Source organism: Theropithecus gelada, chromosome 13, assembly GCF_003255815.1.
Source record: "Theropithecus gelada isolate Dixy chromosome 13, Tgel_1.0, whole genome shotgun sequence".
NCBI classification, from domain to species: domain Eukaryota; kingdom Metazoa; phylum Chordata; class Mammalia; order Primates; family Cercopithecidae; genus Theropithecus; species Theropithecus gelada.
In genome coordinates this window covers 101,647,661-101,719,749 of record NC_037681.1, presented here as the reverse complement: position 1 = coordinate 101,719,749, position 72,089 = coordinate 101,647,661, and positions in this window count along the sequence as shown.

The window sequence follows — 72,089 nt, the reverse complement described above, 5'->3', positions numbered from 1 at the left end:
TAATTAATAATAAAGACTACATTACTACACGTAACAACCACGTATATTGCCATGGTAAGCATCTAAACAAAAGATTTTCATGTTATTGAAATTCTCTCTTCTCCAGGTTGGAGAAATGACAGATCAGGTATATAAATAAAGGTCAGACAAATTTAGTTGAAAAATACTGCCTAATATATATATTTCAAACATATATATATTTTCTATATAAAACAAGAAAATATTTTATTATTATCTATCTATATATCTATGCATTTTGTGTGCATGTGTGTATATATATACATGTATATGTACAAAAACAAAAAATATTACCATAAAAAATAAAGTTGTTTTTGTGTTTCTTTAGTCATTTTCTTCAGAAAGTAATCTTGAACTTCCTATATTCAGGCAAACCAGAATTCCTCTGTGACTATGATGATTTGGTGCTCCTAAAAAAATTTCTAAAAGTAGAGAAATCTGAGCAGGAAGCTTGGTGGGTTCTTAAATTGATTCCAAGTTTCAGAAAAATAAAAAGTATATCTGAAACTTGGCAATGGAAATTATCAGGTGTTCTTCCAGTGCCGTGGTGTTTGCCTGTTTGATTGGCCATCTCTTGACAGCCTTATTTTAAAACTCCGTAAGTCTGAGGTTAACTTGTAACTTCTAGTCAGTAAAGTTGCCAATAATTTTTGTCTGCTGAAAAACAAAGCCTTAAGTGTGGCAGTCTGCTACTCTCTAGAACTTCTAATAATTTTCTTAAATGCAACTGTCTTTTCCTAACATTACTTAATTTAGTTGCCTATGAAACCAAGTTCCTCAATTCTCATTTCAATTGGTTTAAACATCTTACTTGTTACCTCATTAAGTTCATTACCTCATGAGTTCATTACAAGTCTTGATTTTACATTTTCTTGTTTTTTGGGATATATTACATTTGCACATATTTATGGGGTACATGTGAAATTCTGTACATCCATTAATTGTGTAATGATCAATTCAGGGTATTCAAGGTGTTCCTCACCTGAGTATTTACCATTTCCATATGTTAGATACATTTCAAGTCCTGTCTTCCACCTATTTGGAAATATACAATGCATTATTGTCAACTATAGTCACTCTAATTTGCTATCAAACATGAGAACTTATTTCTTCTACCTCATTCTATGTTTATACCCATTAACCAACCTCTATTCATTCCCCATAGCCCTGCAACACTCACACACTCCCTTGCCTTGGGTATCAATCATTTCACTCCCTACCTCCATGTGATCAACTTTTTAAGCTCCCACATATGAATAAGAACATGTGATATTTGTCTTTTTGTGCCTGGGTTGTTTCACTTAACATAATGACTTCCAGTTCCGTCCATATTGTTGCAAATGACATGATTTCCTCTTTTATAGCTGCATAATATTCCATCAATTAGGTCAACTACATTTTCTTTTTAATTTTATTTATTTTTTATTATACTTTGAGTTCTAGGGTACGCAATATGCAGTTTGTTATATAGGTATACATGTGCCATATTGATTTGTTGCACCCATCAACTTGTCATTGACATTAGGTATTTCTCCTAATTCTATCCCTCCCCCAGCCTCCCACCGCCTGACAGGTCTTGGTATGTGATGTTCCCCGCTCTGTGTCCAAGTGTTCTCGTTGTTCAATTCCCAGCTATGAGTGAGAACATGAGGTGTTTGGTTTTCTGTCCTTGTGATAGTTTACTCAGAATGATGGTTTCCAGCTTCATCCATGTCCCTGCAAAATACATGGGCTCATCCTTTTTTATGGCTGCATAGTATTACATGGTATATATGTGCTACATTTTCTTTATCCAGTCTATCATTGGTGGACATTTGGGTTGGTTCCAAGTCTTTGCTATTGTAAATAGTGCCACAATAAACATACGTGTGCATGTGTCTTTATAGTAGCATGATTTACAATCCTTTGGGTATATACCCAGTAATAATGGCATCACTGGGTCAAATGGTATTTCTAGTTCTAGATCCTTGAGAAATCGCCACACTGTCTTCCACAATTGTTGAACTAACTTACACTCCCTCCAACGGTGTAAACGTATTCCTATTTCTCCACATCCTCTCCAGCATCTATTGTTCCCTGACTTTTTAATGATTGCCATTCTAACTGGCATGAGATAGTATCTCAATGTAGTTTTGATTTGCATTTCTCTGATGGCCAGTGATGATGAGCTTTTTCATGTGTCTGTTGGCTGCATAAATGTCTTCTTTTGAGAAGTGGCTGTTCATATTCTTTGCCCACATTTTGATGGAGTTGTTTGTTTTTTCTTGTAAATTTGTTTCAGTTCTTCATAGATTCTGGATATTAGCCCTTTGTCAGATGGATAGATTTCAAAATTTTCTCCCATTCTGTAGGTTGTCTGTTCACTCTGATGGTAGTTTTGCTGTGCAGAAGCTCTTTGGTTTAATTAGATCCCATTTGTCAATTTTGGCTTTTGTTGTCATTGCTTTTGGTGTTTTAGAAATGAAGTCCTTGCCCATGCCTATGTACTGAATGGTATTGCCTAGGTTTTCTTCTAGGGTTGTTATGGTTTTAAGTCTGACATTTAAGTCTTAAATCCGTCTTGAATTAATTTTTGTATAAGGTGTAAGGAAGGGTTTCAGCTTTCACATATGGCTAGCCAGTTTTCCCAGAACTATTTATTAAACAGGGAATCCTTTCCCTATTGCTTGTTTTTGTCAGGTTTGTCAAAGATCAGATGGTTGTTGATATGTAGTGTTATTACTGAAATCTCTGTTCTGTTCCATTGGTCTATATCTCTGTTTCGGTACCAGTACCATTCTGTTTTGGTTACTGTAACCTTGTAGTATAGTTTGAAGTCAGGTAGCATGATGCCTCCAGCTTTGTTCTTTTGACTTAGAATTGTGTTGGCAATGCGGATCTTTCTTGGTTCCATATGAACTTTAAAGTAGTTTTTTTCCAATTCTGTGAAGAAAGTCATTGGTAGCTTGATGGGGATGGCATTGAATCTATAAATTACCTTGGACAGTATGGCCATTTTCACGATATTGATTCTTCCTGTCCATGAACATGGAATGTTCTTCCATTTGTTTGTGTCCTCTTTTATTTTGTTGAGCAGTGGTTTGGAGTTCTCCTTGAAGAGGTCCTTCACATCCCTTCTAAGTTGGATTCCTAGGTATTTTATTCTCTTTGTAGCAATTGTGAATGGGAGTTTACTCATGATTTGGCTCTCTGTCTGTTATTGTTGTATAGGAATGCTTGTGATTTTTGCACATTGATTTTGTATCCTGAGACTTTGCTGAAGTTGCTTATCAGCTTAAGGAGACTTTGGGCTGAGATGATGGGGTTTTCTAAATACACAATCATGTCATTTGCAATCAGGGATAATTTGACTTCCTCTTTTTCTAATTTAGTACTATTTATTTCTTTCTCTTGTCTGATTTCCCTGACCAGAACTTCCAACACTATGTTCAATAGAAGTGGTGAGAGAGGGCATCTAGGTCTTGTTCCGGTTCAAATGGAATGCTTTTAGTTTTTGCCCATTCAATATGATATTGGCTGTGGGTTTTTCATAAATAGCTCTTATTATTTTGAGATATGTTCCATCAATACCTAATTTATTGAGAGTTTTTAGCATGAAGGGCTGTTGAATTTTGTTGAAGGCCTTTTACACATGTATTGAGATAATCATGTCGTTTTTGTCGTTGGTTCTGTTTGTGTGATAGATTATGTTTATTGATTTGCATATGTTGAACCAGCCTTGCATCCCAGGGATGAAGCCGACTTAATTGTGGTGGATAAGCTTTTTGATGTGCTGCTGGGATTTGGTCTGCCAGTATTTTATTGAGGATTTTCACATCTGTGTTCATTAGGGATATTGGTCTAGAGTTCTCTTTCTTTGTTGTGTCTCTGCCAGGCTTTGGTATCAGGATGATGCTGGCCTCATAAAATGAGTTAGGGAGGATTCCCTCTTTTTCTATTGATTGGAATATTTACAGAAGGAATGGTATCAACTCCTCTTTGTACCTCTGGTAGAACTCAGCTGTGAGTCCATCTAGTCCTAGACTTTTTTTGGTTGGTAGGCTATTAATTAATGCCTCAATTTCAGAGCCTGTTATTTGTCTATTCAGAGATTCAACTTCTTCCTGGTATAGTCATGGGAGGGTGTATGTGTCCAGGAATTTATTCATTTCTTCTAAATTCTCTAGTTTATTTGTGTAGAAGTGTTTATAGTATTCTCTGATGATAGTTTTTATTTCTGTGGGATCGGTGGTGATATCATCCCCTTTATCATTTTTTTACTGCATCTATTTGATTCTTCTCTCTTTTCTTCTTTATTAGTCTTGCTAGCGGTCTATCAATTTTGTTGATCCTTTCAAAAAACCATCTCCTGGATTCATTGATTTTTTGAAGGGTTTCTCATGTCTCTATCTCATTCAGTTCTGCTCTGATCTTAGTTATTTCCTGCCTTCTGCTAGCTTTTGAATGTGTTTGCTCTTGCTTCTCTAGTTCTTTTCATTGTGATGTTAGGGTGTTGCTTTTAGATCTTTCCTGCTTTCTCTTGTGGGCATTTATTGCTACAAATTTCCCTCTACACACTACTTTAAATGTGTCCCAGAGATTCTTGTATGTTGTGTCTTTTTTCTTATTGGTTTCTAAGAAAATCTTTATTTCTGCCTTCATCTTGTTATTTACCCAGAAGTAATTCAGGAACAGGTTGTTCAGTGTCCATGTAGTTGAGCAGTTTTGAATGAGTTTCTTAATCCTGAGTTCTAATTTGATTTCAGTATGGTCTGAGAGACAGTGTGCTGTGATTTCAGTTCTTTTACATTTGCTGAGGAGTTCTTTACTTCCAATTATGTGGTCAATTTTAGAATAACTTTTATGTGGTGCTGAGAAGAATGTATATTCTGTTGATTTGGGGTGGACAGTTCTGTAGATGTCTATTAGGTCTGCTTGGTCCAGAGCTGAGTTCCAGTCCTGGATATTCTTTTTTAACCTTCTGCCTCATATTGACAGTGGGGTATTAAAGTCTCCCACTATAATTGTGTGGGAGTCTAAGTCTCTTTATAGGTCTCTAAGGACTTGCTTTATGAATCTGGGTGCTCCTGCATTGGGTGCATGTATATTTAGGATAGTTAGCTCTTCTTGTTGAATTGATCCCTTTACCATTATGTAATGGCCTTCTTTGTCTCTTTTGATCTTTGTTGGTTTAAAGTCTGTTTTACCATATACTAGGATTGCAACCCCTGCTTATTTTTTGTATTTTATTTTATAATGTTTTTGCTCTCCATTTGCTGGATAGATCTTCCTTCATCCCTTTATTTTGAGCCTATGTGTGTCTCTGTAAGTGAGATGGGTCTCCTGAATACAACACACTGATGAGTCTTGACTCTTTATTCAGTTTGCCATTCTGTGTCTTTTAATTGGGGCATTTAGCCCATTTACATTTAAGGTTAATTAGGTAAACTACATTTTCTTTATCTCCTCATCCACTGATGGTCACCTAAGTTGATCTATATCTTTGCTAGCATAAATAGTGCTGCAATAAACACCCGAGTGCCAGAATCCTTTTGATATACTGATTTATTTTCTTTTGGATAAATACCCAGTAGTGGGATTATTGGATTTCAGTTTCTTGAAAAATCACTGAACTTTTTTTTAATGGTGGCTATACTAATTTACATTCTCATCAACAGTGTGTAAGAGTTCCCTTTTCTTTTCATCCTCACCAACATCTGTTTTTTTGTTGTCTTTTTCAATAGGCATTCTAACTGGGGTAAGATAATATTTCATTGTGGTTTTGATTTGCATTAAATCAAAATTGTAATTAACCATGTTGAACATTTTTATACACCTGTTGGGTATTTGTATGTCATCTTTTGAGAAATGTCTATTCATATCCTTTGTCTTATTTTTAATAGGAATCTTTTTTTTTTTTTTACTCTTGAGTTGAGTTCCTTGAGTATTCTGGATGTTTGTCCCTTGTAAGATGAATCATTTGCAAATATTTCCTTCCATTTAGCAAGTTGTCTCTTAACTCTATTGATTGTTTCTTTCACTGTGCAGGGGCTTTTTAGTTTATTATAGTCCCATTTTGCTTATTTTTGTTTTTGTTGCCTGTGATTTTGGGGTCTTAGCCATAAAATATTTGCCTAGACCAATGTTCTGATGAGATTTCTAGCAATTTTATAGATTCAGGTCTTGTGTGTAAGTCATTAATCCATCCTGAGTTGATTTTTGCATTTGGTGAGAGACTGGGGTCCAGTTTCATTCTTCTACATATGGTTATCCAATTTTCTCAGTACCATTTATTGAAGATTTCCTCTCCCAAATGTATGTTCTTGATTGCTTTGTCAAAGATCAAATATGTGGCTGTACAAATGTGAATTTATTTCTTGGTTCTCTATTTTCTTTCATTGATCTATGTGTTTAATTTTACACAAATACCTTGCTGTTTTGGTTAGTACAGGCTTGTAGTATATTTTGAAGTCAGATAGTATCATGTCTCCAGCTTTGTTCTTTTAGCTCAGGATTTCTTTGGCTATTTGGGCTCCTTTTCAGTTCCATACCAATGTTAGATTTTTTTTTCTATTTATGTGAAAGATAATGTTGGTATCTTGATAGGGATTGAGTTGCACCTGTAGATTGCTTTTGTGAGTATGTTCATCTAACAATATTAATTCTCCCAACCTCTGAGCATGGGATGTCTTTCCATTTATGACCTCTGGAATTTGTTTCATCGGTGTCTTATAGTTTTTCTTGTAGAAGTCTTTTACCTTCATGGTTAAATGTATTCCTAGTCATTTTTTTTTTTTTTGTGGCTATTCTAAACGTAATTGTCGCTTTGAATTTTTTTTGACTATTTCATTATTGGTCTATAGAAATGCTACTGATTTGTGGATATTGACATTGTTTCATACAACTTTACTGAATTTATTTACCAGTTCTAACAGTTCTTTGGTGAAGTCTTTTGGTATTTCCAAATATAAGATCATTCTGTCTGTAAAAAGAGAAAATTGATACCCTCTTTTCCAATTTGCGTGATTTTGCATTTTTGAGAATTATACTTTAACAAGGTATTTACAGGAGTTTATGAATTTGGTAGAACTACCTTGCCCAAGGACCAGGTCTTTTTAGTTTGAAAGCAGTACCCAAAGGTGGCTGTGTTTTTGAAGAATAATTTTGACTCACAAATGTTTGAAAAAGACTGATAGATGAGACAGTGATAAATATATTTATTGACAACAGGCAATATGTTACACTTGTGTCAAAAATACTTGGATTGGCTAACTAAGACCCTTATCTCTGGCCATCAAGAAACACAGAAAGCCAAGGGAATCATCAAAACACTCCTTGGTGAAAAAAATAAAACAGAACACTGGGAATTAAAAGATTTTGAGTAGAATATTGCTTGATCTGTGGAAAAACCAATGAATGATTTTTGCCAGTCTACTGTGACTTTTAATTTCCATTTGTCACTGTTGCTCTTCCTTCATAGTGTTATCATCATTGTCTGTGCCCCGGAAGGCTGATCCCTATGGACTGAATCACCTGGTGAGTGCTTCTGGTTAGTTTCAAATTGGACTCAGTCAATGGGAAGTACTAGCCGAAACTGGAGTATGGGAGAAAAGAAAGTTTGGGAAACGTTGCCCCTGCTCCCTCCCCACTTTGATATAAACTTACCACCACCACTGCTCCTGCCACAGGCTCCTCCTATATAGTGTTATCTCTCATCAGGATCCTGTATTATTATTTCCTTTCCTTTATCCTTCCTATGGGCAGTAAAGTCAAATTTCTGGGTGCCTCAATGTCTCCTGTCTACTTCCTTAAATTAGAAATGGTTCTAAAGCTGTACACAAATATTTGCTTCATTAAGGTCTTTTTTTCCTGAAACCAACTCTCTTCTTAAATCAACCCTCCACAGAGATGGCAGAACCAGTCCTTCATGCACCATCTGCTGTCTTATAACCTGTATGACTCACCTCAGTTCTATCTTTGTCTCGTGCATTTTCTCCTACATCTGAAAGTACTAGACAATATTTCCTCCTTCAGATTACATATTCAACTGAATCTGGTGTTTCCTAAACATTCCCTATTCTTTCATGCTCATTATATATTTCTTCTCTTATTTGTTCATTTTATTTATTTATTTATTTATTTATTTATTTATTTTTTGAGATGGAGTCTCACTCTATTTCCCAGCTTGGAGTACAATGTCACGATCTCGGCTCACTGCAATCTCTGCCTCCTGTGTTCAAGTGATTCTCCTACCTCAGCCTCCTGAGTAGCTGGGATTGCGGGCACACAATGCCACACCTGGCTAATTTTTGTATATTTAGTAGAGACGGGGTTTCACCGTGCTGGCCAGATTAGTCTTGAACTCCTGACCTCGTGATCCACTCACCTCGGCCTCCCAAAGTGCTAAGATTACACATGTGAGCCACAGTGCCCGACTTACATGTCTTCTTAAAATAACCTTTTCCCAATTTTTGCCCTGGGAGAGACTAATGATCATTGTATATCAATCTGCCAAACATTAATCTTGAAAGACTGCCAAGGTCTTTAATGTAATAAAGTTGGGGAATAAATAATATTAATATCTTATATATCTCTGTACATCAATGAGTTCCCTAAATATCAACTCATGAAATTTAATAGTAAATTATACAGTTCCTGGCGTATCACCATCTATATCTTTTGCCCCTTTGCAAACACTGAATGTTCCCTAATTAATGTTCTAGTACACCTGCTATATTTCATTTACATTGTGCAAAAATAACACTTTAGATTTAAATGATGCCTAAATTTTTGCCATGGCAACATTCTTTTTTCTAGTTCTTTAAACTTAATCTTATGCCACCTGTCTCTGTGTACCCAGCCATCCCTCATATCTAAATCAGAATTTGCTTTTCTAAGGTCACTTTTGATTATGCATATTTTTCTCCAACCTAATCAACACCTCTCAAAACTCCAGCCTGAAAATCCCACGTGCTTAGACAACAGTGACAGCTCTAAATTATTCTTCATATTAAAATTAGTGATGTATAGAAATTTCTATTATAAGGCATTCTCGGTATCCCTGAGCATTATTTTGGGACTTTTGCTAGAGATCCCTGCAACACTCAATCTTGAAGAACCAGCTCATATAAAACCTCCACCGTAAGTCCCTTCTTAAATGCTCTTGGTTTCAAAGAGAATTTCCTTTTCTACGTTACATTTTATAAGTGACCTTATTTTATTATTTTCTACATGGCACTGTTATGTGTTTGCACATGTGTATCTCTTACCGTCTTGTCAATCCTGGAAGCCTAGGTCATGTCTGAATTATCTGTGTTATCTCCAGCCTCTAACATTGTGATGGCTATCACTTAAAATTTTGATTAATAAAAACTTGAATAAATGAAGAAACAGAAGGATTACACAGTATTGATTAGGTTACCATTTACTTTAATGGCATTCAGTTTGCATTATATCCTGGTCACACTGATTGGGCTTGGTTATGTTCCATATCTCCTGGACACAGGGATACTTTTCATGTGATTTAATTTCATTTTTAAAAAAATTTCTGAGCTTATTCTTTCATTATTTGACTCCTAGAAAGTAACTTTCCCATTCACTTTAAGGGTATATCTGTGTAGCCACTAAAACTTAGCTTATCAGTGGGGTTTATAGGAAGCTGAGCATGTTGATGGTTTAACTTCATGACGAGGGAATCATCAGTGATAAAATCATCATTTCATCCCAATAATTTGTCACATTCAGCCAACTCAGTTATTTTCTTTGCTTCTGAGTCAACACACCTAGCTAGTAGTTCTTATTTATCTAGAACAAGCCTACATTTTCACAGTCCCTGACTGTGCCTGTATTCACAGAGGTTATGAATAGAGGTATTTCCTTAGGATGACCTTTAGTTGTATCTACAGTGCTTTGTAAACTATGAAGTACTACAACAAGATAAGAATCAATATCATTGCAAATGATAAATGTAGCACTTGAATTATTTTAGAAATTCATTTAAAAAATGTACTTCAATGCAACACTCTTCAGAGGAAGGAACTTCCGGGCTACATTTGCCTTTGTTAGTTTATACAGATCATCTTGTTTATATATTGTAGGTTACTATTAATAATATGAGCTTGCCTTCCAGGGCAGGTATGAAAAAAGAACTAATTAAGGAAGAATATTAAAAATGTCAGGAGCGATGAAGCTAGTATTCTTAAACATTGTTGAATACCAAATAATATGGAGGCTTAACAGTTTTCAAAATTGTTCTCCTAGAGTGGCCTAACTTATTTCTGATATCTTAGCTTTAGCGTTTTATCTCTTTTTGCTAACACAGAGACATCTTTGCAATCACATACTTATCTCATTCTTCTACTGTACTTGTGATTTTTTTATTGAAGCTAACATAGGGTATTGGCACCCAACTCATTTTCATTCTTAATGTATTGAGGAACCATGTAATCTTTTTCACCAGAAATCCAGGTACCATGCTAGACTCTGACAGTCCATAGTTGAATATGACATGAAGTCTGTTTTAGACAATATACAGTCCAGTATGAAATAAAAAAATAGTTTTGACATATTCTAATAAACTATGGATTACTTATTATTATAAATTAGTTTTTTAGGACTGAATAAGGGTATTGGGCATCATTAATATTCTTAATTATGTGGCCAGGAATTGAGTTTTCTTTCTTATTTTTATTCTTTTTTATTTTGGCCCAAACTCTCCATACCAGCTAATGTAATTGATTTATGACTACTGGTTTCAACTTGGAAAAATTGGTTAGATCTGGTACTGGAGGTGACTCTTGTAAGAAATTAGCACCATAGGCTGGGCACGGTAGCTCACGCCTGTAATCCCAGCACTTTGGGAGGCTGAGGCAGGTGGACCACCTGAGGTCAGGAGTTCGAGACCAGCCTCGACAACATGGTGAAGCCCTGTCTCTACTAAAAATACAAGAATTAGCTGGGTGTGGTGGCACACACCTGTAATCCCAGCTACTCAGGAGGCTGAGGTAGGAAAATCACTTCAGCCCAGGAGGTGGAGGTTGCAGTGAGCTGAGATCGTGCCATTGCACTTCAGTCTGCAAGACAGAGTGAGACTTCATCTCAAACACAAAAACAACAACAAAAAAAGAAATTAGTGCCATAGAGTTTCAAGATAAGAATCTTAAGGGTTATTTGACAATCCTTCCTACACAGTGTAACTGCAAGCAGGTATTGATTAAGCAATATGAATTGTCCAAGAAGTACACACATACAGAATACATAAGTGGTAGCCTTCTTCTCACTTAGATTACTTTGGGCTGCCAAAGGTAAAATAAAAATAAAATAAAATAATTCAAAACAGTTGTACCTTCAGGCAACCATTTCTCACATCTCAAATCTCGTCTCAACAATTGCTTAGTATAGAGCCCATTCTCAGGCAGCTATCTCCACATGGTCCCCTTGTGGTGGTCAGCAATTCTTGGCTGACATCCATCCTTTGTTCATAGCCAGTAGATGACAAGATCTATACCTGCATTCCCAGCACAGCTGTTGAGATTCCCTCCAATCACTCATCCTACCTCACCTGATCACTGAGTCATGTGGATATAAAGCACAGAGTACAAAAACTCTAGGTTTTGTACTCATAGTTACAGGTGGAAGGAGGAAAAAGGAATTGAATGCTGGGAAGGCAACAAAGATATGACATCCTGGTGTCTAATTCCAGTGGCTACTTTTCAGACCCAGACAGATTCAATAATTCTTTTTTGTCTTTGCATATGAGGGGCTCTATTCTAAATTTTCAAGAACATTTTTGTCAATACAACTAGATTTTATATTCTTTATGGTACATTATTTTTCCATTTTGCCTTCTTGATTACACGGCTGCTGTCCATTTAGCAAAACTGTGAGTTTCACAGCATTACGCATTTCTTTTTATCCTCAACAAATACTCTGCATGGGGCTAGGCACACAATAAATATGTGGTAAACGAGTGGTGAATTGATGTGAATTACTGTCTAGCAGATCATTTCCCTCTATCAATCAGGAGGCAGTATTTCTTTTTCAGTTTATTCTTTCTGTACCAAGCAGAGATATCCAAGACCTGCAATGAGTTAGGACTCTTCTCTCTGGCTTTGAATTTATCATTTAGTTTTGAGATTTCTTTTTTTGGAAAAAAAAAAAAAGATTTGGAACATATTATTTTTTGTGCATTCATAATTAAAATTTAAGAGGTAGTCATTTTTTATGAGGACTTTGTCAACTCCATTACAATATTAGTTAATGTGATTTTGTGTTTGTAGGCCTGGAACAGAATGAACTAGCAGGGAAAATCATAGATTCATTTAATGATGTAAAAAATGCAAAAGTAATAACTTTAAAAATTATAGATGCTCAAGAAGGGGAAATGAGCATTTTTAGTAAATAAGTTTCCGAATTTCTACCTTTGAAAAAATATTTTCCTCCCTTTCCTTTTCTGCCTACACACACCTGTCAGTGACTGTGGGAACATATTTAACAAAAAACAAGGAAACTCTAGAAGCTCTTTGAGTGTTCATACACTATAAGCCTCACACAATCACTTTATAATATTGTGTCATGGATATAATATTTTTCTATACTGTCTTTAAACATCTGGATGAAATAGAAAAAAATCATCTAATATTAACAATGGCATGGCCACCTGCCTTTCTAGGTCCACACTTGCTGGATCCTTATGCTCTAGTCACCATGACTTTTCCATCTTTACAACACAGCTCAGGGTTATCACATGTGCTGTGGCTGCTGTCTAGAATGTTCTTCTCTTTCCTGTTCACATAGCTAACTTCAACTCAGACTGCAGCTCTCGACAGAAACATCACCTGCTCCGATGTTTTTCCTGGCCCATTAATCCAAGTTAGGCCATTGTGCTATAGCACTCTACAGCTTTCCTTGATAGCTCTTATCCACATTTGTAATTAAGTGCTTATCTATATATTCATTTAGTTGATATCTGCCTTTTCTACTACCATGAGGAATAAGAAAGCATCTGTTCTTTTTTCCAACTATATGCCCATGGCATAGAATAGTTCTTGGTTACAGAATATATCTAATAATGATTTGTGTTTGAAAAACACAATTTTCAGTCTCTTACTGAGTAATCAAATAGCTACTAAGGCTGATCATAGTATAGTTTCCAAGGATGAGTGCCATTAATCTCTTCCTTCCCTCTATGTGCCTACTGCTCTACCCGTCACAAAATAAAATCTATTTTCCCTTGCCTTAAATCTGGGCTGGCCTGGAGAGTTGGCTTGGTCAATAGAATGTGAAGAGAGTGATGTGCCAGTTCCAGCCCTGGCCTTTAAGAAATGTATCACCTTGCTCTACCTCTCTCTTAGATGCCAACTACATGTGGAAAAGAAGACCAGGAAAGATTACTGAGTGAGGAGATACTATACAGAGAGAGACAGAGACAGAGGCAGAGACCACATGGAGCAGTATTGAGGTGCCAGACATGTTAAGGCAGCTTTCTTGAACCTCCTAGCCCAAGCCAGCTGCTAGTAAAATGCAGCCAAGCCAATGACCCCAGCTAATGCCAAGTGGGGCAGAAGAACCTCTCTGCTGGACTTTACTTGAATTGTTAACAGAAGGGTCACAAGAAATGATAAATTGTTCTTCTTTTAAATTTGGGGTGTTTTCTTATACAGCAATAGCAACTGAAGCTGTGGCCTGTCAGGAGTTGTCACCATCTCTTAAAAAAAAAAAAAAAGAAACAAAAATTACATAACAATTTAGACAACCTTCACAAGGTCATATGATTTGTAAAAGATAGGATCAAGAGTGTGTTATACATTTTTGTAAAAAGTACTCAGTCTAGGGCTTTTTCTTTTATATCACATGAACTTACTTCACTGTCAGCAAAATATATTCTCCAAGTTCTTAAACAACCGCAATGCTGTCAATATTTATTGCATTTTGTAAAATACAGACCACCAAAACAGAGTGATTGAAGAGATTTGTGCAATGGAGAAATCAATAGACTAGGAGTCAGAAGACCTGGGTTGGGGTCCTCAGTTACCGACCTCAACTCTGAGCAATTACTTTATCTATAAAATAAGAACACTAGAACTCATCTCCAAGGCCTATGATGAAATTTAAATAAGATCATGTACTTTACAGCCTTTTGTAAGCTTTAAAGAGCAATGGACATGTTAGCAAATAATCAGCCTGTAATTTTATAATGGGAACGCCTTGAATTATTTAAAGGTTTACCCATTTTGCAATTACCATTAACCTTTGGGGTGTGATGTTTATGCAAATTCATTAGAATGAGAATAGCATTATTTCAATTATGATTCCAGAGGAAACTTATGCTCTGAGGAAGAAACAAATTATTTATCTGAATTTTAGTGATGTTCAAACAAAATATCCTGATCTTTTTGATAAGGAAAAATGCAACTCTGAATTTTGAAAGTTTCTCGACACCAGAAGGGTCCTCTATTCTATTCATGCTATAGGTGCCATGAAAAAGTTAGAAAACACTTATCTAAAACCATATTCTCCTAACTAGTTGATGCCAGGGGATATGACTGTCCATTAATCAATTGACTAATAAGCTAGATTTTGCTTGCAAGTAAATAACAGAGGGCTAGTATAAAGTATTAGATGCTTATAAAGAAGGAGGGAACCAGTTCTCCAGCCCTTAGCTGTGTGGAAGAAAATGAAGCACAGGTTAAAATTGTTGGAAGAAGAAATATTTTTACTAATTTCATATTTTGACCAGGCATCAGAGCATCTACAAAGTTAATTAGGTAAGACAAATTATATTATATTTTCATTACTCATTAGCTTTACCTATCTTAGTCTGACTCCTCAAATACTTCCGCATGACCATTTGATTATCTCTGCCTCCTTTAATAATACTACACATTTTGGAAGGCAGTACTAATAATTTTGCTGATAACAAAACCAGAGAATTCAAAAATAGTTGTAGCTGACCTTGATGCTTTGCCTGCAGATTTGTGGACTGAAAAATAATGACAGCAGTCACAATAGACTAACTAGTCTTCCAGGATATGAATCTTTGTTGGTTTTATATCCTGCAGCCATATATCATTTCTGAAACCAAACTAATCCTACTACTCTTCTGCTAGCTCAATGAGTAGTTCATCTTCCTCCATAACATTAAGGGAGAGAAATCTTCTAGATGGGCAAAAAACAATTTAAGCTCAGTGACAACTAAAAGAAGAAAAACAAATGGACTCTGAGCCAACTAAACTGCAGCCCAGAGATGAGGATAGAATCAAACAAAACAAAAAACTTCAAGCCATCATTTTTTTATAAAGATACTTTTCAGAGAAGAATTGCAGGAGGGGAGTAGAATCCTGCAAGACACAGGATCAAATCCAAACACAAATTAATTCTACTCTACTGTAAATTAAGGTATAATTGCATACTGATTTCTTACCAATCAAGCCATCAAGTACCTGAAAAAATAAGACCAGTTCAGTAATTTCCAAAGGTCTTCAATCATCCAAACCACCAAAAGATCTTGTGTACAACACAAATCTGTGATCTTCACCTGAAGTATGCTGATTTTAGCCAGGTAAACCACTGGACTAAAGAATCTTGAAGTCTCATTAGAAGCCCCAAAGGCTGTGAATTATAGTTATTGTCTACACAGCCCAATATCCTACAGAGAAAACTAAAACCCTGCAAAATCTAGGGAATAAAATCAGAGGAAATCAGAGGGAATATAAATACCATCATCTTTTTTCTTTTAGACACTCCAATTACTCTGGAAGAAAGGCAGAACTTCAGAATCATAGTGGGTTTTGGAAATTTGGTATTTATGAGTATATTTTCCTGCTGGCTTTTCACAATATGGTTTATACTGGAAAGACTCTGCCACCAAATTGTGAATCCAAGGTCTGCTAAGGCCAGCTCCCTCCAACAAAGTACCACCTTCCCCTGGAGCAGTCCTATGGATTGAGCCTCTTAGGATGTAGAGAACATTGATTAAAGTTCTTTGATTTCCAAATGCAACTTTTTCCTTATGGTCGTCCCACCTCTTATTGCTTTTGCCAAAGCTTCAAAAGATCAGCACTACTGCTACTTCTACATCTGTTGCTCTTGCCAGCTAGAAATCTCCTCAGGGATATAACGTAAAGAAAACATTACTTCAACTCTCTACTCAATACAATGGAAGAGAGGAAGATATAACTGAAATGGAGAGAGAAATGCCCAAATATAATACAATAATTGTCCTTTGGAGTGTTTCCTGGTTTTGTTCATGTATTTGTGTCTTATAAATAGCACAGAGTATGTTTGGGTGTTGCTAAATTTCCTCAAACACTTTTAAAAACCATCAGATCTTGTGAGAAATCCTTCACTGTTAGGAGAATAGCATGGAGGAAACTTCCCCCATGAACCTATCACCTCCCACCAGGTCCCTCCCTCTACATGTGGGGATTACAATTTGAGAAGAGATTTGGGTAGGGACATAGAGACAAACCATATCAGAGCCCCTTTATCCAACAAGAATCATGAACATTTTGAGACAGCATCAGCAGGCTATAAGAATAAGTGCTGGGTTGTGTAATGAAAAGGTTAAGGTGATGCTTGACTTGATTTCTCAATAGGATAAAGATATAAACTGTGGCACAAATAAGTTACTTTTGATAAAAGGGGCTCTATTTATAGTTATATCATGAAAATGATAAATGCAAATGAGGAGTGTCCTCAAGAAATCTAAATGTTCAGGCCTTTCTACTTGTAAATAAATAAAATAGTACTTATAAATAATAAGAATTTTCTTCAGCCTGGCAGAATATGTGTGAAGTCTGAAGAAAAATTCCCTAATTTGGAGGAGCAAGAGCATGGAGCAAATGTTCAGGGTAAAAATGGCCAGAATTTATTTATGTTTGCCATTTCCAGCCGACAGATATCAAAGCAAATACTGGAGAACTGCTTCATGATATATAGCCATATTATTAAGAAGTTGGTAGTCAACTGAGCTGGGTTCAGTCAAACCTCATGATAATGGGGCCCAGGTATTCTGATGTAAAACATTACAAAACTCTGGGGGTACAATGCACCATTCCCAGGATGTAGTGTTCCCCTATATCTGGTCAACAAAATTTGAGGTAGGAGATCAGAATTACCAACACTGTATACCTTGAGTGTAAGATAACAGAACTCCAGAGTTAAAAAGCTTGGTTGTAGTGTAATACTTTTCAGTCAATATAAGAAATATAATTGTTTAGAAGCAACATTCTCTAGTTAGGATTGCTCATAATTATAGATTGCATCTTACCTTCCTCAGACTGATTAACACTTGAATGGGTGACAGAAAACTACAGCATCTCCCAGTCCAGTCTACCTTTTGATTGAAAGAATCAAAAAGCACACGAGTGAAAGAATGCAAAGAGGATCTCCCTTCATTGAACAGGGTTCTGGAGAGATCTTCCCTGTTTTAGGAATAAACAAACAAGGGGAAAAGAGGCAATTAGATAACACAAATGGCTCTACTTGATAGGGAAAATGCCAGAAAAAGCTATTTCTATTTTTCTCCTACTACTGCTTTTGATTTGGTACTATTACCTTCCCTTTTTCTGTCCCTTGGTGATACCACAACAAATCCCATTTATTTCTGATCATTCACAGGGTTACAACAAATTCAAGTCCAGCAGAGTTTAATTTAAAATAACAAACTCCCATAAGGACAAAAATTTCTCTTCTACCCCAACTTTAAAACTAACTCAGGGCTTAGGGAATTTATGCAGAGAAAAAAATACAAAACAAACATGATCTTTCTATTCACTTGTCCTTCATCTTCTTCTCCTCCTGCTGGATCTCCCATGGTCAAATTAGTAGAAGGGGCTTTCATAGGAAAGGAGAGAAAAGTATTAAATCACTTCTATTGATATAATTTTGTCAATGTCTTCGGTGGCAGGCACTTGATTGCTGGCAGAGGCTGTCTTACGTGATGTATTTGTGGGCTTATTTGGAAGCACCATATGGATTTCTGCACTGTGGAGTTTCCTGACCAGGAGAATAAGTTTGCTGAGTGACCTTTCACTGCCTCCATATCAGTTCTGCTCTTAAAATTATACCTTGCAACCTTGGACCTTTCAGTCTCCAGTCTGGCCAACCACATCTTGGATTGGGTATTCTTCAAGATGGTAAAATAATGGCTCATCTCTGTGGAATTTCGGAGATTTTTGTCTTGACAAATGATTGCTTACTGTCTTTCCTCTCAAACCCTATCTTCCTGAGTTGTTGTTGACAGAAGCCAGACTTTTACAAACAAGGTCAAGAACAGTGCCTTGTTTTTATATCTCTTCAAATTCCAGTGATACATGAAACATTCTACAAAAAGTTTCTTACTGCAAAGTGGGTCAGTTCCACCTCTTCAGAAACCCACAATCTCTATAGTTTTCTTAGACCTCTACTCACTTGACTTGGGCTGGGTTGGTATGTGAAAGAATTCTCCTCCATAAGGAGGGAAAAATAAAACTCAAAGCTCATTCCCGCTAGCTAGGGATACATTACACTATCTCAATACTTCTCTCTTCAGTTTATAGTCTCTTCTTTCTTTATATAAAGAAGGCTGGAGCTGGATGATTGAGGAACAGACACAGAACTATTAATAATTCTATCAGTTTTCTATTACTGTGTAACAAACCACCACAAATGTGTCAGCTTAAAATAATACATATTATTTCACAATTTCCTGTGGGTCAGGTAGCCTGACTGGGTCCTTGACTTAGGGTCTTACAAGGTTATAATCAAAGTGTTGGACAGGCTGTTTTCTAACCTGGAGACTAAAATTGAAAAGATTCTACTTCCATGCCCACGCAGACAGCTGACAACATTCATTTACTTACAGCTGTATGAGGGCCTCAGCTTCTTACTGTCTATAGTCTGTCATTAGGTACTTGATGTTGTCCACAGTTCCCTGCTATGTGACCCGTCTTGTAGGTAATTTTCAATATGTCTCTTTGCCTCTTGAAAGCTAGAAGCAGAGTATTTTTTCTGCAGTTAGCTGAGTGGGAGTCTTAGAAATAGAGTCTTAAATACTTATATATAAATTATATAAATGACTTTCAATCATTTTGACAAATAACCTAATCAAGAAATTGGTATTCCATCATCTTTGCATTTTTCTCTTGTTGAGAAGCAAAACAAAGATTCTACCTCAACTAAAGAGTAGGGGAATATACAAAAGTGGGCATGACATATTGTGGGTCACCTTAGGATGTGTCTGCTAAATAGTTAAACCAGCCCCAAAGATATACAACCACAAACTCCTTTCAGAATGTGTTGTTTCTTATCTATTTATTGAAGCTTTGAGATTTTAGCAGTAATTGACATCAAAAGGGAAAGTCTCCGTCAAATTTCTGTTACCAAAAAAAATCAAAACAATCCAAACTTAAGAAAAGATTCTATAAAATAAAAAGATTTGAATAAGGCATACAAGAGGTATGGGAATTGCATATGTTTTAGAAATATTTAGTTCATGTATCAGAAGTGCATTCTTGACATCATTTTGTGATTTTAAAGAAAGCAAAATAAAATGCAGCTAATATAAAGCAAGGGAAAATAAGAGATAAGAGTACACACTACAATAACAAATAAAAATTACCTACTTAAAGAAAGAATTTAAGGAAAGGAAAAAATACCATAGTAAAAATAAGTTATATATTACAGATCAAGAAAAGAAAATCAACATTGTAGAAAATATAATTGAAGGGGAGGGCAAGATGATGAGGAATAGTTAAAAGGAAATACGAGTCGGGGCAGTTCCAAGATAGCTGAATAGGAACAGCTCTAGTCTGCAGCTCCCAGCATGAGTGATGCAGAAGACAGGTGATTTCTGCATTTCCAACTGAGGTACTGGGTTCATCTCACTGGGTCTTGTCAGACAGTTGGTGCAGCCCGTGCAGCAGGGCAGGGCATTGCCTCACCCTGGTGCAAGGAGTCAAGGACTTCCCTTTCCTAGCAAAGGGAAGCCATAACAGACAGTACCTGGAAAATCAGGACACTCCCACCCTAATACTGTGCTTTTCCAACAGGCCTAAGCAAATGGCATACCAGATTATATCCCTCTTCTGGCTCTGAGGGTTCCACACCCACAGAGCCTTGCTCACTGCTAGAACATTAGTCTGAGATCAAGCTGCAAGGAGGCAGCGAGACTGGGGGAGGGGCATCCGCCATTGCTGAGGCTTGAGTAGGTAAACAAAGCAGCCTGGAAGCTGGAACTGAGTGGAGCCCACCACAGCTCAAGGAGGCCTGCCTGCCTCTGTAGACTCCACCTCTGGGGGCAGGGCATAGCTGAATAAAAGGCAGTAGAAACTTCTGTAGACTTAAACGTCCCTGTCTGATAGCTTTGAAAAGTAGTGGTTCTCCCAGCACAGAGTCTGAGATATGAGAATGGACAGTCTGCCTCCTCAAGTGGGTCACTGACCCCTGAGTAGCCTAACTGGGAGACACCTCACAGTAGGGGCCGACTGACACCTCATAGAGCCGGGTGCTCCTCTGAGACGAAGCTTCCAGAGGCAGGATCAGGCAGCATCATCTGCCGTTCTACAATATTTGCTGTTCTGCAGCCTCCACTGGTGATGCCCAGGAAAACAGGGTCTGGAGTGGACCTCCAGCAAACTTCAACAGACCTGCTGAGGGTCCTATTTGAAGGAAAACTAACAGACAGAAAGGACATCCACACAAAAACCCCATCTGCACATCACCATCATCAAAGACCAAAGGTAGATAAAACAACAAAGATGGGGAGAAACCAGAGCAGAAAAGCTGAAAATACTAAAAAACAGAGCTCCTCTTCTCCGAAGGAATGCAGCTCCTTACCAGCAATGAAACAAAGCTGGACGGAGCATGACTTTGATGAGTTGAGAGAAGAAGGCTTCAGACGATTGGTAATAACAAACTTCTCTGAGCTAAAGGATGATGTTCAAACCCATCGCAAAGAAGCTAAAAACCTTGAAAAAAGATTAGACTAATGACTAACTAGAATAAACAGTGTAGAAAAGTCCTTAAATGACCTGACAGAGCTGAAAACCATAGCAAGAGAACTACGTGATACATGCACAAGCGTCAGTAGTCTATTTGATAAAGTGCAAGAAAGGGTATCAGTGATTGAAGATCAAATGAATGAAAAGAAGCAAGAAGAGAAGTGTAGAGAAAAAAGAATAAAAAGAAATGAACAAAGCATACAAGTAATATAGGACTACGTGAAAATACTAAATCTACGTCTGATTGGTGTACCTGAAAGTGACGGGGAGAATGGACCCAAGTTGGAAAACACTCTTCAGGATAATATCCAGGATAACTTCCACAACCTAGCAAGGCAGGCCAATATTCAAATTCAGGAAATGCAGAGAACACCACAGATACTCCTCAAGAAGAGCAACTCCAAGACACATAATTGTCAGATTCACCAAAGTTGAAATGAAGGGAAAAATGTTAAGAGCACCCAGAGAGAAAGGTTAGGTTACCCACAAAAGGAAGATGATCAGACTAACAGCAGATCTCTCAGCAGAAACTCTACAAGCCAGAAGAGAGTGGGGGCCAATGTTCCACATTCTTAAAGAAAATAATTTTCAACCCAGAATTATTTCATATCCAGCCAAACTAAGCTTCATAAGTGAAGGAGAAATAAAATCCTTTACAGACAAACAAATACTGAGAGATGTTGTCACCACCAGGCCTGCCTTACAAGACCTCCTGAAGGAAGCACTAACATGGAAAGGAACAACCGATACCAGCCACTGCAAAAGCATGCCAAATTGTAAAGACCATCAATGCTAGGAAGAAACTGCATCAACTAATGAGCAAAATAACCAGCTAACATCATAATGACAGGATCAAATTCACACATAACAGTATTAACGTTAAATGTAAATGGCCTAATGCTCCAATTAAAAGACACAGACTGGCAAATTGGATAAAGAGTCAAGACCCATCAGTGTGCTGTATTCAGGAGACCCATCTCACATGCAGAGACACACATAGGCTCAAAATAAAGGGATGGAGGAAGATGTACCAAGCAAATGGAAAACAAAAAAAGCAAGGCTTGCAATACTAGTCTCTGATAAAACAGACTTTAAACCAACAAAGATCAAAGGAGACAAAGAAGGCCATCACATAATGGTAAATGGATCATTTCAACAAGAAGAGGTAACTCTCCTAAATATATATGCACCCAATACAGGAACACCCAGATTCATAAAGCAAGTCCTTAGAGACCTACAAAGAGACTTAGGCTCCCACACAATAATAATGGGAGACTTTAACATCCCACTGCCAACATTAGACAGACAAACGAGACAGAAAGTTAAGAAGCATATCCGGGAATTGAATTCAGCTCTGCACCAAGTGGACCTAATAGACATCTACAGAACTCTACACCCCAGCTCAACAGAATATACATTCTTCTTAGCACCATATCACACTTATTCCAAAATTGACCACATAGTTGGAAGTAAAGCACTCCTCAGCAAACGTAAAAGAACAGAAATTATAAAAAACTGTCTCTCAGACTACAGTGCAATCAAACTAGAACACATGATTAAGGAATTCACTCAAAACCAGTAAACTACATGGAAACTGAACAACCTGCTCCCGAATGACTACTGGGTACATAACGAAATGAAGGCATAAATAAAGATGTTCTTTGAAACCAATAAGAACTAAGACACAACATAGCAGGGACACATTTAAAGCAGTGTGTAGAGGGAAACTTATAGCACTAAATGCAGACAAGAGAAAGCAGAAAAGATCTAAAATTGACACCCTAACATCACAATTAAAAGAACTAGAGAAGCAAGATCAAACAAATTCAAAAACTAGCAGAAGGCAAGAAATAACTAAGGTCAGAGCAGAATTGAAAGAGATAGAGACACAAAAAACCCTTCAAAAAATCAAGGAATCCAGGAGCTGGTTTCTTGAAAAGATCGGCAAAATCGATAGACCACTAACAAGACTAATAAAGAAGAAAAGAAAGAAGAATCAAATAGACACAGTAAAAAATGATAAAGAGGATATCACCACCAATCCCACAGAAATAAAAACTACCATCAGAGAATACTATAAACAGCTCTACACAAATAAACTAGAAAATCCAGAAGAAATGAATAAATTCCTGGACACATACACCCTCCCAAGACTATACCAGGAAGAAGTTGAATCTCTGAATACACCAATAATAGGTTCTGAAATTGAGGCAATAATTGATAGCCTACCAATGAAAAAAAGTCCAGGACCAGATGGATTCACAGCTGAATTCTACCAGAAGTACAAGGAGTAGCTGGTACCATTCATTCTGAAACTATTCCAATCCATGGAAAAAAAAGGAATCCTCCTTAATTCATTTTATGAGGCCAGAATCAACTTGATAACAAAGCCTGGAAGACACAAAACAAAAAGAGAATTTTAGACCAATATCCCTGATGAACATTGATGCAAAAATCCTCAATAAAATACTGGCAAACCGAATCCAGCAGCACATCAAAAAGCTTACCCACCATGATCAAGTGGGCTTCATCCCTGGGATGCAAGGCTGGTTCAACATACATAAATCAATAAACAATATCCATCATATAAACAGAACCAAAGAGAAAAACCACATGATTATCTCAATAGATGCGGAAAAGGCCTTTGACAAAATTCTACAGCCCTTCATGCTAAAAACTCTCAATAAATTAGGTATGGATAAGATGTATCTCAAAATAATAAGAGCTATTTACCAGAAACCTACAGCCAATATCATACTGAATGGGCAAAAACTGGAAGCATTCCCTTTGATAACTGGCACAAGACATGGATGCTTTCCCTCACCACTCCAATTCAACACAGTGTTGGAAGTTCTGGCCAGGAAAATCAGGCAGGAGAAAGAAATAAAGGGTATTCAGTTAGGAAAAGAGGAAGTCAAATTGTCCCTGTTTGCAGATGACATGATTGTATGTTTAGAAAATACCATCCTCTCAGTCCAAAATCTCCTTAAGCTGATAAGCAACTTTAGCAAAGTCTCAGGATACAAAATCAATACACAAATATAACAAACATTCCTATACACCAATAACAGACAGACAGAGAGCCAAATCAAGAGTGAACTCCCATTCAAAATTGCTCCAGAGAGAATAAAATACCTAGGAATCCAACTTACAAGGGATGTGAAGGACCTCTTCAAGAAGAACTACAAACTACTGCTCAACGAAATAGGACACAAACAAATGGGAGAACATTCCATCCTGATGGATAGGAAGAATTGTGAAAACGGACATACTGCCCAAGGTAATTTATAGATTCAGTGCCATCCCCATCAAGCTATCAATGACTTTTTTCACAGAATTGGAAAAAAACCACTTTAAAGTTCATATGGAACCAAAAAAGAGCCCACATTGCCAAGGCGATCCTAAGTCAAAAGAACAAAACTGGAGGCATCACGCTACCTGACTTCAAACTATACTACAAGTGTACAGAAACCAAAACAGGATGGTACTGGTACCAAAACAGAGATACAGACCAATGGAACAGAACAGAGTCCTCAGAAATAATACCATACATCTACAACCATCTGATCTTTGACAAACCTGACAAAAACAAGAAATGGGGAAAGGATTCCCTATTTAATAAGTGGTGCTGGGAAAATAGCCTAGCCATATGTAGAAAGCTGAAACTGGATCCCTTCCTTACATCTTATACAAAAATTAATTCAAGATGGATTAAAGACTTAAATGTTGGACCTAAAACCATAAAAGCCCTAGATGAAAACCTAGGCAATACCATTCAGGCCATAGGCATGAGCAAGGACTTCATGTCTAAAACACCAAAGGCAATGGCAACAAAAGCCAAAATAGACGAATGGGATCTAATTAAAGTAAAGAGCTTCTACACAGCAAAAGAAACTACCATCAGAGTGAACATGCAACCTACAGAATGGGAGAAAATTTTTGCAATCTACCCATCTGACAAAGGGCTAATATCCAGAATCTACAAAGAACTTAAACAAATTTACAAGAAAAAATCAAACAACCCCATCAAAAAGTGGACAAAGGGTATAAACAGACACTTCTCAAAAGAAGACATTTATGCAACCAATAGACACATGAAAGAACACTCATCATCACTGGCCATCAGATAAATGTAAATCAAAACCACAGTGAGATACCATCTCACACCACTTAGAATGATGATCATTAAAACGTCAGGAAATAACAGGTGCTGGAGACAATGTGAGGAAATAGGAACACTTTTACACTGTTGGTGGGACTGTAAACTAGTTCAACCATTGTGGAAGACAGTGTGGTGATTCCTCAAGGATCTAGAACTAGAAATACCATTTGACCCAGCCATCCCATTACTGGGGATATACCCAAAGGATAATAAATCATGCTGCTATAAAGACACAAGCACACGTATGTTTATTGTGGCACTATTCAGAATAGCAAAGACTTGGAACCAACCCAAATGACCATCAGTGATAGAATGGATTAAGAAAATGTGGCTCGGGGGGTACACCCAAGATGGCTGAATAGGAATAGCTCCAGCCTCCAGCTCCCAGCATGAGCAACACAGAAGATGGGTGATTTCTGCATTTTCAACTGAGGTACCGGGTTCATCTCACTGGATCATGTTGGACAGTTGGCGCTGGTCTGTGGGTTCAGCCCGATCAGCGAGAGCTGAAGCAGGGTGAGGCATTGCCTCACCTTGGAAGTGCAAGGGGGAAGGGAATTCCTTTTCCTAGCCAAAGGAAATTGAGACACACAACATCTGGAAAATCGGGTAACTCTCACCCTAATACTGCACTTTACCAAGGGTCTTAGCAAATGGCACATGAGGAGATTATATCCCACACCTGGCCCAGAGGGTCCCATGCCCAAGGAGCCTCCCTCATTGCTAGCACAGCAGTCTGAGATCTAACTGCAAGGTAGCAGTGAGGCTGGGAGAGGGGCACCCGCCATTACTGAGGCTTAAGTAGGTAAACAAAACCTCAGGGAAGCTTGAATTGGGTGGAGCCCACCATTGCTCAAGAAGGCCGGCCTGCCTCTGTAGATTCCTCCTCTGGGGACAGGGCATAGCTACACAAAAAGCAGCAGAAACCTTGGCAGTGGTAAATGCACCTGTCTGACAGCTTTGAAGAGAGCAGTGGATCTCCCAGCATGGAAGTTGAGATCTGAGAACGGACAGACTGCCTGCTCAAGTAGGTCTCTGACCCCTGAGTAGCCTAACTGGGAGACATCCCCCACTAGGTGCAGACCAACACCCCACACCTCACACAGTGGGGTACACCCCTGAGATGAAGCTTCCAGAGCAAGAATCAGACAGCAACACTTGCTGTGCAGTAATATTCTATCTTCTGCAGCCTCCGCTGATGACACCCAGGCAAACACGGTCTGGAGTGGACCTCAAGCAAACTCCAACAGACCTATAGCTGAGGGTCCCGACTGTTAGAAGGAAAACTAACAAACAGAAAGGACACCCACACCAAAATCCCATCAGTACGTCACCATCATCAAAGACCAAAGGCAGATAAAACCACAAAGATGGGGAAAAAGCAGGGCAGAAAAGCTGGAAATTCAAAAAATCAGAGTGAATCTCCCCCTCCAAAGGAACACAGCTCATCACCAGCAATGGAACAAAGCTGGACAGAGAATGACTTTGACGAGGTGAGAGAAGAAGGCTTCAGTTGATTAAACTCAGAGCTAAAGGAGGAACTACGTAAACCAGTGCAAAGAAACTAAAAACCTTGAAAAAAGAATGGATGAATGGATAACTAGAATAATCAATGCAGAGAAGATCTTAAAATAACTTATAGAGATGAAAACCATAGCATGAGAACTACGTGACAAATGCACAAGCTTCAGTAACTGACTCGATCAACTGGAAGAAAGAGTATCAGTGATTGAAGATCAAATGAATGAAATGAAGCGAGAAGAGAAGTGTAGAGAAAAAAGAGCGAAAAGAAATGAACAAACCCTCCAAGAAGTATGGGATTATGTGAAAAGACCAAATCTACGTCTGATTGGTGTGCCTGAAAGTGACGGAGAAAATGGAACCAAGTTGGAAAACACTCTGCAGGATATAATCCAGGAGAACTTCCCCAACCTAGTAAGGCAGGCCAACATTCAAATTCAGGAAATACAGAGAACGACACAAAGATACTCCTCGAGAAGAGCAACTCCAAGACACATAATTGTCAGATTCACCAAAGTTGAAATGAAGGAAAAAATGGTAAGGGCAGCCAGAGAGAAAGGTCGGGTTACCCACAAAGGGAAGCCCATCAGACTAACAGCAGATCTCTCAGCAGAAACTCTCCAAGCCAGAAGAGAGTGGGTGCCAATATTCAACATTCTTAAAGAAAATAATTTTCAACCCAGAACTTCATATCCAGCCAAACTAACTTTCATAAGTGAAGGAGAAATAAATCCTTTACAGACAAACAAATGCTTAGAGATTTTGTCACCACCAGGCCTGCCCTACAAGAGATCCTGAAGGAAGCACTAAACATGGAAAGGAACAACAGGTACGAGCCATTGCAAAAGAAGAAACTGCATCAACTACCAAGCAAAATAACCAGCTAATATCATAATGACAGGATCAAGTTCACACATAACAATATTAACCTTAAATGTAAATGGACTAAATGGTCCAATTAAAAGACACAGATGGGCAAATTGGATAAAGAGTCAAGACGCATCAGTTTGCTGTATTCAGGAGACCCATCTCACATGCAGAGACATACATAGGCTCAAAATAAAGGGATGAAGGAAGATCTACCAAGCAAATGAAAAACAAACAAAAAAAAAAGCAGAGATTGTAATCCTAGTTTCTGATAAAACAGACTTTAAACCATCAAAAATCAAAAGAGACAAAGAAGGCCATTACATAATGGTAAAGCGATCAATTCATCAGGAAGAGGTAACGCTCCTAAATATATATGCACCCAATACAGGAGCACCCAGATTCATAAAGCAAGTCCTTAGAGACTTACAAAGAGACTTAGACTCCCATACAATAATAATGGGAGACTTTAACAACTCACTGTCAACACTAGACAGATCAACAAGACAGAAAGTTAACAAGGATATCCAGGAATTGAACTCAACTCTGCACCAAGTGGACCTAATTGACATCTACAGAAATCTCCACCGCAAATCAACAGAATATACATTCTTCTCAGCACCACATTGCACTAATTCCAAAATTGATTGCATAGTTGGAAGTAAAGCACTCCTCAGCAAAGGTACAAGAACAAAAATTATAACAAACTGTCTCTCAGACCACAGTGCAATCAAACTAGAACTCAGGACTAAGAAACTCAATCAAAACCGCTCAACTACATGGAAACTGAACAACCTGCTCCTGAATGACTACTGGGTACATAACGAAATGAAGGCATAAATAAAGATGTTCTTTGAAACCAATGAGAACAAAGATACAACATACCAGAATCTCTGGGACACATTTAAAGCAACGTGTAGAGTGAAATTAATAGCACTAAATGCCCACAAGAGAAAGCAGGAAAGATCTACAATTGACACCCTAACATCACAATTAAAAGAACTAGAGAAAGAAGATCAAACACATTCAAAAGCTAGCAGAAGGCAAGAAATAACTAAGATCAGAGCAGAACTGAAGGAAATAGAGACACAAAAAATCCTCCAAAAATCAATGAATCCAGGAGCTGGTTTTTTGAAAAGATCAACAAAATTGATAGACCACTAGCAAGACTAATAAAAAAGAAAAGAGAGAAGAATCAAATAGACGCAATAAAAAATGATAAAGGGAATATCACCACCAACCCCACAGAAATACAAACTACCATCAGAGAATAGTATAAACACCTCTATGCAAATAAACTAGAAAACCTAGAGGAAATGGATAATTTCCTGGACACTTACACTCTCCCAAGATTAAACCAGGAAGAAGTTGAATCCCTGAATAGACCAATAGCAGGCTCTGAAATTGAGACAATAATTAAGAACCTACCTACCAAACAAAGTCCAGGACCAGACGGATTCACAGCTAAATTCTACCAGAGGTACAAGGAGGAGTTGGCACCATTCCTTCTGAAACTATTGCAATCAATAGAAGAAGAGGAAATCCTCCCTAACTCATTTTACATGGCCAACATCATCCTGATACCAAAGCCTGACAGAGATACAACAAAAGAGGAGAATTTTAGACCAATATCCCTGATGAACATCGATGCAAAAATCCTCAATAAAATACTGGCAAACCGAATCCAGCAGCATATCAAAAAGCTTATCCACCATGATCAAGAGAGCTTCATCCCTGGGATGCAAGGCTGGTTCAATATACGCAAATTAATAAACGTAATCCAGCATATAAATAGAACCAAAGACAAAAACCACATGATTATGTCAATAGATGCAGAAAAGGCCTTTGACAAAACTGAACAGCCCTTCATGCTAAAAACTCTCAATAAATTAGGTATTGATGGAACATATCTCAAAATAATAAGAGCTATTTATGACAAACGCACAACCAATATCCTACTGAATGGGCAAAAACTGGAAGCATTCCCTTTGCAAACTGGCACAAGACTTGGATGCCCTCTCTCACAACTCCTATTCAACACAGTGTTGGAAGTTCTGGCCAGGGCAATCAGGCAAGAGAAAGAAATCAAGGGTATTCAGTTAGGAAAAGAAGAAGTCAAATTGTCCCTGTTTGCAGATGACATGATTGTATATTTACAAAATCCTATTGTTTCAGCCCAAAATCTCCTTAAGCTGATAACCAACTTCAGCAAAGTCTAAGGATACAAAATTAATGTGCAAAAATCACAAGCATTCTTATACACCAGTAACAGACAAACAGAGAGCCAAATCATGAATGAACTCCCATTCACAATTGCTTCAAAGATAATGAAACACCTAGGAATCCAACTTACTAGGGATGTAAAGGACCTCTTCAAGGAGAACTACAAACCACTGCTCAGTGAAATAAAAGAGGACACAAACAAATGGAAGAACATACCATGCTCATAGATAGGAAGAATCAATATTGTGAAAATGGCTATATTGTCCAAGGTAATTTATAGATGCAATGTCATCCCCATTAAGCTACCAATGACTTTCTTCACAGAATTGGAAAAAACTGCTTTAAAGTTCATATGGAACCAAAAAGATCCCGTATTTCCAAGACCATCCTAAGCCAAAAGAACAAAGCTGGAAGCATCATGCTACCTGACTTCAAACTATACTACAAGGCTACAGTAACCAAAACAGCATGGTACTGGTACCAAAACAGAGATACAGACCAATGGAACAGAACAAAGCCCTCAGAAATAATACCACACATCTACAACCATCTGATCTTTGACAAACCTGAGAAAAACAAGAAATGGGGAAAGGACTCCCTGTTTAATAAATGGTGCTGAGAAAATTGGCTAGCCATAAGTAGAAAGCTGATACCAGATCCTTCCCTTACTCCTTATACGAAAATTAATTCAAGATGGATTAGAGACTTAACTGTTAGACCTAATACCATAAAAACCCTAGAAGAAAACCTAGGTGATACCATTCAAGACACAGGCATGGGCAAGGACTTCCTGTCTAAAACACTAAAAGCAACGGCAACAAAAGCCAAAATTGACAAATGGGATCTAATTAAACTAAAGAGCTTCTGCACAGCAAAAGAAACTACCATCAGAGTGAACAGGGGACCTACAGAATGGGAGAAAATTTTTGCAATCTACTCATCTAACAAAGGGCTAATATCCAGAACCTATAACGAACACAATCAAATTTACAAGAAAAAAATAAATAACCCCACCAAAAGTTGGGCAAAGGATATGAACAGACACTTCTCAAAAGAAGACATTCATACAGCCAATAGACACAAGAAAAAATGCTCACCATCACTGGCCATCAAAGAAACGCAAATCAAAACCTCAATGAGATATTATCTCACACCAGTTAAAATGGCAATCATTAAAAAACCAGGAAACAACAGGTGCTGGGGAGGATGTGGAGAAATAGGAACACTTTTACACTGTTGGTGGGACTGTAAACCAGTTCAACCATTGTGGAAAACAGTGTGGCGATTCCTCAAGTATCTAGAACTAGAAATACCATTTTACCCAGCCATCTCACTACTGGGGATGTACCCAAAGGATTATAAATCATGCTACTATAAAGACACATGCACACGTATGTTTATTGTGGCACTATTCACAATAGCAGAGACTTGGAATCAACCCAAATGTCCATCAGTGACAGACTGGATTAAGAAAATGTGGCACATATACACCATGGAATACTATGCAGCCATAAAAAAGGATGAGTTCGTGTCCTTTATAGGGACATGGCTACAGCTGGAAACCATCATTCTCAGCAAACTATCGCAAGAACAGAAAACCAAATACCACATGTTCTCACTCACAGGTGGGAATTGAACAATGAGATCACTTGGACACACGTAGGGGATCATCACACACCAGGTCCTATTGTAGGGAGGGGGAAGAGGGAGGGATAGCATTAGGAGATATACCTAATGTAAATGATGAGTTAATGGGTGCAGCACACCAACATGGCGCATGTATACATATGTAACAAACCTGCACGTTGTGCACATGTACCCTAGAACTTAAAGTATAATAAAATAAAAAAGAAAGAAAGAAAATGTGGCACATATATACTCTGGAATACTATGCAGCCATAAAAAAGGATGAGTTCATGTCCTTTATAGGGACACAGATGAAGCTGGAAACCATCATTCTGAGCAAACCATCGCAAGGACAGTAAACCAAACACCACGTGTTCTCACTCATAGTTGGGAAGTGAACAATGAGAACACTTGGACACAGGGTGGGGAACATCACACACCAGGGCCAGTCATTGGGTGGCGGGAGGGGGCAGGGATAGCATTAGGAGATATACCTAATATGAATCATGAGTTAACGAGTGCAGCACACTTACATGGTACATGAATACATATGTAACAAACCTGCATGTTGTGCACATGTACCCTGGAACTTAAAGTATAATAATAAAAAAAAAAGAAAAAAAAGGAAATACAAGTATGACTAATATTTTCATCATTTCCATGTACTCAAATGATGATTTCATATTCAATGTTGCTAAATTGAGAAATATAGATGTAAATGTTTTATAAAGAATTGCATCTAACCATATTTGGGATAAAATCCATCTATAACAAATCATTTTACTAGAGGAAAAATATTCCTAATTTATACAACACGTAGGAAGAAAAGAAAACAAGAGAATAGAAAACAAAATAATATAACTGAAGTAAGAGTAAAAAACGTACTCTGTTTAGTTTAATGTGGTTAATTTTGCAAATTTAAAAAGGGATCTAAATGGAGTTTTTTTTAAAAAATATTTCCCTATTCATATATATATTGTTAAGTAGAATCTCCACTAAAGCATCAATCCTGAAATTTTGATTGGTTTAATAATGCTAATTCATTTCAAGGGTAGGGAAATTAGATGTCACCTTTTGATTGGAGGAATGTCAAAAAATGCAAATATATTTTAAAACTGCCCCAACTTTTTCATGTTCCTGTGGTCTCTTCCAGGATTGGATCTTAGGGAGGAGGAATTAAAGAGAATAAGAATTCATCATCTGGCTGTTGATCATTTCTGCCATGGCAGATATCCATCTTTTGTGAGGCAAACATCTTTCATGGATCCATTTGTTCTATCTTTGGAAATTTATTCTGAAGCTTCCTTCCACATTGCCCAGTTTCCTGAAAAGGTACTACAGTTTTGGCTATCTCCTTACAGGCTTCTTCTCCAAGTCCAGATTATATTAGTACCACCACCCACGTTATCTTCCCATTACCCATCCTGGAATTTTATCCTCAATAAAATTCTGCTGTATCTACATCTATATATACATCTATATAAATATATACACCTATATTTCTCAATTTAGCAACATTGAATATGAAATTATCATTTGAGTACATTAAATTTTATCCAGGATGGGTAATGGGAAATCTCTACCCATCTGGGCAAGTCACCATGATGGGGAGGCATAGTTGCGCCCTGTAGCAGTGACTTTTCCACTGGAAAGAAATACGTCTTGGCTTGACAAATAGTAGGAGTGATACTTGTCCAATACTATCTGCACTTTTCTTGTCTTGCCATCCCAGGCAGATCCAAGCTGCTTCCTTCCTTCATCCTTCTCTGTGTGAGAAGCAGGTGCAGGCTTCTCTGTTCATGTATGCCCTCAAAATGCCAGGGACAGCATTTAAGTTTTTCCCAAATCTCTTTGGTCATGCTTCACAGTCTCATGTGTATGCTTAGGGTGGGGGACAGAGAAGTAAGCCAAGTATATCAATACTTGTGTAAACTCCTTTGAAACAATCTCCTTTAGAATTTCTAGTCTTTAAAAAGGTGAAAGTAGATGATAGTAATAGAAAAGCAGGACCAGTTCTGGCATCTTTTACACTCTCCATGAATATGGCTACCATTTATCTCAACAATATATATAAATTAATCAGCTATTTTCCTCTGCTTTGTGGCTTTAGCCAAAAGTCTGAGTAGAGAAAAGTTTCTTTCTTAACATTCGATTATAAAAATAATGAGTAACATTTAAGTGCTTGTGTTACAAACACTGTGTGTCTAAAACCTCATTATACATGCCAACAGCTTTAAGAGGTAGGCATTAGTATCACACCAATTTTCTGAGTAAGGTGGGGTAAGCCAGGAAACGTATTTGGAGATGGAGACTTGCTGGAAAGAGGTTTACTGGGGGAACACCCTCGGGAACAATGCCCATAAATGGGTGAGGATTGCAGGGCTGGTTAAAGAGAGAAGTTGAACTGTGAGACATTTGCGACAGTGGCATCAGGTGATTCCAAAGGGAACACCACAGTGGGGGTAACCCTTCAGATTTGTCCTGAGTTAAGGCAAAATGGCTAGGATATTGTGTCTGCACACTGACCACTCATTGAGCTGGGAGTTTACCAATGGTTGAGGGCAATTCCTGAAAAAGCACTTAGCTGGGAGTCATTAGCAAATAGGGTCAGGAATGCCTCAGTCCTGAAATCATGGTCTATGTGCTGACCCACAACATGTATTAAATTTATTTATGACAAAAACTGAGGTATAGCCAATTTCATTGTATTTTCCATTTTTACTTAGCCCACAGTTTGTAGGCATAGGAAATTCAACCCTGGACTTTCTGACTTTATAAATTCTCTTAGGATGAAAATTATGCCTATCCTAAAATCAGACTAATAGGAGGAGGAACCAGCATGAAGGCACATAAAAATAAAGGAAGAAACACATTAAAAAACAAAGGAGAAGGGAACAATGCAAGAATATTTAGCGTGGAAGAAGTGAAAAAAAAAATAGGCTATGGGCATTGAAGAAAATTGAAAGGTAAATAAAGATCTTTTATGGGAAAAAAGCACAATGACCAGATGAGGTTACGGATGAATTCACCTAACCTTCAAAGACTGGCAAATTTCAAATGTATTTATAATATACCAGAGTGTTGAAAAGGTGGAGAGCTTAATTTATACTCTGAAGCCAGTATAATTTTAATCCTGAAACCTGACAAAATTATAATGCGAAAAAGAACTTTGTAAGTCAATTGAACTTACGAGTATATATAATAATTCCGATTAAATTTTTAAATAAAATCTGATAATTCATGAGAGAGTAAAACACTTCATAAAAAAGTAGGGTTTATTTCACAAATTCAAGAGTAGATAAGTAGCTGGAAATTTCTAATACAATTCATTACTGAGGACTGAGAGTGTCTGTGTCAGCATGATTTGGATGAGACTAGACCATCTACATCAACATTACTTGGCTATTTGTTTCAGAAAAAACTTGCCCAGGAAAGAACTACAAACTAAAAAAGTAATTTGTATTTATTTTTTTTAAATAAAATTCTTCCAGAACTATTTATCAAAGACCTGGGTCTTCTGACCGGAATTGTTTACCTATTAAATGACATTCTACTTATCAAACTTATTTCAAGGCCTTTACTTTGCTATGTCTACCAGTCTAAAACTATTGTATCTTAAAACTTGCCTAATCTTAAGCAGTCCTCTGCTTTGAAAGGGCTACTCTAAACCACTGAGTCCAGACACCAAAGATCTATAAATATACCATTTCTGACTTTTCCTCCCGAGGCACTGCTAAATCTCTGTTAAGTAGTTTTCTCCCTTACTGCGTGAGCTTAAATAAATTCAGTTTTGTTTCATTAATAGGTTGTCTTGAGATATTATGGTAAGTTCAACAATATCAACAAATGCGATGTTATAACAATTATGCATGGAAATAGATATTAAATATTTGGCCATTAAGCAAATACAAACTTAAAAGCATATTATTACATATATATTAAAACAGATAACATTAAAAAATAGTGACGATACCAAATGGTGGTATGGAGATCAGCATTTGGTACCAATACCAAATGAGAGAGAGTAGATCTTTGATGCATCCTTGGTGGAAAATAGTTTAGAAGTCTCTTATGAAACAAAACATACTATATAAGTCAGCAATTACACTCCTGGACATTTATTGCAGAGTACTGAAAACTTACGTCCATAAAAAAGAAAAAACAAACAAAAAAAACAAACAAAAAAACCCTGTAAACATAGCAGAGTATTTGTAAAGCTTTATTTGCAAAATCACCAAAAATTGAAAACAATTCCAGTGCCCTCAGTGAGGGAATGATTAAAGGAATTGTGGTAAATCTGTATAATGGAATGCTATTCCACAAAATAAAATAATATACCGTTGATATACTGCAACTACTTGAATTAAGTTAAGGTCATTATGTTGAGTAGAAAAAAATCCAGTCTCAAAAGATTACACACTGTGTGATTTCATTTATATTATATTCTTGAAATGACAAAATTATAGAGATGAACATATTAGTCATTGCCAGGGGGACAGAAACTGGAGTGGGCACAACTATTAAGGGGTAGCACAAGGGAAACCTTTGTGATAATGGAACAGTTCTGTATCTTGATTGTGGCAGTAACTTTATAAATCTACAAGTGACAAAATTGATTAGCACTACACACACACACACACACACAAACACACACACACCATTGGCAGGTGCTGAAAGGGCATTTGATAAATTCAGCAGTCATTTCTAACAAAAACCCTAAGAAAATATAATGCAAAGAAAGTGCAAAAGTGCCTAATTATAATTTGTACTATCCACTACAAAACAAATGTTGTAACAGACCATATCAATTAAAATTATTTTTTTGTACAGAAAGTAGAGTAGTAATTGGACAATAAGTAATTTATGTTAAAAGTTTTTATTTAATGTTGTGTTTTAGTATATACAAGTAAATTACATGCAATTATGGATTTGTGGTTAAAATGAAGTAATTGTAAAAGTAATAATAATGAGGATGATTTAACTGCTGATTCACCATGCTCAAAATCCAATGAATCTAGTAAGTTCCAAGTGAAGCATAGAATATGCAAATACATTTCTATTAGTAAATTAAAGATTACCAATTTAGTTTCAAGAAAACAATATTATCTATCATGTTAATATGGTTTATTCAAATTTTAATGGATTTGTAGTTTTATTTTGAATTTTATCATTTGCTTTGCTTTATGGTCATGGACTTGCATGCTTAAAATTTTTATAAAATTATGTATTTAAATGATATAATCATGAATAATTTGATTCAATGTTGGTGTCCATGAGGATTTCTAAAACTTCTCTTCTCTATCCATGTTTGATGAATATTATTATAGTTCAGGCATATACTCCTGGGAACTTTCCATCAAACAACCAGAAAGTGTTGAGTCTTTCTTGCAAGATTATAGTGTAATAAATAATTAAAGCCCAATTTTGCAACATAAAACTGTAACAAATATTTGAATGCTAATTTGATAAGCATGCCATAAACACACCACAAGATAATTTTATATCAAATGATTGCAGCCAAGAAATAAAATTTGTGACCAATACATTTGCAAAACAAAGGAGACACATAATCAGTATCTCATATTGTAGGAGAGTGAAACTCCGTGATTTACAAAAGCTCTAAAAGAAACACTTTACAGAATATCATTCAGCACACTGCTTTCCTTAGAACTTCTTAAATCCAGTATGATTTTGAGATTCTTAAGTTACAACTGCAAAGACTATATTTCCAAATGAGATCTTATTTACAGGTACAGGGAGTTAGACTTTGAGATTATCTTTTTGGAGGACACAATTCAACACACTTCAGTATCCATTGGGAATCTTGATGCTTTGGGATCATGCCATGGAATGAAAACTTGAAGAGCCTAAGAATATTCTGAAGAAGGAAATGCTACACCAAGATTACACATTGGTGCCTAAAGCACATTTGTCTTTCCAATCAGCTGAATTTATGTGTATATGTGTCTTGATAAGGTGACAGAACTTAACTATTTCTTGTGTCACTTCCACATTTCAGATTTCACAATACAATCTAATCTAGTGGCAGACTTATACAATTTTTGCTGATTCCAAAGTCTTGTACATCAGAATTTTAGTTAAACCTTGTAAAGGAATAGAAGGGAAGTGGGACCCTGTACCCAGTACCTCAGAATGGTTTGCCAGGCTACCTGGATTAAAACACCATTTTTGCATTTGGTATACTATTGAAGAAATGAAGCCAAATAAACAGGGCAAGATAATAAGGAATAAGGTTATATGAATAAGCTTCCAGATAACCATTGTCAACATTGTGGAGAACAATTATCTTCTGTAGAAAACATCAGGTGTTTCAGGGCTAAAGCAGGTCTGAAGTCTTCCCGGTAGGTACTATAACCCAATCAGGAAATGGTTATTAATATGGGTTCAACTTGGTTTTTACATTTTCTGCTCTGTCCTCAAGCCTGCAAATTTTCACATATAGCTTTCCATATTTTCAGAAAATTCTATCCCTTATTAAAAGTATTGGTTTTCTTCAATTGTTCGTCATCTTCCCCTAAAAGTACATTTCCCCTAGCCTAAATCACTCAGTCTAGGATAAATCCTCAAGTGCTCTGGAAAGACAATCCAAGGCTAGTGTTGGTACTGCAAGTCTTGTAGAACAAGATCATTTCAAAATGTGTTCACTATCATGAATTGCTGATTTGTCAATTTTAATTTGGGCACTGCTGTCTATCTCTCTGTCTCTCTGACACACACGCACACACAAACACACACACACAAACACATACACACTTTGCATTACTCGAGGGAAAACATTAATTTTCCTAACTAGTATTATCAAAGCCACAATTGATAATATTCTAATTTCTCACACGCATCTTCAAAATCAGAATAGCTATCCTCATTAGAGTCATTTTTGAGCCATCTAACACAGATTTCCAGAATACAACATATTCCTTGCTTTCAAATTTGTTTGAATATACGATTTTTCAAAAATCTGAGCTTGGTGTGTTTTTTCACTGAAAATGTTCTCAGTAAGAAGTAACTATTTTCTTGGTGACATATAATTGTTATTTATCTATTAATTTTATAGGTATATTTTCTTAAATTTTGCAAAGTCATCATGAATATATTGCTGTTTACAATAATCTTTGAAACCTTCTGAAATACCAACTTACAATGCTATTTAATATTTGTAATTGCAAGTTCATATTTTTAGAAATAATTACTAAGTCTGTATTAACTTTTTGTGCCTCCTTTTCAATCAATTCACTGGAGAGAACCCCAGAGACATCCACAAGTAGCCTTGCTGGAGGATTTTTATTTGTTTATTTTACTAACTCATACTTATTGTTTCAAATTAAGTAATTAAAACAGCACCGTATAAATGAAAAAATCATAAGGACTTTTACATAAGGTAATTTTGTATCATTGAGCTTCTGATAGCTTTTGCAATAGTAACAAGTAACATTACAATCTCAATTGTTCACAGCAGGTTTATTTCTTATTCACATTATTTGTCAGTTCCATGCTGTTTTCCCATATATCTTCTTTATTCTGCAATCCAGATGGGTAGAGTAGGCTCTGCCAATGACATGCATTCCCATAGAAGAATTGTTCAATAGCACTTAAAGCTCCTGTTTAGATGTTGCATACTCACATTCAATTAATGGAACCAAGTCAAATGGTCATGCTCAACATCATTGGATGGGAAGTATATTCATCCCACAGAGAGGCACTGTAAGTCACACAGCAGTTGGGAGGAATGTGTAAACCTCTCACAGGGAGGGTAGCAGATAACTGAAGACAAAAACAGAATCTACCACAAACTTTTCTGAGTAAACATTTTAAGGAGCAACCTTGCCTTGTATTTGTGCATTTATGGGGTTTCTTGATGTCTGCTTTTAGCTACACAGAGGTAAAATATTGACCTGCATACTTCTTAGGAATTAAATTCTTAGTCAAAATATTATCTTCTTCCCTAACCTGACTGGAATTAGAAGAGTGTGGTGATAAAGGGATAGTGACTTAATTCTCTCAAATATAAATGCAAAGAACACTATGTTTTCAGGTCTATGGCTATAAACTCATTTTTTTCTCTCCTAAACTTGCCATTCTCAAGTGAATCCTATGCTTACCGATGGTAGAAATTAATTACATTTATTATCTTTGGGGAGTTGAGTTGCGATTTTTGCCAGAGTAAAAGATTGCAGAATCTGCTCTTGAGACATGTTTTTACTATTATGATTAATTCTATCTAGATCCCATAACATTTATTATTTAACCATAACAATAACACAAAACAAGACAATTGCTTAGGTGCTGGTCATCAATCTTTTATGGGACTTTAAATGAGAAAACATAAAAAGGCATAGTATTTAAGCAGTGCATCACAGTTTTTTTTGTTCCCATTACCATAACCCTCAAGGCTTAGCTCAAGTATAATATGGTGATTAAAAATGCCAGATTTCTTTCATACAGTTGGGATTGGAATAGCTAATCAGGTGATATTTGGACATCCATTTAACTTTCTATGTCTCAGTATCACCGTGGCAAAAATCATTAGTTTTTATTTCATTTATTTACTGTGAAAACTTAAAAAAAATCCTGTTAAAAACTATAAAAAGCCTGGCCTATCACAAAATAAATATTCAATAATAATGATTCCTATAATAGCAATTATTACTAATACCATCATAATTCTTGTTAGGATTAAATGAGTTAATATGCATGTGTAAATCATTTATAATATTGTCTTGTACATAAAATAAGCTAAAGTGTTAGCTATAATATATTATTATGTTCTATTACTATCAAGATGTTCACTGTTCCGTTTTGAAATTTTCAACCTCATGGGTTACTAAAGATAGTTGGGAAAAGAGATATAAATTTATATTAAGAGACATAATGTTGGCATACTCAATGATTGTTTTCCCAAACCCATCTCACCATTTTTCCTTTGTCCTTTTTTAATACTTCTTAATCTGGTATTGTGGGATCAAAATTATTAACATTTTTTTTTAGGACAAATCCCAATTCTGCCATATAATACTTCTATAACCTTGAAAAGTTATTTAAAATTCTTTAGCCTCAGTTTGCTCATATATAAAATAAATATATCATTTATTTAACAGTGGTCATTGCACAGTTCAAAGGACATTATGAACTAAAGGAAACTAGCACCTCTTTAATAAGTATTACTTGAAAAGCAGCATGGGTGCATATTCACAAATGTTAAATAATTTAAAACAATAATGAACTACAAAAAATATACTTACTGGTAAATAAATACTTCTGCCTAACAAAGTTTTGCCAACTAAAGTGGCAGCTTACATAACTTAGGAATAAAATAAGTAAGCCCTTGCTACTTTTCACAGTAATCCCCTTTGTAAACTTATAGAGCAGGTTATGTTTAAGAATATATTTTCTAAATCTTTTCTTCTGTATGCTTAACCTCTAAGATACTTTATGAAAAAGGCTTCCCTGGTCAGGTAAGTTTGAGAAATATTGTACACTATATATATTCCATTGAGATTCAAAATAGTGCATTAAAATTCTGAGAATTCCTGCCAAATAAATGTTACATGTAGGAAAATTCAGATAATAAACTTCACTGAGGCCCTAAAGACATTTTACATAAAATCATTATTAACATTCTGAAGTACTGCAAAACACAGTTGGATATAGACCTGTTTTTCCAATTTATTACTTGATGTTACTGGTGTACACTGAAAGAGACACTAGGCTAGGAAACACAAGGAGACAGAAAATGTCACTCTTTGCCCAGGAGAACTGGCACAAGAGAAATGTCTGTTTTAAGGTCTAAAAAATATGCAAAAAGTATCTGAGAATATGCTTAAAAGGCCAGGGTATTTTACCTTGTAATTGAAAGACATAACCTTGGTCAAAATAATTGAACACCTGGGAAATAAGCACTTGTTTCTTAACTCCTTTTGAAAATTGCATTTTCAAATTGCATAAAGAGATTTCTGTTCTGGCTCTATGAAAAAAAGCTTGCAGAAGGCAAATTATCCAATCAAAATCAACTGGATAAGCCAGATTGAATTTAAAAAGAAATCTGTTCAAAGGCCTCAGAGAGTTTCTGAAGCAGCCAGGACTTGAGAGACTAGGACGTGGAGAGAAGGAAATATCACCAGAGTGAGCATAGCTTCTGGGTGTTGCTGTTTTCCTCATGGCCTTAGTTCATCCCTGGCATGAGTCAAAATGCTGAGAATCCAGACACAGAGCAGATATTGAGATACAGAGAAGCTATCAGAGCTTTAGGAGAACTCACAGGAATGAGAAGTGAAACTTCGACTTTGGGGTTGCCAAGGCAGGCAGGACTGAGAGATCAAGATCCTAGAAGGAGGAGGGAGTCAGAGAGAAGCAAGCCTAACACTAGAAACCAGTTTTTTGCCTCAAGTATTTGTTCATAGAGTTGTGCAGAACAAGAAGATATGAAGACAAGGAGAAAGTGGCTGAATATCAGAGCAGAGATTCTCATTGTTTCTTAGTCCTAGGGAGAGAAAAAATGGAGGTCAGGACCCACAAGGAGGGAGAAACATGGGTAACAATGCAGGTTCTTATTTGTATCTCTGCAGGACTGTCCCAGAAAAATGCCATTGAGTCAATATTAGAATGTCTCACAAGCACTTCAAAGCAGCCTCAAGTCAGCTCCCCATTCTCTAACTAGATTGAGGGGATCTTTCCTTCTGCTCCCTGCCAGGGGATAGGACGAATGCTCTACAGAGGAAAAAATATCATCCAGAGGCACTATATTTTTTCAAATACATTATTCAACATTTAATTAAAATTAATTACCAAGAACAAGACCAATGGGGAAAATAAAACAAAACAAAAATTACAAGCAGAACCATAGATAATTCAGACATCGGTGTTATTACTTATGGACTTTAAATTAACAGTGACTAAGATGTTGAAATAAATAGATAACCAAAGTAAAAACTTTCATCAAAGAAATAAAATCTACAAAAAATAATGGAATGAAAAATAATTCTACAATTGAAAGCCACAATAGTTTAAGATCTCAATAGATCAGCTTAATAACAGATTAGACACAAATGAAGAGAGGATTACCGAGCCAGAAGATGACCTAGTTGAAAACATTTTTCTGAAACACCAAGAACAAAAAAGAGTCTCCTGAGGCAAAGATTTGCTGAGAGGAGAAACTCAAGTCCCTGAACATTCGAAAATACAGAATTAAAACATGAGTTACACTAAATGTCTTAAAATACAAATTGACAGCATTTAATTTTCAGAGTGAATCATATTAAATATTATCTTTACTAAGAAATTGAATATAAAAAGAAACCCCTTCACTCCCAGCATTTAAAATAGCCTGGGGTCACTCATTACAATGAAAAGATGAAATACACAGGTTTAGACAAACATCTGTTTACAGATGGTTGAAAACAAATTGTGCCATTACTGCTGAACACTGGAAAAGTATTAGTGAAAAGTGAGTCTAACTCACTTTTATATAATCTCTTAAATTTCCTTTATTATGTACCAGGAATGATAATTATAACAGTAAAATGTTGCTTTTTCAAAGTGATTTTTGTCTTGAGTAAATCTAGCTGGTGCCTACAACACGCACTAGATGTCAGTGGGAATTTCTCCCAATTATTAACTTCCTTTCTACAGTGGAAATATAATAAATTCAATGGCATTACATATAACCTCACCTATATCACCAAATAAGTTTTCCATTCATTTCCCTCTCTATTTTCTAATGAGGTGAATTGAGTTAATGTTGAAATTGCATGACTAAACATGTGATTCCTTATAGATCTTGGATCCCTGACAATGTGCTTTTTAATGTACTCCAGAAATGACACTCTATTTATTTCCAATCAATTAAAGCTATTTCTAGAGTTGAATTGTAGAGTGTAATTCTGGGAGGAAAACAAGACCAAGAGGTTCATTAAGGCATTCCCAGTGAAAAACATTGCATTAATTACCTAATCCCCATGTATAGAGAGGTGATACTTTTTTTTTCCCCTGGAGAGCAAAAAGGCTACTCTGTTATTAGTTACTGGGAGTTTGAATGTAAGGTGAATTACAGAAAGGCAAAGGACTTAAGCAATAGGATAATTGGGCCAAATAATTAATAATATAGAGGAGTGAGGTATATGTGACTTCTATATTATGAACTACAATAGTAACTACATGCAACATTTTTTACCCTGCAACTCTGTACCTTGAGATTGGCATTGTGTCCTGGAAGCCTCACTTGGCTGAGCCACTGGGAAATGAGATAAGGTAACTGGAGAGGAAACTGGAGTGGAGCCTGGAGGCAAAAACTCCAAAATGGCAGTGAGTAGTGATGGCCCCAGAAGGTAATTGGGCATTCTCTTACCCAATGAACTGAAAAGAACAAAAATGAATTTCCTTCTGTGACGGAGCCAGGGCACTAGAAAATCTGATTAAATGGCTCACAATCAAAAGAATGTAATTGGCCAGTTCAACAGAAATTCTTGGAATTAAAAATAAATATACACTTCTTAAGACGCATGACTCAAGACAGAGCTGAAACATGCAAGATATGTTAAGTTCTTTTTCTGTTCTTGTGATATGAGTTCAAGACAAAATTTCATCAGTGTTGTTCAAGAAATTCATAAGGGTACATTCACTCAGTTATAGGAAAAACATTGAAAAATTACTTACCTATGTTCAGGGTATGGTAAGTGAAAGCATAAGGTCTATTCATATTTTCCCCCAAAAAATTCAAGAACTTTATAGGCTCTAGAGTTGGATCCGAGCAGCTCTTCACCCTTAGAAGCAGCTACATCCAGCTGCTGTTGAACTGAGCCTGTATTGGTCAGTTCTGCTGACAGGCAGATTCAAAGGTGTCTCCATTCAGGTCTTCACCATCATGAAGTTTCCCAAAGAGACTCTCACCACTGCTGTTCAGACACGAGGACTGTGCCGTAACCTGTCATCAGGAAAGAGTCTATGTTAAAGAAGGATTTTCATCCTGTCTTGTGAAGAAATTCCGTTTCAATGCTACAATAATGCAAAGTAATCCTTCTCAACCATCTGAAATCACAATTGTTCCTCTCTGGAGATAGCGTGTGAAGATATTCCCAAGGTAGGAGCTGATTTTTTTTTGTTACAAACTCCTAGGGTTGTGTTGTTGTTGTTGTTGTTGGTGGTGGTGGTGGTGGTGGTGGTGGCAGTGTGTTTGTGTTTGTGTGTGTGTGTTTTGTCTCAGCCTATTGTGTCTTTTCTGAGTGGTTGCAAATAGGTTTGAGGTTATAGTTTCTATGATTGCAGATCTATTGAAATGGGAAAATCATGGAATGGGGTCAGCAGCAAATGGGGAGGCTATGAATGGAGTTTGAGAACCTGGCAATGTATAACCAGCACCTTGGGGAGAAACACTTAGCCTGCTTCAGCAATTTTGGGGTCATTTTAAAGCACATAAGGTGAGAAGGCAATTCAAGTGTCCACTGCTGACAGATTACTCTCCCTTGTACCTTTGAGGCAGGGCAAAATTCCAAACAAATTCATTTAGTAAAGTGGAAAACTATGAACATTCTCAAGAAATCTGTCTCAGTCTTGGAGATTTTAGTTTGAAATGCTGCCTTTCCCAACCACAGATGAAAATAGCAGCTTTTATGTTAACCAATAATTCTTTTCACCTTTGCACTACAGATTAGCCTCAAAATATATAGCTAGGAAGACAACTAAGTATATTAATAGATTAAGAAATTCAGAGAGAAAGTAAAGTAGCCAATAAAAATAAGTGTCATGATTAAACCTAATATGGTCTCTTTGTTATAGGTTCACATAAACACACACAGAGGATACAATTGGCCTTTGAACAAAGGGGCTTTGAACTGTGCAGGTCTACCTATACATAGATTTTCTCCCACCTCTGCCACCTTTGAGATAACAAGACCAACCTCTCCTCTTCCTCCTCGTTAGCAACTCAATATGAAGAGGAAAAGGATGAAGACCTTTATGATTATCCTTTTCCACTTAATGGATTATAAATATATTTTCTCTTATGAGTTTCATAATAATATTTTTATTTAGCTTTATTATGTTGTAAAAATAAAATATTAAAACACACATAAACAAAATATGTGTCAATTTACTGTTTATGTTATTAGAAAGGATCTCAACATTAAGCTATAGGTTGGCGCAAAGGTAATTGCAGCTTTTTCCCATTAAAAGTAGTGGCAAAAACTGCAATTACTTTTGCACCAACTGATATTCATAGTTAAATTTTTGGGGAGTCAAAAGTTATAATTTTTAATTGCATTGAGGTGGGAGGTGCACCTAACTCCTGCATTGTTCAAGAGTAAACTGCACATTCTACTTTTCTTGAGTTAATGGCAGAATTGGTGAGAGGTAGCCTATGAAAGAAAGGGGAAGGAATAAATGTGCATTTCGAAGAGGGGGGAAATGGTTGCAAGGTAACCTTGTTTAACATATTCCAACTACTGTTTGAAAGCTAACAAGGAACACGGGGGCATTGGGAGGTGGCAGTAACCTACAGTCACCCATCCCCCTTCACAAGAAAAAAAGAAAAGGGATGAGGTGAGTCCTAAGAACTTCAGTGTCTAATTTAATTAATTTAAAAATTCTAAATTGTATTAGCAGAGTTCTTGAGACTAATACATTTATTGAATAAGGATATTGAATGAGAGATTTTTTAAATTGCCAAATACTACTGTAGATTTTTTTCCCTAGTAATATGATGGAGCATGTAATCAGAGATGTCGATGAATTGTAGGAAGTAATTGATTGGCTCAGCTGTAGGTTTAGAGAGATCATTAATAGCCAACACAAGGATTTTTTTTTTTTTTTTTTAGAGGAGTAATAGAAGTAAGATCCACACACAGTTTTGTGCCAGAATGTAGATAATTTTGAATGAAAGGCATTTGGGTAATGTCTTTAGCAGGTGAAAAGCAGGGTCTGGGCTAAGACTGAGACCATGGGCAAGGCAGAGAATACAAGGTGTGCAGTTAAATTACTCAGCACGCTTTTGAGAGATAATGGCAGAATCCTAGCTAGTAGAAACTGGCTTAAGCCAAAAAGGAAATGTGTTAGCTAACATTACTCAAAAGTATAGGGGATCCAGAATCTGAAACATCTCTTTAAAAGATACTAGAGTATATCTATTAATGCAAGGACTCTGACACCAGACTGCCTGCAATTAAATTCCAGTACCGGTACCTGTTTCCTGTGTAACTTGGAACATGTTATTTAACTTTCAGTGACTGACTCAGTTTTCTTTCCTCTAAAATGCACATAATAACCTCTTCATAGAATTTTTGAAAGAGTTAAATAAAGTTGACATCCAAGGCACTTAGGAGAGTATGGCATATTTGCTCTGTTCACATCAGGACTCTTCCTTTCTCATTTCTACTCTCTGCTTTCTTCTAGTTGTCTTCATTCTGGCAGGTTCTTCCCATTTGGTTGCCAGCTCTCAGCTTTCAGCCTGTCCTCACAGCCACCCTAGCAGAAAGACAACTTCTTTTTCCCAACAGTTATAAGACATTTGACTTATTCTTGTTGGACTAATTTGTAAGTCACACTCAAATCTCTGATGCGAAGGGGAGGATGGCCAGAGGATGTGCTGGTCTGACTTGGTAAGCCTGGGTCAATTGCTCATCTTGCAGCTAGGAGTGAGGCTCAATTCCATACTCACTCTGTGGATCAAGAGTAGATTGAATGCTTCCACCAAGGAAAACTGAGGATCAGATACCAGAGGAGAAGAAATGGATTCTGTGTAGACTAAAAACAACAGATGTATTCCATAGCTCTGAGAAGGAAGCCCTGACATGATTTCATGCAGATGGAGGAACATTAGGTAAAGACCAAGAAGAGCCCTTTAATCATTTCTCAATGAAGCCTCAGTTCCTCCTTTATCAGCATTAAAGTTGTCACAATTGTCAAGCTAGAAAATTTCCTTTGTGATAATTTTGTATTTTTCCTTAAATTAATAATTTCTACTATTTATTTAGTGCCTGCCCATGACAGACATTGTGCCAGATGATTTACTTATACAGTAGCTCTGAAGTCTAAAGTGAATTTGTCATCTTTATTTGAAAGCTCAAGACTGGCCCATGCACAGAAGCTGGCAGTCAGGATTTAAAACACAGGTCTGTGTGAACTTCATGGCAATGGTCTGTCTGCCACATTGCCAGGCTTCTCTGTGTGGGTCCTTTCTTCCTGATTTGCTTTGTTCCTGGTCAAATGATCTTAGACATCATCAAGCAGGTCAAGGAGAGAGCTTTGAGGCCAAACATATCCCTAGTGTTTGGAAGTTATTCCACCCAACTAGCTTCCTACCTTAGCCAGGCCGTAGCCCTATTTGCTGTTGCCAAGAGAGGGATACTCCACCTATTGGTAATTTGGGATGAGGCCCTTTAGAAAGCTGCTAGCAGCTCTGTCTTTGAATGACAGGCATTTGTAGCCATCTATCATGCGTATTCTAACACAGAGGCATTGCTTTAGATTTTTATATCTCCTCAGTGCCAGAGGAGAAATACATTGTTCCAACTTCACCTATATCACCCCAGCCTTATCTTCTGAGCCCCCTCCCTGTTCCTGGCTTCTCTCCACCTCCTCAGGTCTGCTAAGGGTCCACCCTGTGCAAGAAAACGTCCTACATTTCTCTTAACATATGCCGGCGTTTCCCTTTCCCACAATCATGTATTTTGGTAGAATTACAAAACCTAGTCTTTGATTCTAAACATCTTTTCTCTTTTTCAAACATTTACATAATTATTTATGCAATCAGTAACTAATAATCTACATAATTATCTGTGTACCTCAAACAATTAAATACAATACTAAACCAAGTCTTTCTATTTTCTTTTCTTTTCTTTCTTTCTTTTTTTTTGTTTTTTTCATTGCTTTTCTTGTTTTTGAGATGGAACCTTGCTCTGTCGCCCGGGCTGGAGTGCAGTGGTACGATCTCGGCTCACTGCAACCTCTGCTGCCTGGGTTCAAGTAATTCTCCTGCCTCAGCCTCCCAAGTAGCTGGGATTACAGGTGCCCACCACCACGCCTGGCTAATTTTTATATTTTTAGTAGAGATGGGGTTTCATCATGTTGGCCAGGCTTGTCTTGAACTACTGACCTTGTGATCCACTTGCCTAGGCTTTCCAAAATGCTGGGATTATAGGCATGAGCCACCACACCTGGCTGCCTTTCTATTTTCTTGTCATTTTTATTTAATGCCCCAAAGCATCCAGTCCAAGGAGGGGCACATGACTGACAGTCAATGGGTGAAAAGCTTGTTGATTTTTCTAACACAAAAAAATGCTAATTTCCTTTCTCTTTTGCTTCTCAGACTGTGACTAAGTTGGTTGGGGGTTGTAACACCATCATTCCATTGCCTGCCGCTGCTTTGTTGTTGCTCTCCACCAGCATAAAATCAATTAAGGATGAGTACTGAGTCTTATCTAAAATATTCTGGTGTCATAAAGCAAGGACCTCTTTTATTGCCTTGTCATTTTTCTATAGAGAACAAACTAAACCTACTATTAGAAAGAAAATGCAATCTACTCCAGAAGTTTTCCCAGTATATAAAAATAATCATAAATTCTCATTTTTCAGAGTTACAATACAACTGCAGTAGTCCTGAATTTATGCTTCTGAACAAAAGTACAATTCTCATTCTCATTGCCTCTTCTCTGTTGCCCTGCTTAATTTACTGTTATTCAATAGCAATTAAAACAATACTCTCATCCCAGTCCGTTACAACTGAAAATCATTACACGCTGACAGCTTCTGGGAGATGATGTTGGGAGAAAGGTGGCTGTAATATCTAGTCTGCATCAGGGCACTGCTCAGACGTGACACCTAAAGAGCAGGGAGAATAGAACCTGCAGAGTAGAAGAGGTCAAGACAAGGAGTTTAGTTCAGGGCTGGGGGAAAAGGAACAGGTACAGGCTGCCCTCACTAGCCATGCCATCTCTCTTCAGTGGAGCTGACACAGTAATTGATTTCGGGAACAGTCCATCTAAGTTTGCTTCAACCATTCTGAAGCCTGTCTGAGATTGCTTCATTGTCTTATTCACCTGGGAAAGGGAGAACACAGGCAAAGGGGGTTGGAAGGTGGATTACTGAGTGACTAGAGCAATAGACTGAAGTCATATGCTGTTCGGACACCAACATTCTGAATAACCCAAGAAAGTCATTTGAGACTTGATGCTGTCTATCCCCATGATGATACAGAACACCAACAGCCTTGACACAAGTGTGCTGCACTAAGAGTAATGAGACTTGAATTCTAGTCTTGTCTCTGCTCCTCGTTAGCAGTGAAAATGGAGATAAATCCATTAATCTCGTTTACCCTCAGTTTCTGAAATTGTAAAACTTCTGCATGTCTCCTAGTTTTGTAACAGGAGACATGCAGTTGTTGCAAACTCAGATGCTTTGGAAGCCAGAAAAGCATTTAAGGAAATTCAGTGGCTCAAAAACACAAAAAAGACTTAGAACTACAATAACTAGAGTTCACATACCTGGTCTAAAGACTTTCAGCATTCAAACTCAAGTTTTAGAAACAAACTGTATGTACTTTTAGGTCTCTAGTTTTTGCTTGTAGAGAATCTCTTAATCCTCTTCTGCCCAGGTACTCTTTGAACATGAATTCCTGGGATAGTAGATATCATAGTCTGACCAACTTATGTTAGTGCCAGCATCTGTCAAAGTGCCTGGGACACAGTAGTTGCAAATTATAATTTGTTGAGTGGCTGGCAATTTTCCTTTAACCTTTAACTTTGCAGAGTTAAATCTTCGTTTTGTTATTTTTAGGCCATTCTCTCATTTGACAGCTCTTGGCTTTCATCTGTTTAATCATTTTCCTTACGATCTATCCCATGTGACCTTTTCTAAGCTTTTTCTTAGCTATGAGAAGCACAATCGTTTGTAGTTTTATTTGTAATGTCTGAGACAACATTGGCCACAAAAATCTTTCTGTATGCAAAGACAGCACAGCAAAGAAATCAACAGTTAACCAGCAGTGCTGGCAGAAAAAGCATCTTCAGCCTTCTGCAGGTTCTCGGCACCCTCTTTTAAGGAGCAGCCCCTTTGCTGTTTTGCTCCTCAATCGTGTGCCTCTCTGTTTGAATTCCTAGTTCAATAATCCACTCAGCTCAACAGCTCTTTCTCTTTCTGTTCATCTTCTCTATAGAGCTGACCCAAACTCTAAGCTATTTCCAAGTTATTTCAAGACGGCTCTCTCGATCAGCTCCTTGGAGAGGTTGCAGAGCGGAGCAGGAGCTCTCTTAAAATTGGGCCAGATTCACATCCTAAACAGCTCTCAGGGAAATTTCCCTTATTTACACTCCAACCACACAAAATGCTTACTCTCCCCCTTGCAAGTCTCAAATGTTTGCAAAATGATTGCAATATTCTTTTTCTATAAAGCCTCAAAGGTCTTCCATGGAGTCCACTTCAGTGAAAAATGTAAAGCCCAATACCAGAAATATAGAGGCACCTCTCTTATACTGTAAGTGAACAATGAGTATTAGGTATTTTAGAGGTGAGTTATGTATTTCTTCTGTGAGTGAAAATGCATACTATTTTCAAAATTGGGGTCATTGAAGGAATTTTCTTTTTAGCACTGCCTTCACTTAAGGCCCAGAGCGATAAACAGAGTTGGTTAATGATATCCTGGAGGAAGACAAAGTCTCAGAAATGTAGTTGGTTGTCTTTCCACCTTGGAACTTCTCCTTTCTTTGCCTGTAAATAACCACTATGTGTTTTACACAATTACATGATGTTTAGTAGGCTACAAAGGATATGAGAAACCTGGGAACATCATGGTCTGTTCCTTTCCCTAAATTGAATGAAAACTAAGATATGTGATGTCTTAGTTCTGGCTGCTATAACAAATTATCATAGACTTGGTGGCTTAAATAACAGAAATGTATTTCTTAAAGTTGTAGGGACTGGGAAGTCCAAGATCAAGGTGGCAGCAGATCCAGTGTATGGTGAGAACCCACTTCTCGGTTTGCAGATGGTCATCTTCTCATGTCCTCACATGATGGAAAGCAGAGAGTCATAGCAATCTCTCATGACTCTTCTTTTAAGGGCACTAACCCCATAATGAGGATCTTACCCTTATAAACCCGTTTAAACCTAATCACTTTCGAAAGGCCCCACCTTCTAATACCATCTTATTGGGGTTTAGTGGGGGCATAAACATAAATATTCAGTCCATAGCACATGGTAAACATTCTAGGAAAAGAAGATGGTTCTGAGGATGGGAATAGTGGGGATCTTTTAGAGCAGAGTAGAGAGAATGTCACCTGGACCATGAAGTACAGGTAGGATCTGAATGGAGGGAGGCAGACATGAGTGGGCAGAAACTAGGGATATATTTTGGTAGTAAAAATGTAGCAGGACAAGCCTCAGACAAAACTCCTCAGACACCGAGTTACAGAAGGAAGGGGTTTATTCGGCCGGGGGCATCAGCAAGGCTTCTGTCTCAAGAGCCGAGCTCCCCAAATGAGCAATTCCTGTCCCTTTTAAGGGCTCACAACTCTCAGGGGGTGCATGTGAGAGGGTTGTGATTGATTGAGCAAGCAGGGGGTACGTGACTGCGGGCTGCATGCACAGGTAATTAGATCAGAACAAAACAAGATAGGGATTTTCTCAGTGCATTTCTATACAATGTCTGTAATCTATAGATAACAGAACTGATTAGGTCAGGGGTTGATCTTTAACTACCAGGCCCAGGGTGTGGTGCCGGGCTGTCTGCCTGTGGATTTCATTTCTGCCTTTTAGATTTTACTTCTTCTTTCGTTGGAGGCAGAAATTGGGCATAAGATGATATGAGGGGTGGTCTCCTCCCTTAAAAAGACTGATCTGACCCTAGAGAAAGGTTTATGTTGTAACCAAACGGCAGTACAATAGGTTCTAGAGGGTAGGAGGGAATGTGTCTAACTTCAAAGGCCAGGCAAAGCAGTTAACATCTGATGTAGCAGGCAAAGACTGAAGAAATATCTTGAAGACAGCAGTGACATTATCAGAGAATAGCTGTTTATAGTTGGAAATGGGCCTACTTTGGGAACTAGAAATATGACCAATTTCATCTACATTAAGGCCCTGCCCCCATCCACACCCCTCACTTTTCAAAATTGAGGACAAAGGAGATTATTGAATCACCACACTGTTGAACTTAGAAAGCAAAATTGTCTCATTTTGTTTTGTTTTGTTTTGTTTTTTTTTCCCAGGATAACACAAGAATGGTTATACCAGTGAAAATAAAGTGTTCCCTAGAAATTTCAGTTTTCTAGGTAATCTCTTCACATCTTGAATAGTGTCTGATAGTAGCCAGTGATACTGGAGTTAGAAAACCTCTTTTCTTACTGAAATGCGCTTTCAGACTCCATGTCATATTTGTGCTTTCTTAGTCCTTTAATCAAAGTCTCAGTATTTTTATCTGTCAGTTTGGTTAAATATGCTGACCTTTCAAAATGTTGGGAAGAATCAATGACATAAGCATATGAATGTATTTTGCCTAATGTAAGAAGCCACTATTATGTAGTTTCCAACCTTGCCTCAGAAAATTGAAGAGGAGTCTCCATTTGTGTGTACCTGTATGTCTTGTGTGGTAAGAATCGTAAGAAGACAATAACACCACAGCTGAGTCATGGCCTGGTATTCTCCTGATGACTCACTCAGACCTTCAGTGTTACAGAGCTCACAGAATTAGGTGGCCACAGTTTCTACAGCGTGCTGTTACCACAAAGGAAGAGTCTTATATAGGATTCCCTCCAAGCCTGTTCTGGGAAATTGATGTGGCTGCTGGCAGGTTACTTGGCTTTTCACGAAACATGAGTAAGGAAGTGAAGAAAGTGGACCAAGGAAGGAAGAAAATCAATCAAGGATGTGTTAATGAGCAGGTCTCCACTGTGAGCAATTAGGGCTCCTCCCTTCTGGGCCCCTCTCTTGAGTCTATAAATGCATTTCAGTATTTCCACACAAAAGATGGGAAGCTAGAGCATTTGCCCACTGATTCGAGTTCCTTGTGTGTTGCCCTTATCCCTTGAGGTGCTATCCCTAGTCATTCTTAACAGCCATGATTGCTGACCAGCTCTCACAGTCCTAGAACCACACCCTCCTAGAGACACAGGCCTTAAATGGGAGGCTGCCCACAGGAGCAGACACTGTGGCCTCAGCTAAAGTTGAATTTAGAGGAGGGCTGAGAGTACATGAGAGATCAACAGCTTCTGCTGTAGGAAGTACTATCTGTTTAAACTTGGGAGGCAGCGTTATCACAGAAAATAGAGTGAGTCACAAAGAAGTTAATCAAAGGAAGGTCTTCATAAATGTGACTGGAAATGGATAGTGAGATTAAGATTGCATAATATTTTGGCTGTGAAACCTAAGAACCACTGACATACTGTCTTCAGCTTACTCAACGTCCCACTGGCAACAAGGACAATGTAAGGAACAGTTTGTAATACCTAAAGTTTAACTCTCTGTCAAGAACACATCTGACTAGCTCAGGGAAAATAATGGCTTAGCAGTTCCCATTACATCAGCTAGAATTTATTATTTCATACAGTTAGAGACTTGTGCCTATTGTAAATTTTATTAAACCCTTAAACAAACACTTCTTAGATAATTAGCAATAAGACAAGGTGGGAAAAGCTAGAATAGTTGCCAAATGTTTCACATAAGTTTCTGTAAGAAGAATTGAAAGAAAAGTCAAAATGTTTACGTTGGGAAGGGTATGAAAACCGAAGAATATACAAGTGTCTCAGATCTAAAGGGAAAATCTCAAGTACCCAAGTTTAAATAAAGTAGTTCATCCAAAAGATATGTGCCTTTGCATAAAACCGAAGATTATGTGTGAACCAGAATTACATCCTGGATTAAAGTCCACAAAAAACAAGCTACAAAAATGGAAGAAAAGAAAAAAGGAAGGAGAGAGGGAGGGAGGGAGAAGGAGGGAGAGGGAAGGAGGTAGGGAGGGAGAGAGGAAGGAAGGGAGGGAGGGAGGGAGGGAAAAGGGAGGGAGAGAGGAGAGAAGGGGGCAGAGAAGGGAAATGGAAGGAAGTAAGGAGAGAAGGAGAGAATTATGGAAGCAAGCAGAAATAAGAGAAAGCTCTTAGAGGGCAGCAACCACATTTTATGAACATGCCTTACCCTTAGGGGCATCTATGTCTCACATTTTAAGTATTAAGTTAATTAATTACATTGCTTAAAGATTGATTGTCTAATTAATTAGCTAATTACTTGATCTAACCATCCATTCCGACAAAGTAATCATAGTGACAGTTCTGTCTAGACACTGCCTGACTTTTGTCAAGGTCAACGTCTGGGAAGTCACCCCAAAACAAAATCCCAGTGCATAGTGTTGATGGAGTTCACAATCACTCTGAAGATAAGAGAGTCATTTGGACTTTCCTCACCTGGCAACTTCTTTTCCAGTTGGCATTGAGTTCAATCTCTGGTCAGTTTCCAAAGTTAGGTGGAACTTACAACACTGGGACAGAACTCTGCAAATTTATTTAACCAATATTTCTAAACTATGATAATTTCAACAGGTAGTCAACATAAAAATGAGATATTTTACATTTTTTTTAAAAAGTCTTTGCAATTTTATGTCTTTAAAATAGTCAGTATGATGGTCAGTTTTATGCGTCAACTTGGAGGGTATTTTTGGGGTGAGATTTAATGCAGTCAACTTTGGGTAAAGCAGGTTGCTCACCATAATATAAGTGAGTTCATTCAATCAGTTGAAAGCCTGAATTTAATCAAAAATGTGGCCACCCCAAGCAAGAGGGGATTTCCAGAAGACTACATTTGAACTTCATTGGCATCAGTGTCTTTCCTGGGTCTTGAGACTTCCAGCCCATACTACAGATTTTGCCTTGCCAGAGTCCATAAACACATAAGCCAATTCCTTTAATCTCTCTCGCTCTCTCTCTTTTTGTCTGTCTGTCCATTTGTCTCTAGGTGTGTGTGTGTGTGTGTGTGTGAGATAATACATCTCCTATACATTCTGCTTCTGTGAAGAACCCTGATTGATACTGTAAATTTACATTGTATACTTTAAGCACATTTCAATTAAATTAAAACTTCATTTCCTTAGTTGCACCAGCCATATTTTAAGTGCTCAATACTCACAGGTGAGCAGTGGCTACCACAATGGTCAAGAGTAAGCACTAGCACTTTTTTTCTATAAAGGACAAGATAGTAAATATTTTAGGCTTTCTAGGTCATATGGTTTTTGTTGCAGCTGCTCACTCTACAACTGCAGCCCAGATGCAGCCATAGACAATATGCAAATAAATGCGTGTGACTGTAGTTCAATAAAACTTTATTTACAAAAATCTGGCAGGAGCCACATTTGTCCTAGCCAGCTGTAGCTTGCCAACTTATGCTCTAAAAGAATTGAAGCAATTTTCTGGCTTTATAATTCTATGATTTAAAGATAGCTTTTGCATTTTATTAAATAAATAATTTGTCCTGAAAACTATCCTTTCAAAGGCCCAGGCAATTTTATTAGGCTAACCTCATTTTGTTGAATATCAAATAGACTAAACATTTATAAAAACTAATGAAGTCAACTTGTATATAGATAATTTAGAGCATTTAAAAATGTTAGCATACTCATGGATATTATTTTTAATAAATTGACCTACTAATTTTATCAAGAATCTGTGTGGTGGAATTCCAGGCCAGATAAATGGGTTCCAGATAAATTTAATCAAGGAATGATCTGGTAAAGACAAATGGTCTTAACAAGATGGACATCGTATATTAACATTAATTTCATCTGTTTTTCCTAATTCATTATGTCTGTAGAATATTTAAAATTATTTATGTGGCTTACATTACATTTCTATTGGACAGTAATAGAAATACTTATCTAGTTTCATACCCATCTAGTCTTGCATGACATCTATATTTATTCATACAAGCTCATGGAGAGCTTGTATAACACACATGAAGAGCTTGAATAACACAAGTTATTCAAGAGGGATGTGACTTATAGTTATCTATAATTTGGTTGTTCTTGCTCCTGTTGTTTTATTTTTTCCTCAAATCAGGGAAACAAAAGTTATCTGAGAAGAGTCATCCTGGAAACAACTGAATTAATTTTTTAATCAGTTAATTGAATATATATTCATTATTATATATGCTTATATATAATATATATATATAATGAATTATATATGCCTTATATATATATCATGGACTACACTTTACTACAGACATCTGAATGTAAAAAGACACTATCCTTTATTCTAAAGCATACTTTATGCCTTTATTTTGTATTTTCACTATAAATTTATCTAGATTGTTATTTTTACATTTCAAATTTAGCATATTAAGGTCTATTATATATAAAAAGTCAGCCGGGCGCGGTGACTCAAGCCTCTAATCCCAGCACTTTGGGAGGCCGAGACGGTCAGATCAAGAGGTCAGGAGATCGAGACCATCCTGGCTAACACGGTGAAACCCCATCTCTACTAAAAAATACAAAAAACTAGCCAGGCGAGGTGGCGGGCACCTGTAGTTCCAGCTACGCGGGAGGCTGAGGCAGGAGAATGGTGTAAACCCAGGAGGCAGAGCTTGCAGTGAGCTGAGATCTGGCCACTGCACCCCAGTCTGAGTGACAGAGGCAGACTCCATCTCAAAAAAAAAAAAAAAAAAAGGTCAATTCATTTTAAATAAACAGTTTGACTCACATTGGCATATGACTATAGCAATGCGGTCATTACCCTGTCAAGATATACTGGTTAGGCATAATTCTAAAGAGTCTCCCCCTTTCCCATGGAGATTCTAGTCTCCTGGTTATTCAGTCAAACACTAATCTAGGTACTTCTGTGAAGGGCTTTGCAGATGTAATTAAGGTTACTGATCAGCTGAGGGATAGGCTCTTGGATTATCAGGTGGGCCCAATTCAATCACAGACGCCCTTAAAAGTGGAAGAGGGAGGCAGAACAGGAGGTCAGAGGTGTAAAATATGGGAAGGACTTAACCTAGTTTTGATATCTTGAAGATTCAACAAAGATTCCTCCCTTGGAGGAGGGGGTCATAAGACACAAAATGCTTCTTGAAACTGAGAATGACCATTGGCTGGCAGCCAGCAAGTAAATGGGACTCCATTCCTATAGCTGCCTGATACTGAATTTTCTGAAAATCTGAATCAGCTTGGAAGTGAGTTTATCCTCAGGGCTTCCAGAAAAGAACACAGCTCTCCCAACACCTTGATTTCAGCCTCGTGAAATGTGGAGCAGGGAATTGGATAGCCATGTCATGCCTACACAACTGTGAAATAAGTAAGTGTTGCTTTATTTTGCTGATTTTGTGATAATATATGTCAACAATTGCAGGAAATTAACATAGAATGCTTTTCTCTCCCTCTTGCCCCATGGTAACAATTTCAGTTCACCTCTGCCCAAAGCAACCACTGTTCTACTTTGTTTCACTAAAGGTTAATTTTACTTTTATTAAGATTTCATATCAATGAATTACATAGTATGTATACTCTACTGTTGGTCTTTGATTACTTGGCATATTTACTTTGAAATTCATTCACATGTATTTCTTTTTATTGCTGAGTACTACTTTACTGTAGGATTATATCACAATTTTTCTCTATATTTGTTGATGAATGCTTGTGTTGTTTTCAGTGTTTGGTTCTGTGAAATGAAGCTGCAATGAGCATTCACGTTCAAATCTTTTTTATGGACACAGGATACTATCTCTTGGGAAAATATTTTGTAGGGGAAGTGCTATGTCATATAGCTAACTTTTAAGCAAGTGCCAAACTGATTTCTGCAATGGTTGTATCATTTTACACTCTTATCAGCAAAGTATATATATAAAAGATAAAACCTCAGTTGCTCTATATCCTTGCCAGTGCCAAGCATGTTGATCTTATCCTTAATTTTAGCCATGTAGTGAGAATTAGAAAAACATACTGTAAAAATGATCTAACCCTTTCCTGATGACTAATGATGTTGAATAGCTTTTCTTGTGCACATTGGTGTTTTTATACGTTCCCTTCTAAAATGTCTATTAAAATATTTTGCCAATCTGTAATGGTTGGTTTGTCTCTCATAGTGGCAATGTAAGAGTTTGTATTCAAAATAGAATCTTTTGCCAATTATATCTAAAATGCAAGTATTCTCTTCCAGTCTGTGTTTTATTGTTTTCTTTTTCTTAACCATATTCTTAATGAGCAGAACTTTTTTTAAAATGACAAGTATCATCTATTCTTTTGTTAGTGCTTTTTGTGTCCTAAGAAACTGTTGCCTATGCCAAGGTTGTAAAGCATTTCAACTATACTTACAGAGATTGTATAGCTTTGGTTTTTGCATTCAGCTCTATAATCTATTTCAAGTCAATTTTGTTATTAGGGAAAGGAAAGTGTTAAGTTTCTTTCTGTGTTTTTTGTTGTTGTTGTTGTTTGTTTGTTTTTTTCCCGTGAGTGCCAAATGTTCCACCCTTTTTCCCACTTAAATAACTTGGCACATTAATTAGAAATCAACTGGTAATATAAGTTTGATTCTTTTTCCTGGATTCTGTTTGTTTCATTGATCTGCATGTCTAACAACAGCACACAGTTTTGATTAGCATAGTATTATCGTAAGTCTGGGAACTAAGTATGGTGTCATACTTCTTTCACCTGTGTGGAGAATATTTTGCGTATTTTAGATCCTTCTGTACACATTTTAGAATCATATTCCAATATCTACAAATTGGAGTTTTAATAGGGATTGTGCTGAATCTACAGATTAGAAAAAATGTAACATTTCACAATTTCAAATCTTTCTAGCCATGAAAATATTATGCTTTTGTTTATCTGATCTTTTTGCTCAGCAATGTTTTGAAAGATTTTTTAGTACAGATATTGCATATATTGTTTACTTATTCCTAAGTATTTACATTTTTGACTTTTTAATCTTATTTTCTAAATATTTATAGTGTATGGAAGTTTAATTTCTTTTTGTTTGTAAACCATATATCCTTCTAATTTGTTAAATTTACTTTTATCTAGTACTCTGGAGATTGCTTGAATTTTCTTTCTACATGACTGTGTCAAATGTAAACAGAACATTTTACCTACCCTACTCAAAAATAAATGTGACTGTAGTTTATTTGTTTTGCCTTATGACACCAGCTAGTATCTGTAGCATAATATTGAGTGGATGTGATAAAAGGGATAGCCATGCATTTTTCCCCCAGATTTTGGAGAAAAACATTCAGTTTTCACCAAATAGATGTTACCTTTAAGTTCTTGTAGATGCCCTTTACCCAATTGAGAAATCTATTTATAGTGTGCAGAAGGATTTCACCAATGATTCTAACCAAATGCCTATTATTGCATTATTTTTCTCGTTTGTTTTATTTTATTGTGAATTGCATTAATTGATTTTGTATGTGTTAATTGAAACTTGCATCACTGAGACAAATCCTGGTTTATGTTTTTATTTTTATACAGTGCTGAATTTGATTTGTTATTGTTTTAAAGACATGTGTGTCTATGTTGAAGAGGGATATTGAAGTTTTTAAAATATCTTTTATAGCCTTCAGTATCAATGAAATGCTAGCTTCCTAAAATGAGTTAGAAATTATTCCCTTCACCATTTTCTTAAAATAATTTGTGTAGGATTGATAATATATCATTCTTAACTTTTATAGAATTCACCAGTGAAGCTTTCTGGATGTGGAGTGCTCCTTGTGAGAAGTTTTGTTTCTTTAATCACAAATTCAAATTTCTTAAATGATCAGTTTTTTTATTTAAAAAATTTTTCTCATGTCAGCTTCAGTAATTTGAGTTTTTCAGGAAATTTGCTTAGCAAAATGATAATGCTATATTGTTATAATATTTGTAGGATTTGTAATGATGTCTTCGCTCATTAGTGACATTAGTAATTTGGACTTTTTTCCTTTTTCATTCTCCTGATCAGTTTTCACTGTAGTTTTACCTGTTGTATTGGTCTTTTCAAAACCAGCTTTTGAGTTTCGTTATTTATCCTGTTATGTCTGCATGTCTAATTTTATAAACTTCTAATTTTATGTTCTTTTTACCTGTTGACTTTGGATTTAATATTTTTATTTTTTCTACTTTACTAAGATAGAATTTAGATCGATGCTTTTAAATCATTCTTTTCAAATGTAAGTAAAAATATAAACTATCTTCTCTGCACTGCTTCAAGTGTATCACACAAATTTTTACATCTTATATTTCACTAGCATTCACTAGGAACAAATATCTTTGTTTTTATTTTGGGGGGAGGCCCTGAGTATGTTTTTTTATTTTCATATATTTGGTGATTTTTCCCCAAATATGTTATTCATTTCTAGTTTAATTTGCTATTTAAGAGAAGACATATTTTTTATAATTTTATTTCTTTTAACTCTATAGAGTTTTATGACCCATAATATAGTCTTAATTTTTTGGTGCATTTAAAAAGAATATTCTGTAGTTGTTTGGAATGTCCTAAAATAAAATGTCAATTATGTCAAGTTGACTGGTAGTGTTGTTAAATTCTTTTACATTCTAACTGATTTTTCATCTTTTTTTTCCCTATGAATTACTGAAAAGTATTGAAATATCTAATTGTAATGGTGGGTTTCTCAATTTCTTATTTCAGTTCTATCAGTATTTTGTTTCATGTATTTTAAAGCTCTGTAGTTAAGGGCATACACGTTTATAATAATTACTTTCTTAAATAAATCATTTTGTTATGACTAAATACTCTTTTTTAAAAATCTCTAGTAACATTCTTTTCTCAAATCTGCTTTTTTCAGGTATTAGTATAACCACCGCAGCTTTCTATTCAATAAGGTTATCATGGTATATATTTTTGATACTTTTACCTTTCTTCTATTTGGAGCTTTATATTTTAAATGTATTTAGTTTTATCTTGCTTTTGTTCTCCAGTCAAATATTTGACCTTTTACTTTGAATACATAGACTATTTAAATTTAATGTAAGAATCAATATGCTTTTGTTTAAGCCTACCATGATTTGGATTCTATAATTACATTCTATTTGTCTCATCTGTTTATTTTATATTCTCTCTTGCCTTTTTAAAAACTAATTGATCATTTTTAGTATTCCATGTGGTCTCTTCTACAAGTTTATTTGCTATACTCCTTTAACAATTTTTGGTGGTTTCTCAGGGTTTACAAAATAAGCCTTTAACTTAACATAGTCTACCTTTAACATTATGCCACTTCTCACATGGTCTAAGAAACTTATTATTTTTCCCATTCGTTGTCCTATGATCATATGATTTCCTACATATCATAAACCCCTCAATGCATTATTTTTGCTTTAAGTAGTCAAATAATCAGTTGTTATTTTTAAACAATAGAAAAACCTGTATTTATTCACAACTACACAACTTCTAATATTTTCTTTTCTTTATGAGGATCTGAGTTTTTACTGGCTTATATTTTATTTAATATGATTTTTTTTTAACATTTCTGTCGTCTCACTGCTGACAAATTTCTCTCAGATGTTTTTGGTATATTAACCAGAAAAGACCCAATGGGAACTCTATTAGGACTTCCAGAGCACTTTCTCTGTTTCTACAATAACCTGCCCTGCAAAGTCCCGCTACATCATTCTCCAAGCTTGAAACTTTTTTTCTTTTTTTTTGAGATGGAGTCTCGCTCTGACGCCCAGGCTGGAGTACAGTGATGTGATCTCAGCTCACCGCAACCTCCGCCTCCCAGGTTCAGGCAATTGTCCTGCCCCAGGTTCAGGCACTTGTCCTGCCCCAGGTTCAGGCAATTCTCCTGCCCCAGGTTTAGGCAATTCTCCTGCCTCAAGACAGGGTTTCACCATGTTGCCCAGGATGGTCTCAAACTCCTGAGCTCAAGCAACCTGCCCACCTCGGCCTCCCAAAGTGCTAGGATTACAGGCAGGAGCCACAGCACCCGTCCCAAACTTGAATCTTTATCTCCTCAGCTCAACAAAATAACTGTGCTCTGAATGAATTACCCGTTTTGGGGCCCAAATTCAGGAATATCCTCCAGACATAAAGCCAGAGCTCACCTCTATTTGCCTTCTCTCAAGGATCATAGTCCTGAGCTGCTGCTGCTTCAATATCTGCTTCATTGGTTTCACTTATTTTAACCAGTTTTCTATTTGTTTTCAATAGAGGGGCAAGTTCCATAACAATTACTCCACCATGGCCAGAAGTAGAAATGTTTTTTATCTTCAAAATTTATTTGTAAATGCCATCTTTTCTCTGGTTTTTGTTACTAATACTTAGTTATATATGTGGGAACTATTTTTACGTCTTATGTGTAGAACAGCACTGTGAATAGAATTTCTGAAAACTTGGTGAGAAGATTTTTTTAACCTCCAATATATTCCTGAGTTAAAGCATCTGTACAGTTTTGGGTGGATATAATAGGATTAAGTGAGAAAGGAGTAGGTGAGGTCAGAAGCTTCAGTGATATTTGCACGTATAGTTACAAGATCCATATTCCTTGTACAGTAGTTAATGTATTCTGTGCTTATTGATTTGCCTGACCAGTACTTACACAAGGGGCATAACTACAACAGCCAGAAAAACAATACATCATCGTGTCATCTATGTATGCAAAGACTCTCACATGCAGAACCTGTGACAAGGTAGGCATACTAATAATAGAAATCTGTTGTGTCAACTATTTTATAGTTTGTCGTTTCAGTGCATGCTGAGGTTGTCTACTCCTTTATAAAATTTAATTCTGTATGATTTTTGAACAGCTATGTATTTTATATTTTTATTTAAAATATCCTATTCTGGAAGTTCAAAACTGACTGCCTAGGTATAAGTTAGGAGAAAAAAAGCTTAATACAGAGACAAAGGTAACAGTAATTTAAGAAAATACGTCATAGCAAACTAAATATAAGTTAAATGCAAGAAAGCTAATATAGTCTATGATTGAATACATTTAGATAAAATATTTACAATAAGAAAGGTGATAGTTTTATTTTTTTGCTTGCCAAGACCATAACCACATCCAAATGATATTTCATTTTTGATGTTTTCTTTTTAATAGGGACATATTGAAATGAAAATGTAAGAGATTAAGACATTGAAAAGTCTAGAAATCATGTACTATGATCTGGGCTAGACTAGGTCATGAGGATTTACTAGACTAGGTAATAATTTTCTAGAGTTTTGAAGAAAATTTTATTAAATATTCATTTAACCTTAATTCAGAGCAGAGTCTGAGCATACAGGGAGGAAAATTAAAGAATCAGGCCATCTAGTGACAGTTCTCTACCAGTATTCCACTTTGCTAAGCAAGTAAGCACTGGCCCCAAACTTGTGTACACCATCCATTCAAAGAAAGGTCATGAATGACCAGACCCAACTCCCTTAGGAGAACATATAGGAATAACTTATTTTTTGCTCAAGGTTTCCCCTTGGGAGAATATCTCAATTGCCTCACTATTCCACTGTAAACAGCTTATTAAAGCATACCATTCAGCCAAACATACAGTACTATCCATGACAGAGACTGCTAAAAAAAAGTTACCCTACTCACTACATATTCAATCTTCTCAGTGTCCCTTATCAATAAGGACTAGGAGTTGGTGCTACTCTTTTACTAAGTTAAGCACTATTAAAAATAATTGGAAAAATTAGAAACTTATAGTGTTAAAATAACTTATTTTATTCAATGAAATACATTGTAACTTTCTTCAAAGAATTTAAGAGTTGCTCTGGGAAGACTGAAACAGAAATTTTACATGTAACCCTGAAGATCAAAGATAGGGTCAATATGTATAAAATTTAAGAGGTAAATGTTGGCTTTCTACCAAACCCCAGTTGTAAAAATTAAACTTATAGAGAATCACAGTAAGGGACATTTTCAAATCTTCCCAACCTGTGGAACTAACGGTCATTCAAATTGGCCATACCTCAGAAATCTTGATATCCAATATCTTATTCAATATATTTTGTTATTGTAACAGGCAAACTATATATCTCATATTCTTAATTAGTTGTTGATTTATGAAACATCCAAAATAGGTGATTTTGATTGACTAAGAGAGAAAACGTAACTGTGCTCTATAGATTCATTCACAGATAGGGGCATTAATGCTTCCACTGCAAATGGAAGGTAGAACATTTTATGGACAGGTAGATAACTGTACCATTGCCCTATTATGTACCCAGTTTCTTGTCCTTCCATTTACTGCTTTCTTCCTCTTATTAACATCATTCTTTAATACACACAAACCATTCTGCTTTCTGATTTTTTTGTTCTTGTAATCAATCTGGACTTTTGAGGGCTCTTCCTTCCTAACTTGGGTATGTTTATCTTCCGAGCATCTCTGATTAGCACAACTATCCTTGTGGGCCTACCTATATTCATTCCTCAGTAAGCTATGTATTTTAATTTTGGATTACAAATAAGGACTGTCTTCAATAACCCTAAACCTGCATAATTTAAGTATGATGAGACATACACAAAATAATACATAATATAAATAATGTCTGGTCTCCATTGTGCCAATCACTACACGTGGTGGAGATAAACTTCATGTCCTTTTTCCATTGCCAACTTTCATAAACCTTCACTACTGACTTTAACATTCAGTATACCCATCTTTTCTTCATCTTATGAAAATATGCTGCCTGAAATTTCCCTCAAACAGTTCTGTTCTGACTACCCGTGACGATCTTCTTCAAGCCCCAGTCTCTCCACTTACTAATTTTCATGCACATCTAGTCAGAGATTGATGTGAGTTTATCAGTTCAAAGTTAATACCTATTCCTGAATATAAACCCCAAACATTATATTTCCTTCAGGATTATTTCACGTCCTTACCTTTCAGTCACTCCAGTTTTAATTCTCAGGTTTCTTGTCCATTAACTATAAACTATGCTCAAGTTTTTTCCTTCTTAAAAATCTTTCTTTTGATCAATCTTGTACTCTTATTCCTTTCTCATCCAAGTGTCTCAGAAAAGTTGTCCATTCTTACTTTTCCCATTGAATTACCTCATTTTCATGCTTCAATCCCTGGTTATCTGGCTTTCATTCTTACTACTCTAGTTAATAGATACTTGGGTCAGCTGGTATGATGAGAAGAGTAGAGGTCCATGAACTATGCAGAAGACAGTTTCAAGATGGTACAATTCCTGAATTGTTTGCTAAATTAGAAAACTAGCATATAATTCCACAATGGTTGAACTAGTTTACACTCCCACCAATGGTGTAAGTGTTCCTATTTCTCCACATCCTCTCCAGCACGTGTTGTTTCCTGACTTTATAATGATCGCCCTTCTAACTGGCATGAGATGGTATCTCATTGTGGTTTTGATTTGCATTTATCTGATGGCCAGTGTTGATGAGCATTTTTTCATGTGTCTGTTGGCTGCATAAATGTCTTCTTTTGAGAAGTGTCTGTTCATATCCTTTGCCTACTTTTTGATGGGGTTGTTTAATTTTTTTTCTTATAAATTTGTTTAAGTTCTTTGTAGATTCTGGATATTAGCCCTTTGTCAGATGGGCAGATTGCAAAAATTTTCTCCCATTCTGTAGGTTGCCTGTTCACTCTGATAGTTTCTTTTGCTGTGCAGAAGCTCTTTACTTTAATTAGATCCCGTTTGTCTATTTTGGCTTTTGTTGCCATTGCTTTTGGTGTTTTAGTCATGAAGTCCTTGCCCATGCCTATGGCCTGAATGGTATTGCCTAGGTTTTCTTCTAGGGTTTTTATGGTTTTAGGCCTAACATTTAAGTCTTTAATCCATCTTAAATTAATTTTTGTATAAGGTGTAAGGAAGGGATGCAGTTTCAGCTTTCTACATATGACTAGCCAGTTTTCCCAGCACCATTTATTAAATAGGGAACCCTTTCCCCATTTCTTGTTTTTGTCAGGTTTGTCAAAGATCAGATGGCTATAGATGTGTGGTATTATTTCTGAGGACTCTGTTCTGTTCCATTGGTCTATCTCTGTTTTGGTACCAGTACCTTGTTTTGGTTTCTGTAGCCTTGTAATATAGCCTTGTAATATAGTGTGCGATGCCTCCAGCTTTGTTCTTTTGGCTTAGGATTGTCTTGGCAATGTAGGGTCTTTTTTGGTTCCATATGAAATTTAAAGTAGTTTTTTTCTAATTCTGTGAAGAAAGTCAATGGTAGCTTGATGGGGATGGCATTGAAGCTATAAATTACCTTGGGCAGTATGGCCATTTTCATGATATTGATTCTTCCTATCCATGAGCATGGAATGTTCTTCCATTTGTTTGTGTCCTCTTTCATTTCATTGAGCAGTGGGGTTTGTAGTTCTTCTTGAAGAGGTCCTTCACTTCCCTTGTAAGTTGGATTCCTAGGTATTTTATTCTCTTTGAAGCAGTTGTGAATGGGAGTTCACTCATGATTTGACTCTGTTTGTCTGTTATTGGAGCATAGAAATGCTTGTGATTTTTGCACATTAATTTTGTAACCTGAGACTTCGTTGAAGTTGCTTATCAACCTAAGGAGATTTGGGGCTGAGAGTATGGGTTTTTCTAAATATAGAATTATGTCATCTGCAGCAGGAACAATTTGACTTCCTCCTTTCCTAATTGAATACCCTTTATTTCTCCTGCCTGATGCGATTCCTCAAGGTTCTAGAACTATAAATACCATTTGACCCAGTGATCCCCTTACTGGGTATATACCCAAAGTATTGTAAATCATGCTGCTATAAAGATACATGCACATGTATGTTTATTGCAGCACTATTCACAATAGCAAAGACTTGGAACCAACCCAAATGTCCATCAGTGATAGACTAGATTAAGAAAATGTGGCACATATGCACCATGGAATATTATGCAGCCATGAAAAAGGATGAGTTCATGTCCTTTGTAAGGACATGGAAGAAGCTGGGAACCATCATTCTCAGCAAACTATCACAATAACAGAAAACCAAACACTGCATGTTCTCACTCATAGGTGAGAATTGAACAATGAGAACATTTGGACACAGGGAAGGGAACATCACACACTGGAGCCTGTCATGGGGTGGGAGGAGGGGGGAGGGATAACACTAGGAGAAATACCTAATGTAAATGATGAGTTAATGGGTGCAGCACACCAACATAGCACATGTATACATATGTAACAAACCTGCACATTGTGCACATGTACCCTAGAACTTAAAGTATAATAAAAAAGAAAACTAGCATATAATTAATAATCATGTATTTTCCATGTTCTTAAGCTCTAAAGAATATTTTTGTTCTAAAAATGGAAAGGAATCCATTAGCTTTGGAAATTTGGGAACCATTGACAGTATATTGGAAGTAGTTAATCAAAAAGATATTGCTACTTCTAGGAAGCTGGAGTAAATATACTTTTCCCTGTTCCTCTCTCAATTACAACTTAAAACTTTGGTCATGATACATAAAACCAATGTAAAACGCAATGAAATGGAACGAAGGCACATTGTCTAAAGAATTTGGGACTAGAGCAATCAAGTGACATATTCCCTGGGTCATCTTTTTACCTTATATATCCTACATGTGCTTGGAATTGGAGATGCTTACAATCTAGAAATGGCAAGAGGTATAGATACAGGAAATATAAAATTAAAATGCCCCAAAGCAAGTCAGCTGTCTCTAACCAAAGGGCTAAGAAAGGGCAACTTCACAAGACAAAATATTGGTAGAAAATAACCACTCAGTGTTCAGTCAAACAGCACGGAAAATACTTTGGTGCCCATCCATGCCAACAAAGGTTGGCTGGGGAGCCTAGATTTCCACTTTCATGAAGCTTTAACAAAGTACCCCAACACTCCTACTGTGGTAGTATCAAAGAAGGCTGTGTGGGCACCCAAAACATTCATCCTCCATGTCAAATCACAGGCACACTCCTATCCCCAACAATGTCAGTGGAGACAATGTGGAAATTCTGAACTTCCATTCATACTCAGCAGTAGAGAAGTGCCCCCTCTCCCACTGCTTGTGTGGAATAAGAGAGAGTCTAGTGGAGAGCCAGGATTTTCACCATTACCAAGTGGTAATGAAGTCAACTCCATTGTAGAGTCAGTAGAGATGATATGAAGAACTGGAAGTCCCGTCCACATTCAGCAGTAATGCGGACGTCCCTCCTTCAAGCATCAGCAACGGCCGAATGTGAAACCTAGACTTCTACCCCTATCTGACAATGACAAGTCAGTTCTCTGCTCCCCTTCCTCTGCCAGACTGATGTTGGAAAATCCAGCTGAAAAATTAAGAGCTAGAGTATCACATAACAATTTAAAAGTCTAATTTTTAACAAATCATTTGCCATGTGAAGAACCAGAAGGATTCCAAACTGAATGGGGGAGAGGGGAAGAGACAGGAAATAGATACCAACATTGAAAGGGCAGATATGTCAATTGTATCACAAAGATTATAAGGTTGCCATGATAAAAATGCTTCAACTAGCAATTGCAATCCAGCTTAAAAAATGGAAAATTATCAAGTCTCACTAAAGGAATGGAAAGTCTCAGCAAATAGATGTAAGATATAAAGACCAAATTGAAATTTTATAACTGAAGAAATACAATAACCAAAATAAAATGCTTAGCAAATGTGTTAAACATCAGAATAAAGAGGACAAAGGAAAGATCAGTGAGATGTAAAGTAGAATAGAAATGATAAGACCTGAACAACAGATAAAATAGACTGAATAAAAATGGACAATATATAGTTTCAAATAGCTAGAAGGATATTGAATGTCCCTAATACAAAGAAATGATAAATGTTTGAGATGATGAATATGCTAATTACCCTGATCAGATACATACATTGTACGTATCAAAGCATCAGTGTGTACCCCATAAATACCTACAATTGTAATTGTTAAAAATAGTATCACGGGCCGGGCGCGGTGGCTCACGCCTGTAATCCCAGCACTTTGGGAGGCCGAGACGGGCAGATCACAAGGTCAGGAGATCGAGACCATCCTGGCTAACACGGTGAAACCCCGTCTCTACTAAAAGTACAAAAAACTAGCCGGGCGAGGTGGCGGGCGCCTGTAGTCCCAGCTACTCGGGAGGCTGAGGCAGGAGAATGGCGTAAACCCAGGAGGCGGAGCTTGCAGTGAGCCGAGTTCGCGCCACTGCACTCCAGCCTGGGTGACAGAGCAAAGACTCCGTCTCAAAAAAAAAAAAAAAAAATAGTATCAGGGATCTGTGGGACTATAACAAAATGGCATTCATGTCACTAGAGTACTTGGAAAGGAGGAAAGGATGGGGCTAGAAAATATGCAGAGTTCATGGCTGAGAGTAAAAGTCCACCAAAAGCATCCTGCTGCTGAGCCAAGATGTCTGACTTCATGCAGCCAAGAAGAGCGTCCTCCGCTGACAGACCAGACCCTGAGGAAGACTAGCCCACTCTGAGCAGATATTCAGAAGAAAGGCATTGAGAGTAGATGGAGGGAGGGTGCACATCTGGGGTGAAGGGAGAGGAAGCTAGGAACTCTGCACAGGGTTGCTGAGCACTAGAACTCATTCCTGGTCTTTGGCAGCTTCTGGGGAAGGGGTGAATTAAATAGGCATGGAGTGACTCATGGTCACCACAAACCTCCAGAATCCTAGCTGCAGAAAACCCCACAACCCTCATGCACATTTCAGTTGACAAAGGGAGCTGCTCAGGGAGTTGACAGAAACAGGACTCCAGCCTGTGCAGAGCCCAGAGTTTTTGGTGCCAGAATGGTTGCAGTGGAGCACAGCCAGGGTTACCCAAACCTAAGGCTTGCCACACTCTTCAAGGTGTCATTGGCCTTTGTTGACTGTTAGACCTGGACACAGCAGGGCAGTCTTGCCTGTGAGATGTGGCCAGTCTGATCTTAATGCCTCATTGCCTGCCAGCCTCTCCCAGGGTTCCTTCCTGGCTGTACCTGCTCAGCCTCACATGCCAGACTAAGGTACTTTCAGGCACCTGTTACCATAAGCCCCTTGCAGGCAGGCCCTGCCTAACTGTAGATCGGCCCCTGCCAGTGCATGCCCGCCCATAACCTCCTGCCACCACATTGCACGTGTTCACCTGTAGCTACCCCCACAATCTCATAATAGCCACAAAAAGAATAAAATACCTGGGAATACAGCTAGCAGAGATGTGAAAGATCTCTAAATAAGAATTATCAAACACTGCTGAAAGAAATTGGAGACAGGGGAAAACATTCAATGCTCATGGGTAGGAAGCATCAGTATTGTTAAAATGGCCAAAGTGCCCAAAGCAGTTTATAGATTCAATGCCATTTCTATTAAACTACCGACTTTTTTCACGGAATTAGAAAACAACTTTTAGAAGAAAACAACTTCTAAAATTCATAGGAAACCAAAAAATAGCCAGTAGAGAAAAAGCAATCCTAAGCAAAAAGAACAAAGTGGGGAGCATTATACTACCTGACTTAAAACTATACTACAAAGCTACAGTAACCTGAATGTGGTACTACTACAGAAACAGACACATAGAAATAAAGCTGTACACCTATAATCATCTTATCTTCTAGATTAAAGACTTAAATGTTAAAACTAAAAATCCTAGAAGAATACCTAGGAAATATCATTGTGGACATAGGCCCTAGATAAGATTTCATGATAACTCCAAAAGCAATTGCAGCAAAACAAAAATTGACAAGTGGAACCTAATTAAACTAAAGAGCTTCTGTAGAATGAAAGAAGCTATTAGCAGAATAAAAAGACAACCTACAGAATAAGTGGTAAGATATTTGTTAACTATGCAACTGACACAGGTCTACTATCCATAATCTGTAAGTAACTTAAGTAACTTAACAAGCAAAAGGCAACCCCATTAAAAAATTGACAAGTAATATGAACAGACACTTCTCAAAAGAATATGCACATGGCCAGCAAACATATGAAGAAAAGGCTTAACACTAATCATCAGAGAAATATAAGTCAAAACCACAATGAGATACCATCTCACACTGGTCAAAATGGCTATTACTAACAAGCCAAAAAAATAACCGATGTTGGTGAGGTTACAGAGAAAGGGAATGCTTATACACTGTTGTTGGGAATATAAATTATTTCAGCCTCTGTGGAAAGTAGTTGAGAGATTTCTCAAACAAAACATGTGACCCAGCAATTCCATTACTGGGTATATACTCAAAGGAACATCAATCATTCCACTATAGAAACATATGTATGTGTATGTACATCGCAGCATTATTAGCAAAAGCAAAGACATGGACTCAACCTAGGTGCCTATCAATAGTGGACTGAATAAAGAAAATGTACATATATACCATAAAATACAACAAAGCACTGGAAAGAATGAAGTCATGTCATTTGTTGCAACATGGATGCAGCTAGAAGCCATTAGTCCTAAGAAAAGTAATGTAGATAGGAGCAGAAAACCAAATACCATATGCTCCTACGTGTAAATGAGAGCTAAACATTGAGAACACATAAGCAAAAAGAAGGGAACAATAGACAACGTGGCCTACTTAAGGGTGGAGTGAGGGAGGAGGGGGAGGATTGACAAACTACTTTTCAGGTACTAGGCTCATCACCTGGATGATCAAATAATCTGTAAACGAAACCCCTGTGATACATAATTTACCCATGTAAACCTGCACATGTACTCATCAAATCCAAAATAAAAGTTTAAAAGAACTAAACAGCTATAAAAATTTTAATGCCAAAACAGAGATAATGGCTGAAAATTTTCTAAATTTGTCAGAAGATGTAAACCTACAGATTCAAGGAGGTGAGCAAATTTCAAATAGAATAAAACCTAAGAAATCAGTGTCTA